This window comes from Perca flavescens, chromosome 6 (assembly GCF_004354835.1).
Source record: "Perca flavescens isolate YP-PL-M2 chromosome 6, PFLA_1.0, whole genome shotgun sequence".
NCBI lineage: Eukaryota > Metazoa > Chordata > Actinopteri > Perciformes > Percidae > Perca > Perca flavescens.
Genome location: NC_041336.1, coordinates 14,598,328 through 14,663,395, shown reverse-complemented (window position 1 = coordinate 14,663,395; position 65,068 = coordinate 14,598,328). Strand labels below are relative to the sequence as shown.

The window sequence follows — 65,068 nt, the reverse complement described above, 5'->3', positions numbered from 1 at the left end:
ATGCTTGGTTACTAGCTTTTTTTCTGTCATTTGGCCAGACTACAAAAAAAAACAACATTAAAATTATTGTTCAAAAGCAGTTCTGATTTCTCATTCAAGTAACCATTCAAATTCATTCAAATGACCGAGAAAATAATCCAAAACACAAACAGGAACTAACCATAAAACACAGTTTCAATGCTCACACTTGTATTAGCAAAAAATGAAATTATGAGCAAACCACAGTACTGAGTGGTGCTCATATATCTAGTTCCTGCTACCTGTTATGAACACTGCAATAAAATGTGTGCAGTATTGCTTGGTGACAGGTTACCAAAAATGAATCCATTAATAACTTATTTGAGAGTCCGGTTGACGTTAGATCTTGATGGCTTTTATTGATCTTGGAAACAATAGTTGGACAAATAGTAAAAGGTATAGTGCGTAGTTTCTGTCTCCCCCATGAAGAATTCTAAGTAATGACAACAACACTGTCGGCGCGTCCACATGATACAAGCCTTCCGTGATCGCGCACCGCCCCCAGCTCCTCCACGCAGTTTCAAATAGGACACGGAGGATTAAAAAAACATGATGGACTCTTCAGAAGAGGTTATTATCTTCACTCGAGCTTCTGCGCGGGAAAGTAACCGGATGACACAATCTTCTGAACATAGCCATACTGAGAAATACCGAGAGAGTTGTGTGGAGCGGATAGTCTTAATTAGCTTTGTAGCAACTCCTTTGGCAATGGCTTGAATGTAACGGACGTTCATCAATATCAAAAAGTTATGCACTAAAGCTTTAATAATAGTAGCTTAAGCTCCACTTACTAGAAATATCCCAGGGCTTTCAGTCAAAACCCATGGCTTTTATCTGCAGATGGAAGAATGAGTTTTGTTTACAAGCCCTAATTTGGCATAAGTATTACATATATTCCTAGGATTAGCTTGTTTCTGTTTGTTTTGAGTTTGATTTCAGTTTTTATATATATTTAACTATGTCCCATCTGCCTCCTTGAGTGGTCATTGTGAACAGAAGCCTAAAAAGTCTATCACGACCATTGTTAGCGCTAGGTTTTGGGTAGAAGAATAGTTCATTTTGTGATGACAAAGATGGTCTGACTTATTAAACATGTAAACAACATTAATCTATTCTACATAATGCAGAGACAATATGAGACTACAATACAATGTGACCTGGGGAGTTACTCTACACAATATCACAAGTTGCTTAGTCAATGAGAGATTTCAGAATAAATTAACATAAGAATTTCCCCTGAGGACTATTCTAATCAGAGTATACTATCGTTTTCTGTTCCTGCTTAATGAATCATACGAATTATAGTCACATTATAAATGGCAAGTATTTGCAGGGCTATTAGTTTGTTTCTTTAGGGGTCTAATAGAAGACATGCTTCATTTAGGGCACTGTAGTATCCCGCAGCAACACGGAATGAATTGCATTATTTCCAACAGCTGCCATTTTCCAATGATCTTATCACAAGTGCACTAACATAATGTGGCAGAGGAATGTATTATTCCAGACCAGCCATCTCACTCTCACTCCATAATAGCATACATCTTTCTGAGCAGGTCTTTTACTTCCAGCTATCCGTCCTCCACGCCCATTTCCCACACATTCTTTCTTAATTACAAAAGATGGATTCCGTCAGTAGATTCATTCCCGGTCAAGATTTATATTCAGCAGGAGTTTGCCTTTAAACTTTCATTTTAATGCTAATGCCTTGTGCTTTATTAACTCCCCGGTGTGTAAACCATGTTTGGTGGAATACACGACTGCCTGAACGCAATGACACCTCATTCAATTCGTTGATTAAATTTTGGTACATCTAAAGAGGTGTCCATAGAGATTTCACTGGGTAGGACAACTATTCATTCATCCTATTACTGGCTCCAGGCTTACTTTTCCTTATTGCAGAGCTGTTGATAGGTTTTTCTTGATTTCTGGCAGATAGTCGGAGAATCAAACAAGCACACCTCAAGTGCACCTTTTTCCAGGCATCTTGTAGGCCTAATCATGCAGCACTTATCACCTGCTTTGCCTTTCAAACTTGTTTGAAATGCTTCCATCTACTAGGCCATTACAGTCATAGTCAAAGTCCTGTATTGACATACAGCAGGATGAGTGATAATTTGTTATTTTCTCTGAATATGCCGATGGTTTGGGCATTACAGACCTTTTCCTAACATTTATTTACACTTTTATTGAAAATACATGGCATTTTGTTGCAGTAAATTTTTATGATGATCAATAGCGATCTCACATGCAATTGCTTTTTTAGAAAACAAAACCGTTAAATTATAGGCAGTAATTTAAGTCTTCACACAAAAAGAACAGCTCTTTAAATGTTGATGCAAATTTACTAGCCTACATTATTAGAAATGTACATTAGAGATATAGCTTAGATATGAGATAAAGTTACAGTTAGGTAAACTGATTAATCCCACAAATTCATGTAGAAAAATCCAATTATTTTTACAATGTAGGTCTGGTGTTGACATTTTAGTACCTTTCTCAATTCCAACAAAAAAAATCATATTTGCACAATAGAAGCGCCCTAAAACTGAAGTGGCTAAATGGCTGTGATTTTTCCACTGTGACATGTCAAAATGTCTTCGGAAAAGGCTTTTGTATAACTTGACTCTTTAGACTTTGTGGCACTGCTATGATTAGTGTTTAATGTTGTGTAGCTAATGGTGGTTTGATTTGGTTATACGGCAATAAAGTTACACTAGAAAGAACATGGACCTGTTTGTACTCAGAGAAACTAACCAGATGCACCATTTAGGCATTTGAAGCTTAAAGCCAACTGAATGGCTGGCTCTGGATTTCTAATGTCTTATTATGCCAGTTTTTTTTTAACAAGATTTCCATAAAGACACCCAAAAATGTTCACATTAGGGATCCAATACAGCAGCAATAGTTGATGACAGCTGTGATAGTAAACCAGTTGCGGGCCACAAAATCAAAACAGTTAGCTGAAAGATGCTAAAACGCTCTGTAGAGCTGAGAGGAACTGTAAAGTTGTGTAAAAATTCAGCAACCCCTTTCACATTGCACGTTTGCATGTAAACTGAGAAAAACTGAGGTTTAGGCAGCCGAGGAAGAGAAGAGAGAGGAAGTGATTCGTTGCTGTTGTTGCTATTTTCAGGATTCTGATTGGCTAACGTGGGCTTGAGCTTCTTGTTACACTGCCACCTACAGGTTTGGCATGCTCTTGACGGCATTGACGGCATGTATACACGGGTACGTGTAAACGCACACTTTTCTGAAAACTGACAGCTGTGCACAATGTTATTTTTGAAAAACGGAGAGGTTGAAATGTCCGTTTATGAAAACAACAGGTCACGTGTAAACTTAGCATTAAACTGCAAGGATTCTTTCCCAAAAAAGTTTTTGCAAAATGGTATATAAAAAATAAACTATTTGTGAACTGCAGCAGATGACAATAATCTGAACTGATAAGAGTATGCACCATACAATGAGAGAAGCTTTTCTCAGATTGCCACTGTTATTCATAAATATGTGCAAAACATTTGTTAATAGGCTGAGTTAATGCATTATTCAAAAGTGATTCAGGAGCAGCTTATTATAGACTGCTATCAAAGCGTTACTCAGTGTTGTACTTCTGCAAGGTTCTTTCCCCCCTTGATGTGCACCCAGAGAAACAATACAGCACACAGAGAAGGGACGTGAAAAAATATTTTAGTAAGAGCTAGGGACTCTAAAAAACATCCATCTCATCATGCCAATCAAACTAGTAAACATTTCAACCCAAAATGGATTGCCTTCCACCTCTTCTTGTACACCATCATCTCAATGGAGAGGCATCTTACTGCCCTAAGAAGTGGTGTAACAAACTTCACACCTCTCTCTTGTGTGTGGATCAAAGCAGCCACTTGCGACATGAACGCAAAAACATGGCGGTCTGATTACTTTAATAATACATGAGAAATCTAATGAACACATTCAGAAAGTGGCACATCAGCCGTCTGTGCGGCGCTGAGCATTGATTAAAGTTTGCCTGTTTGGCATTTGAATAATGAACAAACATTGTGGAAAAACGGCAGCCATTAACCTTTCAGCAAGTCCCTCTTATTCTAAGCAACGCCGCATCAGGAAGTTCCAATTCCTGATTCCTATTTTCCACTACATTACCCTTCTAAAAAAGATTCCAACGGTGTCCCTATCAACAGAAAGGTATGACAGAGGACTTTGTCATGTGCCACACAACAAGTTGATATACAAATCGATGTAGTTGCCCTTTTCTTACCATTCACGCGCCAGTCAATCTGCTTTTTTAGTCTCGTAATGTAAGAGATACCTGTGATATATATATAGTAAAACATTATACTGGAACTCAGTTTAAACAACTAATATTTTATTATTAAGATGTTTTGTGGAGTTTTCTTGTAAAGTTATGTTTACATTTAGGATTACACACAAAAATGTATTGTGTGACTCATTGAGGTCTAACAAACATGTTGGATGCATTTTCTTCCTCATAAAATGTTTGCCAAGCAGATATCATTAACAATTTAATTACATCCATGTTTACTTGCAAGCAAGTCTTTTTCACTGACTTTGCAGGCACATTGGTGCGTATTTTGTAGTGTACTACTTGTAGTGTGAAACCATTGATTGACTAATCTGCGTGCCCGTGCATGTTTCAATGAGTTTGAAATTTGGCTCCACTTTTGATTGGTTGTTAGAACCTGTGGCTTAAGTATAGAGCTGTTGTGTCATATTGTGAATGTATTACCTGATGAAGGTCCATGACCAAAACATAACTCTAACTAGAAGGGCACTCGGAGAGCGCATTCCTCTGCCAAGGCATGCCCAATTTGACAACGTTAATGCAGTGTGAATTTTCCCTGTCGGAAAATAGTTTTTCTGATTATTCCAACACCACATGAATGCAACACCAATGTCCTTTCTCACAATGTTAATTAAAGTGAAAAATAATTTGTTTATTGTCCCCCGTGATTTGAATAAGCTCCAAACTTTAATGGGTTCTTCCTTGGCCGATGCTACACTCTCCCACCAAGTCTCATGAAAATCGGGCCAATAGTTTCTTTTTCCATAATCCTGCTGACAGACTAACAAACCGACTACAATCTGACAAAGCAAACCAAAAACATAGCCTACATGGTGGAGGTAATAAATTCAGTGCTGACATTGTGTGGGATCTCAACCTTTTTTTAAATAGTGTACAAAATAAAATGTATGTATCTGTCTCTGTTGCTCAATGTCTGTTGAGTTTCTGTTCATTTTATTTATTTCTCCATGCCAAGGAAACCAGTAGCCTGGTGAGCTTGAATTCTGTTTGCAAAGTTGACTGCTTTCATAACTGACAATTCTACCATTACCATGCTGTGAGGATTGTTAAAAACAAAGTTTATATTTTCTTTGTGAAGTTTTCATTTTCTCCCAGAATCTGTGGTAACACTTAACTAAATACTGTACTGTAAATGTCTTTCACAGCAATGAGGTGGCAAATATGGCAAATAGGGTGTCTGCTTGTCTTGCTGTGCTTCCGATCATCTGTTTCCTGTTCAAAGAGTGGTCTTTGTGTTTTCCTGGCATAAGTTTCAACTTCCATTAATCCTACAAAATGTTGCAAATGGAGACATTTATTCTTTGCTCCAGGAAGTGGTACTGTAGCTTGTTCAAAGAGGCTTTTCAGGAAACAAAAGCAAAGCTTTCTTGTCATCTTTCAGAACACTGGACAACTTTTTTCAGTTCTTATCAGCAATCCACACTTGTAATTAAAATGATTTAAACAATAAGAAAAAAACAGACATCTACTCAGAATCTGTACAGCATTAGTGTGGATCGACGACAGTTCATTTACTGGGTAATCGCCGGAACCGCCTTGCAAAACTCTGAGCATTTTGGGAAACCACAACAAACTTTGAGCTAGCAAGCTACACGCCGAGAATGGTTTTGAAGAAAATTTGGACTGTGCAACAATGCAGGACTGCTTGGTTCTGGTATGATTGTTGAATAAAGATTTACAAGGAATACATTTACAGCATTTACAATCTAACTGGGCCATTTTGGGACAGATTGGCGGGGATTTGCTAGTAACAAGTTACTTTTAACCAATGTATCAAGCTAATCTAAATAGCTCATGTTACTGTGTGTATTTAATATTGTATGTAACATTTTCTTTTGCGTGATGCAAATGTTTCACCAAAACAAGTTCCTTCCCGAGAACATTTTGCAGGTCAACAGTTGCTGCGACTGGAGTTTAAGCATCACCCATGACTATTGTGATTGGTTTACATGAAACAAACCCAGACCGTTTTTTTTTTTTCCCTACCCAGGAGTGTATGTGTGAAGGGGCCAGACCTTACTCCGCAGCGCTGTGGATTAAGGTCTGGCAATGCAAGACTAGTACAGCAGCAACCATCCTCTCTATTCCATGGTGTTTGTACATTGATTTGTGATGACTTCGGAACAAAGCTAATGTAGAAGCAGCGAGAGAAAGAGCAGACACTGCTTTTGCTGGGACTCCATTCACCCATCACTTTGCTTGTTGTGACACATCTTTTAACATTGCATAAATAGTCATGCATTAGCAGACAGTAGCAGCAACTTTGAGTGCATAAAAGGATCTGGGAGTAAACATTTTTCACAATTATCCAGAGGAGAACATTAGTATTTATTAAGCTAGAGTGCTTTTACTGGACATATAAAAAGGAATATGTGTGGTATGATGAGTTTAATTCTGTCCAACTATAGGGTAGCTTTCTGAGAATAGATGACAGTGACACCTACAGCATGCTCACAGATCAACACAAAATACAATAAAGTAACAGCTTTATATCATCTATTGCAGCCATGCAGAAATGTAAGAGATGTCTGGTGAAGATGGTAAAAAAAAATGTCAGGTTCTGTGCTAATGTTCAGCATATGGTCACTAGATAAAAAAAAGTGTGACAACACCAAAATTTGCAAAACTTCTCTAAACAACTGCAAGAGCAAACATCTGTGGGGTATTTCCTGAAGCCACTTTCGAAATAAATTTTTTTTTAATGAACAGAAAGAAAAATAATAATGTCCAATTCCTCAATAAACTTCTTTTAAATTGAGTCAAGTGCCAAGTCTATGTCTTTTAGCTTAAATAGTGCAAAATGACTGAAATTAGACAGTTTGGAGATGGATGACCAGTAAATGTTTAATATCCAGGAACTGGAATTATCTTTCTAATATTATGCTTTTCAAAAACGCTATTTGCTTTTATCAAAGGTTCAAAATACAAGCATACCTGTATGTCAAAGAGGAAGATACGTTTGTTAAGTTTGAGAAAATTCTTGGGAGGATCATTTTAACAGACCGGTTCTTTTACAATAATTGGGATATCCTCTGAATAGAAGTGCTCATTGTGTAGTGTCAAAGTGCTCAAGTTGGAGCTTGTACAGGCAGTGTAACTCTCAGAACTATAATGACTTTGGAGGAAGGGTTGTGAGAAAAACTCTCCTTGTAACTTCTGCAATTTCTTTGCTCCATCCATTGAAACTCTCCTGAGGGAATTACTGAAAAGGAAAAAAAAAGTGAGAAACAAATCCTCTTGAACTGTAAACAGTGAAAAGACATGTTTCATGTTGACAAGGAACTCATCTACAACAAACAGTATCCCATAATTTACCTTCATATTCTACTATTGTCCATTAGCACAATACATTTTTAGAGAAACAAATGCTGTCACAATACCGGAGCAGTCTTGGGTATTCGCTAACATATACACTGGCAGGCTGAGATCCCACTGGTGGAAACTGATGGCCAATTGTTTGCTTTGATTAGTCAACCTCACCTGAGGCCGAAGCAAGATCAACATGCCCTCACTGTAAAAACGGATTTTGGAGGGTAGTAAATACAACACATGCAAATTGTTTAAATTTTACTGCAAATATATTAGTCAGTAAGCAAATATACAATAATGGGTAAATTCTACCTACATTACATATTTTATAACAGTAACATTTGCAGCCTAAACAAATATAATAAAATCTACCCCAAAATGATAAGTCTGCAGTTCAAAGTGCACATGCGTCAGTGCTGGTTCTTGGCCAAGATCTATCGTTTCACTGGTATGGCGGGACACTGGAGTCAAGCTGTTTGGTTTAGCTAAGGTAAAATTCCTTTTTAACAGGTGGCTGTGTGTAATAAAGTTATTTAATGGTTGGTTTAGAGTGTGTATTTGGCTTGCTTCTCTAGGCTGTTAACAAGTTACTCAATGGCAGTCTGTCATTAAAAGTTAGCAAGCTACCGAGTGCCAGCTAGCTAGCTAATGCCAGAGTTGAAAGGTAGCTTCTAATGTTACTAAAACGTAGCAATGTGGAGATTGTTGGAAGAGATGTTAGTTACGTTACTTCAAACTAGCTAACGTTACCTGTCGTGGCATTTGACAGTGTCACAATGTAACGTTATTGCTTTCACAGCTGAACCATGTAGGCTCTAAATGTAAGCTAACTGTTAGCTAACATTACAGGTAATGTCACCTAACGTTAGCTAGGTAGCCCGATAGATACAGTAAGGTTACCTAATAGTATTGATAAGCCCCGACATTACCTGCTTTTGAGAAAATATATTTTAGGCCAACCTTAGCTACATAAAGTTTGGCTTACTCAGCTTTCATCTTACCAAATCCGTTTGTTATTTAATATACAATACAATTGAGATAGGGGTGGATAAAAAAGGGTGAACTCAACTGTGAGGGCAGTGCAAAACCGGTCAATCTCTGTTACATGCATACGCTAACTACAATACACAAATACACTGTAAATGAGGTGTGTGTATATATATATATATATATATATATATATATATATATATATATATATATATATATATATATATATAGTACATAGAAACTGTGGATACTTGGCACAGCCACCATTATGGGACAGACATGCCACCCCTTCTAATGTCAGTTTAGTTTGTATGAGGCAGGAGGTCTATCCACAATTAAAATTAGAATGTAACTTGGTTATATTAATAATGCAGGTTTTTAAACCAACATACTTTATGCAAACTTTCTCACATTACTGCTAATCAGTTACTAAAATAGGGTTTTAAAAACATTTGAGGTGAGAAATAGGCAATAAAGTCACAGTTTTAATTTGTCACTGAATTGTAATGAAGTGCTGATTATTAAAAACAAACTCTACTTGGGTTGATTTGGCTTAACCAAGAAAACATGATCGATGAATGTATTGGGATAGTATCTTGTTATTGTCCTTAACTTAAAAGTGCATATTTTTGTTTCTCTTTTTAACATGAAGGATGAAAATGAGGACAACATGGACTAAACCATGAAGGTGCTTGTGATCCATAATCCTGCAGCCAAGGAGCATACAGCAGATGCGTTGATTGCGATGGAGGGAAACAAAGTTCTGAACGTGTGTGGAAACCGAACCAAGGCATGTGTGCTGTTGATGGGATTGATCTATGCTCTCAAACTTGAGTATTCCAAGAAGCTTGAGTATACTTAAAGTATTTCAGAAACTCTTTTCGTGCTTGACAGAGCAAAGCTGCTCAAGAAGGTCCAGAGCCTCAAAAGTAAGCTAATGATGAACTGTTTGTCACCGTATGCAGGCACAGACTGTTTCCTGGGAATTTACTGTTGGTGCTGAAGAATGCTCACTGTACAATGCAATCAGACAATTTCATCTCCCAAAGAGCAGTGTCACATTGAAATTCACTACATTCAAATAATGCATATCATCTCATGGATCAATGTTATTCAAAAGATACATATTGGTTGAGCAAGGACTGAACTCAGTGTGTTTCTGACTGGTACTAGGCTGTCAATTCATTTAACCAAAGGGACACGGTGTTGAGGTGTGGAAAATGCTGTTTTTTGTTCAGGCACAGACTGACTGACTGGTTATCTTCAACAATCCCATAAGGCTTTGCAAATGTAAGATTTTCATGTTTTGTATAACAAACAAACTGGAATCCACATATGAAGGGTTTAAGAAACTTGTTTCAGTTGAATATGCAGAGTGGAGAGGGTTCTTTTGTACCTCTTCCTGTCCTTATTTTTTTGAACATTTCACTGATTAAAAGAAATTGACATGATCAAATATCTCCTGTGTCTGACAATATTTTTTTAAAGTAAAGTTTACCTTCCCTGAATAAGTAATTAATTACTTATATTGTTCAATTATCAATAACAATTATTAAGTAGTAAGTGCTTACAATCAAGAGGTAATGTTACTTACTTTTTATAAGTAATCAGTTGTGTAATGTATTGAGAAATATTAGTTAGACTTTACCTAATTTATTTTAGTGTATCATAACTGTTAGGAGCTGGTGAAAAAGACCGGTGCAACATCCATTATTTGGACTTGGTTTGGATTTAAGCCGCTGCAACGGACCTGTGGTCGAGCTGTACCATGGAGCCTTTCACCAGCCTGACAATTCACTATATAACGGATGATTGGAATCTTGGCAGCCGGTGTTTGCAGACGTTGTACTTCCCCGCTCAACATACAGCTGTGTGCGCAGCGGCAGAGTGGGACCAAAAAATGTACCGGGACGTTTACGCCGGATGGTGTTGCTAACAACTTGCAATGTATAACTATTATCAGACCGGGCCACCGGGAAAAGTCCCGACTTTGTTGTGTGTGTGTGTGTGTGTGTGTGTGTGTGTGTGTGTGTGTGTGTGTGTGTGTGTGTGTTTGTGTGTGTGCGCGTGCGTGCGTGCTTAAATGTGTTACATTAGGCTGCAGGTAAGAATCTTTGTTTGAAATATGTTTTTATTTCAAGTATCTGTGGATCTTTGCCTAATACTGAAAGTATTTTCAGTACAGTGTCTGTTCCTTAACTAAAGAGACACCAGGTTTTCCTGTTCTCTGCATCTTGGGTGGCATTTAAGAACCAAGGACTTAAACTTACTAAGTGTAGTGCCTTTTAGAATGGTTTGCACTAAAGAGAAGACACCCAATACTTTAAGCTTTTTCTTTGTCAAAGTCTCTGCAACTAGTGTACTTGAATTTTATTTATCTGCAACATTATGTTGTATAATTACAGTTTTGAACAATACATGTTCTCAAAACTACATACTATGTTTCTTTCTCTTTTAAAAAAAAAAAGAAAAAAATACATTTAGCAGTTTGGTTTTCCTTAGGGTCTATGTAACCTGGTCTGAAATGGTTCTATTATAATTTATATATCGCGATATATATCATTATCGCAAGAGGCTGCAATGTATATCGCAATATGGATTTTAGGCCATATCGCCCATCCCTAGGTCCTGACCTCTTGCGCCTATCAAATGTTGAACTTGGTGCCATGACTTCCAATTTGCTCGTCTCATGGTTACAGCACGGCAGGTGGTAGCCAGAACAAGTTTTCATAGTGCAGCTTTAATCTGTAATACACAAACTATTTTACTAAAGAAACATATACTGTATGAAATTTCCATTCTACTGTACAATAGATGGAACAAAGAGCTCAATCCATAAAATGTCAGCATATCACTTTAGGCTTTACCATTGTCAGGGACTTGTTTTGTTTTTTTAAGTGAGTTAAGCAGTTCTAACTTTTACATGACAATGTTTCTCTGCAGATCTAACACAAGGTTTACTGTATCAGAAACAATGGCATTTTATTTGTGAAAACAGGTCAAGAGAACAAGATTCTTTCCTTATATTTTGGCTGGCAGTAGAAACTCTTTGTTCCCTTGGGAACATGCTGATTTTGGGTCTGTATTCCCCTCTGATTCGTTCATATGCCGTTGGCAATGTCTGATAACACTGCCATTGTTTGATAGCATTGGAACACACACACACATACATACACAGATGTGCATGTGCACACAGTCACGAACACACGCACCACTGCTGTAGGAGGGGGACAAGTGTCAGCTGGAGGCATAGAAAGATAGGCCGCCTCCGCTACACAGTTAATCTTAATGAAAAACGAGTCTGCCTGCAGACTGGGTACTTTGGCTGACATCCATTGATGTTCTTTCCTCAATGTATTTTTTTATTTTCTTATATTTATATATTTTTTTATAAAGCATCATGGAGCTTAAATTGAATGTATTTTCAAGTGTTTTAAACTATTACTCAGCTATTGTATTTCAATTGAATTATGAGAGGTACCATTTGTGCATGACGAGCCAGCGGCAACTGTACAGATTATCCGAAAAATCAATTAATCAGTTCATCGTTTGTTTTATTAAACAATGAATCAATCATGAACTGTCTATAAAATATCAAAGTTAACAGAAGACACAGTGACATCACCCATAGGTGTTGAATTTTCCAGTGATATTAAAACAGAGAAACACATTTGAAAATGTGTCATCAGCAAACTGTGTTCATTTATTACTAATTAATCCATTGTTTCAACAGTAGTACATATTATGTTCTAACAACAGCACATTACAGTATATATTGCAGGAAACCTGGTGGTAATTTCTATTTCCATTCAATTCATCTTCTAATTTTTATGATGTGAGGGTGTTGAGTATTTAATTGCTATGAATATTAATGTGAATTATTGGCTGCAGCTTTGTTTAAAAGCAGCTGTTCTGGCTGTTGTTCTTAGATAAGGAAAATATTTAATGAAGAAAAATATTTTGTATTACAAGGCAATTAAGAAAGAAAATGAACAGGCAATTACCGCAACTTGCTGTTTATAGTACTCCAGGGCTACTCTATAAACTAGGCTAAATCTGTGACTGAGTCCAACTGCATGCAATTAAGCTTGTTTTGGTCCAGTGTTTCAAGTTAAATCATGGCTCTTTAAAAACAATATTTTGGGGTTTTTTTGTTGGTTTTTTAAAACATTGTATGCATTACTGGCAGCCTAGTCTCGGATTGCCAGACCTTCCTCCACAGCGCTGCGGAGGAGGGTCTGGCGAGTCCACACAGCATTCCAGGATGGGAGAAAAACATGCTCGCGTTTATTGGCATTTCTTTAAAGGGGAACTATGCAGTTTTTTTAGTTTAACTGAACAGCTTCGGAGTCTATGGAATGGTTATATGACTTTTTTCGAGTTGAATGGTGGTCGTCTCGCTTCCCCCTAGCGCCTGTGAGTGGAAAAACCACCCTTGCAACTTTGACCTTGCAGCGTCAGGAAGTATCGCGTGATATCAGGTCTCACGATGTAATGAATTGCTTCACAGCACTGCACACATACGCCCATTCAGGAACCGGCTAACAAGGTAGCGATGGAGTTTTTCACACCATCGTCATGGCTGAGCCGTAAAAAAAGAAGCAGAAAGCTAGGAAAGCATTGTCGGAGGAACAGAGAAAGAGGAAACGGCAGACTGACCGGGCGAGGAGTCAGACACAAGTAGCTGTAGGGGGAGCTCTATAGAGAAACCTGCAAGAAAACAGCAAAGAAATGGCCAAAACTGCATAGCGCCACTCCAAACCAATAACAATTGTCTTGGGCAGCACTTAGCGCTGAACAAAATGACAGTGCCTCTGCAAAATAGCCTCGGGAAGGAACATCTTTTGGTGGAACGTGTACGTTCAAAAGTTGTTTTAGAAATGCAAGAGAAAACTCAGATTGGACAGATAGTCTAGCTAGCTGTCCGGACTTACCCTGCAGAGATCTAAAGAGCAGTTAACCATAGCCCTCATAAATCCACCAGAGTTTAAAATGCCAACACAGAGAAATCGGAAGTTGACAGACATCCAGCCGAAAATAAAAGACATCCAGCGAAATTTCTGGCAGCACCTGAACTAGTGGAACGTTGTCAATATAGACTCCTAGCAGCCCAAAGCATACAGCCAGTTATATTAAAAGTGCAACTAACAATTACCTGCACAAAATAGGCTGAGAAAAAAATCAATTTCATGTAACAACACAGACTGTATTACCTGAAAAACAGTAAATGCTTTCATATTTTTTTCAAGAAACCTTTTTTCTTCAGCAGATTGAACACCATACAGTTCATATTGCACATGTACACTAGATGTGTGTAGAACCAGCAGAACTAGAAGCTATTTACCCATAAGGCCAGAGTGTAACAAAGCCTGAATTGGTTTCCACTCTTACTGTAAACAAGTGCCTTGAGCTGAGGTCCTGACCTCTTGCGCCTGTCAAATGTTGAACTTGGTGCCATGACTTCCAATTTGCTTGTCTCATGGTTGCAGCACGGGGGGAGCTTGTCATGACTGGTTTGCAGAGAGGCATGCAGCTCAGTTAGAGTGTCTTGCCCCTCCGGCAGGTTTTCTTTTCGGGGTTCTTGGCATGACATAGTGCATTAAGACTCAGACTACATAAGTGAATAAGGGGGTTTGACACTCCACCCCCAAATAGACAAAGGCTTGGACACTTAATTAAGTCCTCACAGTTCTGTTCACTACTTATTAATGTAAGGGATTACTGAGTCCAGACTAAATGATCGCATGAGCTTTGTCAGAAGTGGTCTTCCCATCTTATGCAAATATAAAACAGCAGGACCTGTGTGATTACAAGAATTGCACAAATGGAGTATTTTGGTGAATTCTATTTCCAATCTATTCAGACTGTTTTCAAGTACTGTATTTGCCAAACCAGCCCAGTTTCCTAGAAATTACCTTTATTCACTGCAATTTGTTTTGGTTAATTGTTAAACACGTCCTGTCTTATGCTATAATATAGCCAGTGGAAGTTTTGCAGATGCAGTAAATTTAGACATGTTGCTACTTGGCAGATTTGTTCCTTAAAAATGCTTGCCTCTTCTGTTAAAAGTAATTTGGGTGGCATTACTGTACGTTTCTCCCTAAACTTATTTGCTGTTGCAAACTTATATTAATGTAATTTCTAGGACACAGGGTTGACCAAATAGCTCAATTATGTCCAATGCAGTTTCTTTAGAACTATGTCAAAATGAAAGTTTGCATTTAAGTTAGACTTAAATTATTGTAAGAAAACAAAGAGACTTAAGTTTGTTACGTTCTGTCCTTTTTCAATCATTGTTTAGCAGCTCTTTGTCCTGGATCTGAAATGGTAAATGCTCTTGAACCAGTAAAATAACTTAAAGACATCATCATTACCAAGGAAAATTGGTGCTCAAAGCCAAAGAGCTGGTAACAGAATTATTTTTGACCCTTTATTGAAATGCTGTGAAGCAGAACAGAAAGCAAGAATGACACATTTGAATAGAGTCTGCCGCAAGTATAGCAGTAAGTGTCAAGATGCTGCTGAGTTACTGAGCTGTTTGACTTCCTGAAAACCTGATGTAGCCACATACAGTATTTTATGACCAGGGAAAGATTTACAAGCACAACAGGGATATACATTAATTCTGCAAGCTTATTAGCCCTGTGCTGTTTTCTTTATGTCAGGAGCAAATGTGGTGAGAGACAATTATCCACAATAAGATGCAATCTAAATTATCCAACGATCCATACACACTGGAACTGGTGGCAACATTTCTCCTCTTGGTGAGTCAGTGCAAGTTTCTAATTGGATGCTACCCAATTACAATCACTGGTTTTATGATGGAAAGTGTTCATGTGAGGTTTTATAGACGAGGTATTTGAAATATCGGACTATTGCAAAAAGATTCTTGGTCTATTAAAACACCCCCTCAAACACTTTCATCACTTTATCAGCTCTGAAGTACACCACCTTTCAAGTCACCAGACATCCTTGTATAGGCCTAAAGCCTGTAACACACTTCTTCTGGTGTGTGTGTGTGTGTGTGTGTGTGTGTGTGTGTGTGTGTGTGTGTGTGTGTGTGTGTGTGTGTGTGTATAGTCAAAGTTGCAGGTCTAAAGCAATTATGTGCCACAGACAAGCCTTTTGTTACACTACGACAAACCAATTTCCTGAATATATGGCAGCCAAGTGACTCATCACTTTACTTATTCAGGTCCCTTAGCATACAAGTAACACATAGGGCCTTTTGAAATAAGCCATATTTCTTATTTAAATAAATCAATAACCACCATCTGCACACACCCCACAAGATCACAAAATTCTCAATCTATCCAACCTTCACTGGTTTCAAATAGCGGGTAATCAAAATACTGAGGCAAACCAGCTTCATAAAGCAAGAATTGTTGTTAGGTGAACTAAATTGAAAGGTTCCATTAAATAGAAGGCGCCTCATCAGGTCTGAATAATAATGACACTGGTGCCCATCTCATATTAAGTCTTGGCTTTATGTGGCAGACAGCTTGAGCGGCCCAGGCTGAAATTGAATTTGGTTCATTTCCTTTGGCTGTCTAATTCTTTTGTGCACTTCTCCTCTACTTGGCATTGATTGTTACGATACTAGGTGCATCTAGGCTAACTTTTATCCATGGGTGCAAATGCACACACGCACACACACACACAAACGGTGCATCTGTGCATGAAAAATAAAAACATCATGGTAGTATAATACAACCACTTACAGAGATTTTACAAAAAAGTAAAGAAGTATCCAAGTTTGTAACACACAAAGTAAAGAGGTATCCAAGGAAGTAATACAAAGAAAGATTTTGTTAAAACAGCGACGTGTCATACTGTACATGTTATGCTGGATTCTGCTCAGTGCATGATGGGATTGGCTCCAGACCTCATGACCCTGAATGTGAACATGTAAGGCAAAAATAACTTAAATGAATGAGGGTGAATGGCCTCCATCTCATTAACAATATTAAAGTGAGCAGCAGGCAGATTGTACATTAAACTACACCCACTGCTGTCTGTCCAAGTTTTTTGGTCTTGAGTTTGTCAGAACATATTTTGGCGAAGCACATGGTGCAGTTAGGACACAGTTTTTGTCATTGTTTCAATTTTGGATCCAAAGAGTATGTATTTTAGCTAATTAGAGTGTGTTGGGTCTGCTTCAGGCTCTGACCATCAGTCATGGCATTTTTGTCCAAGCTCTGGGACTCTTTTAGTGCCAGTAATCCTTTCTGGTTTTTCCAGGCAGCTGCTCCAGCTTTTGCTCCCAGATTAGCACTAATGTCAATAATGATCACACTGTGCAGAAAAAACATCAAAGATGGTCGAGCCAAGTCTTAAGTACCACTTTGTTTAACATGTCTCTGAGGAAGGGGAAAATCCATAATTAGAGAAAACAAAGACTTAGATCTTCTGAGCAAGAGGATATACAGTAAGTTGTATGCACTGTGTACAGCAGCATTATCTAGTATTTTAATGTTTAACAGTTGCGCCACTCATTAATGATGCAGATTCCTCTAGCGCCAATCAGTAACATGCGCCTGCCTATTTTAATCTGCATGTGTAGCCATTATAAAATCCACAACACCATAGCAAAGATACAGTATGTATCAATCCCTAAAGTACTTTAAACATATCAAAACATTAAACATATGCTAATTTAATCAAGGAGGAGTGTTGTAGAAGTTATGTGGAATTTAATTGAATGCTGCCAGGCTATTCTGAATATACACAATATATGTTTGGATCCAGACGTCAGTCCTATTTGTATTAGGTTCAAATGAATTTGAATTACATTTTATCCCACAATTCAGTATTGAATGCTCTTATTGAATGAAAATAACATGAATCAAATAATTTACATCAATCAGATTATTTCAAAAGAGAGGAATCACCACTCTGTAGAGGTTGTTGGACTGCAAAAACCCAAGCGGATACCGATATTGATATTTGAGAATTATTAAAAATAAAAAACAACCATACAGTGGGGAAAACAAGTATTTGATAAACTGCCGATTTTGCAGGTTTTCCTACTTACAAAAGCATGTAGAGGTCTGTAATTTATATCATAGGTACACTTCAACTGTGAGAGACGGAATCTAAAACAAAAATCCAGAAAATCACATAGTATGATTTTTAAATAATTAATTTTCATTTTATTGCATGACATAAGTATTTTATCACCACCAACCAGTAAGAATTCCAGCTCTCACAGACCTGTTAGTTTTTCTTTAAGAAGCCCTCCTGTTCTCCACTCATTACCTGTATTAACTGCACCTGTTTGAACTCGTTAACTGTAAAAAAGACACCTGTCCACACACTCAATCAAACAGACTCCAACCTCTCCACAATGGACAAGACCAGAGAGCTGTGTAAGGACATCTGGGATAAAATTGTAGACCTGCACACGTCTGAAGTTTGCCAAAGACCATCTGGATGATCCAGAGGAGGAATGGGAGAAGGTCATGTGGTCTGATGAGACAAAAATAGAGCTTTTTGGTCTAAACCATGTTTGGAGGAAGAAGAAAGATGAGTACAACCCCAAGAACACCATCCCAATCGTGAAGCATGGAGGTGGAAACATAATTCTTTGGGGATGCTTTTCTGCAAAGGGGACAGGACGACTGCACCATATTGAGGGGAGGATGGATGGGGCCATGTATCGCGAGATCTTGGCCAACAACCTCCTCCCCTCAGTAAGATCATTTAAGATGGGTCGTGGCTGGGTCTTCCAGCATGACAACGACCCGAAACACGCAGCCAGGGCAACTACGGAGTGGCTCCGTAAGAAGCATCTCAAGGTCCTGGAGTGGCTTAGCCAGTCTCCAGACCTGAACACAATAGAAAATCTTTGGAGGGAGCTGAAAGTCCGTATTGCCCAGCGACAGCCGCGAAAGGATCTGGAGAAGGTCTGTATGGAGGTGTGGGCCAAAATCCCTGCTGCAGTGTGTGCAAACCTGGTCAAGAACTACAGGAAACGTATGATCTCTGTAATTGCAAACAAAGTTTTCTGTACCAAATATTAAGTTCTGCTTTTCTGATGTATCAAATACTTATGTCATGCAATAAAATGCAAATTATTTAAAAATCATACAATGTGATTTTCTGTATTTTTGATTTAGATTCCGTCACTCACAGTTGAAGAGTACCTATGATAAAAATTACAGGCTTCTACATGTCAATGTCAATGTATTAGTTCAGCACTAGAGAGTGGTGGTCTTTTGGCTAACAAACAATCTTTGGCTGAATAATTGCACTGGCTTGCTGTAAGCACATGAAATAATTTTCTTCTTCCTTGCTTAAATTTATATTTTTTTGAAATATTTTCTGTGAAAAATTCCTAAACTGCCTTTATTGAAAGTTCTTATCATTTATCGATGTGGCAGGAGGTGAAAGGGAAAGGCAGCAAATTCTCACATTAATTGGGTCATACCTGAAGTGTGGTGATGGAATTTCTAGTGAAATCCCATACTCCTGAGAGTGTGTGCTAAGTTCAGATAAGCCTCCACTGCATGGATTCTCCATCTTATCTTGAGCCAGCAATAGGACTGCGAGGTTGAATAATCTGGGGAAGGTTGGGGAGCAATAGTTTAGGCATCCATAGGTTCCTAAAAGCAATTTGACAATGCTTCCACACTCTAATAAGTGTGGCAAGTCCCCTTACTGTCAGTGAAGGATGCCAAAAAAGGTTCCTACTTGACATTATCTCTTACAATAATATAAAACTAATAACTGTGCAGTCTTCTCCGTGAACCATCACCTTATCGTGGTGGAGAGGTTTGTGTGTCTCTGTGAACCTGAGGGCTGTGTTGTCTGGAGCTTTGTGCTCCTGGTAGGGTCTCCCAAGGCAAAGTGGTCTCAGGTGAGGGGCCAGACAAAGAATGGTTCAAAAACCCCAATGAAGAAGCAAGGTAGAGATGGGTGACCCTGCCCGGAGGAAGCCCGGGGCCCCGCCTGGAGCCAGGCCCAGACGGGCGGGCTCGCCGGGCGAGCGCCTGGTGGCGGGTTTGCCACGGAGCCCGCCGGGCACAGCCCGAACAAGCTACGTGGCTCCCATCTCTCCAGCCCATGGGCCCACCACCTGTGGGAGGAACCGTTGGGGTCGGGTGCGATGCCACATGGGTGGCAGTGAAGGTCAGGGGCCTCGACGGACCAGACCCGGGCGGCAGACGCTGGCTCTGGGGACGTGGAACGTCACCTCTCTGTGGGGGAAGGAGCCGGAACTGGTGCGGGAGGTGGAGCGCTACCGGTTAGATCTGGTGGGGCTTACCTCTACGCACAGTCTCGGTTCTGGAACCATACTCCTGGATAGGGGTTGGACTCTTTTCTTCTCCGGAGTTGCCCAGGGTGTGAGGCGCCGGGCGGGTGTGGGGATACTCACAAGCCCCCGGCTGAGCGCCGCTGTGTTGGAGTTTACCCCGTGGACGAGAGGGTCGCCTCCCCACGCCTGCGGGTTGTGGGGGAAAACTCTGACTGTTGTTTGTGCATATGCACCAAACAGGAGTTCGGAGTATTCGGCCTTCTTGAGACCTTGACTGGAGTCCTGCATGGGGCTCCAGTGGGGACTCCATTGTTCTGCTGGGGGACTTCAACGCACACGTGGGCAATGATGGAGACACCTGGAGAGGCGTGATTGGGAGGAACGGCCTCCCTGATCTAAACCAGAGTGGTTGTTTGTTGTTGGACTTCTGTGCTAGTCATGGATTGTCTATAACGAACACCATGTTCGAACATAGGGATGCTCATAAGTGTACCTGGTACCAGAGCACCCTAGGCCAAGGTCAATGATCGATTTCATAATCGTTTCATCTGATCTGAGGCCGTATGTTTTGGACACTCGGGTGAAGAGAGGGGCAGAGCTGTCAACCGATCACCATCTGGTGGTGAGTTGGGTCAGGGGTGGGGAAGACTCTGGACAGACCTGGTAAGCCCAAACGTGTAGTGCGGGTAAATTGGGAACGTCTGGAGGAGGCCCCTGTCCGACAGACTTTCAACTCACACCTCCGGGCGGAGCTTTTCGTGCATCCCTGTGGAGGCTGGGGGCATTGAACCCGAGTGGACAATGTTCAAAGTTTCCATTGCTGAAGCTGCGGCGAGGAGCTGTGGTCTTAGGATCTTAGGTGCCTCAAGGGGCGGTAACCCACGAACACCGTGGTGGACACCAGTGGTCAGGGAAGCCGTCCGACTGAAGAAGGAGTCCTTCCGGGATATGTTATCTCGGAGGACTCCGGAGGCAGTTGCAGGGTACCGGCGGGCCGGAGGGCTGCAGCCTCTGCCGTGAAAGAGGCAAAGCAGCGGGTGTGGGAGAAGTTTGGAGAAGACATGGAGAAGGACTTTCGGTCGGCACCAAAGTGTTTCTGGAAAACTGTTCGCCACCTCAGGAGGGGGAAGGGGAACCATCCAAGCTGTGTACAGTAAGGATGGGACACTGTTGACCTACACTGAGGAGGTAATAGGGCGGTGGAGGGAGCACTTTGAGGAACTCCTGAATCCGACTAATACGCCCTCTATGTTAGAGGCAGAGCTGGAGGATAACGGGGGATTGTCGTCGATTTCCCAGGCGGAAGTCACTGATGTAGTCAAACAACTACACAGTGGCAAAGCCCCGGGATTGATGAGATCCGTCCAGAAATGCTCAAGGCTCTGGGTGTGGAGGGGTTGTCCTGGTTGACACGCCTCTTCAACATTGCGTGGAAGTCTGGGGCGGTGCCAAAGGAGTGGCAGACTGGGGTGGTGGTTCCTCTTTTTAAAAAGGGGGACCAGAGGGTGTGTGCCAATTATAGGGGTATCACACTTCTCAGCCTCCCTGGTAAAGTCTACTCAAGGTGCTGGAAAGGAGGGTTCGGCCGATAGTCGAACCTCGGGTTGAGGAGGAACAATGCGGATTCCGTCCTGGTCGTGGAACAACGGACCAGCTCTTCACTCGCAAGGATCCTGGAGGGAGCCTGGGAGTATGCCCAACCGGTCTACATGTGTTTTTGTGGATTTGGAGAAGGCGTATGACCGGGTCCCCGGGAGATACTGTGGGAGGTGCTGCGGGAGTATGGGGTGAGGGGGTCTCTACTCAGGGCCATCCAATCTCTGTATGACCAAAGTGAGAGCTGTGTCCGGGTTCTCGGTAGTAAGTCGGACTCGTTTCAGGTGAGGGTTGGCCTCCGCCAGGGCTGCGCTTTGTCACCAATCCTGTTTGTAATATTTATGGACAGGATATCGAGGCGTAGTCGGGGTGGGGAGGGGTTGCAGTTTGGTGGGCTGGGGATCTCATCGCTGCTCTTTGCAGATGATGTGGTCCTGATGGCATCATCGGCCTGCGACCTTCAGCACTCACTGGATCGGTTCGCAACCGAGTGTGAAGCGGTTGGGATGAGGATCAGCACCTCTAAATCGGAGGCCATGGTTCTCAGCAGGAAACCGATGGAATGCCTTCTCCAGGTAGGGAATGAGTCCTTACCCCAAGTGAAGGAGTTCAAGTACCTTGGGGTTTTGTTCGCGAGTGAGGGGACAATGGAGCGGGAGATTGGTCGGAGAATCGGGCGCAGCGGGTGCGGTATTGCATTCAATCTATCGCACCGTTGTGACGAAAAGAGAGCTGAGCCAGAAGGCAAAGCTCTCGATCTACCGGTCAGTTTTCGTTCCTACCCTCACCTATGGTCATGAAGGCTGGGTCATGACCGAAAGAACGAGATCCAGGGTACAAGCGGCTGAAATGGGTTTCCTCAGGAGGGTGGCTGGCGTCTCCCTTAGAGATAGGGTGAGAAGCTCAGTCATCCGTGAGGAGCTCGGAGTAGAGCCGCTGCTCCTTGCGTCCGAAAGGAGCCAGTTGAGGTGGTTCGGGCATCTGGTAAGGATGCCCCCTGGGCGCCTCCCTAGGGAGGTGTTCCAGGCACGTCCAGCTGGGAGGAGGCCTCGGGGAAGACCCAGGACTAGGTGGAGGGATTATATCTCCAACCTGGCCTGGGAACGCCTCGGGATCCCCCAGTCGGAGCTGGTTAATGTTGCTCGGGAAAGGGAAGTTTGGGGTCCCCTGCTGGAGCTGCTCCCCCCGCGACCCGACACCGGATAAGCGGACGAAGATGGATGGATGGAAGATGGATGGATAACTGTGCAGTCTGTTGTGTGCAGTGTAATGTCAAAGTCATCCAACGTCCTGTTGTCCTGTTAACCTGTATGCTGGTATTTACTATGAGATGTCAGTCCAGCATTGCCTGCATGATTTGTGTTATTACCTGGAAAGTAACAAGATTTGGATTTTCGGCATGGTTGTGCGCAAAAATGAAAATGGAGCTTCATGGAGACAGCTAATGTTAACCCTTGTGTTGTCTTCACCGTCATCCATGAACTTGTCATTTTGGGTAAAAATTGAAAAATGCGTTTTTGGGGGAATTTCATCCTGCTTTTTGACGTTTTTGTCCCTTTTTTTATTCATGGTCAATAAACCTAATAAAATTATTTGAAAAAAAGCAGATATTATGAATTATTTTGAGTAATACAATAGTTAAGATCAGAGGATGTTGAGTGAATCACAGACATTTTTTTTTTTCAAATGCCATGAAATTAAATAAAACAACCAAAATTCAATGGAAGTAATCATTAATCTTACCTGCGAAGAACATTGATGCATGGATGTATATGTTGTATGGGTTCCATACAGCGTACATGCATGTATCCAAATTATTTTGGGGCAATTTGGTTGTAAAGAAACCCATATTTCTGATATAAAAAACACAAGGGTTAATGTTAGCTGCCCTTTAGTTGTTTGACTTTATATAGTAGCCGTATTCTCATTAATGTGATGTTAAAAAATATTGAGAGCACCGTTTGGCATAGTTATCAATGCCGTTAGCATGGTGGCTAGCACTAATGTTACTCCGTTTATGACACATTGTCTCGGCTGTACTTTCTAACATGCTGTGTGCTAACCGAAAACCGCTAGCCTTTACAACAGAGCCACTATACTTGTTAGATGATGCGCACGGTTCTCTGTGGATTTGGGTTTGTTGCAATGTGCTCGTGGTTGAAAATGTTGAAAATGTAAACGAAGCGGTGTGCCAGAAATGCAATAGGCCATGACGTAGGTGCCCTTCAAGGATAATGTTGGAAGCCCCTCTAGTGGACAGAACGTATACCAACAACCACATGCTGATAGTGGCCTTGGCAATGCATAAGCATGAGTAGTGAGTAAATATAAATTATAGACTGAATTTGAATATATTCTGAATATTGAAAAAATAATGAAATTTAAATGGTTTTATTTTTTAAGATTGACAGCTCTAATTCATAATTTTACAAAATCATAAGGAATATAGATCTGCAACTAACAATTATTTGCATTATTGATGAATCAGCCAATCAATTGATTGATTGGTCTATAAAATGGCAGTAGATATTAGGGGTGGGAATCGATTGGCACCTCATGATTCGATTCCCATTCAGAGGCCAACGATTCGATTCCAAACTGATTTGCGTGATTTTTAAAAATATATATATAAATCTGAGTTTGCTACTCAGTTTGGTAATCACTTCCCAGACAAAGCAGCTAGACTAAACTTCGATTTTGACATATACAGTATTTGTCACACACAAGTTTTAATGAAATACTTTGTTTACTGAGGTTTTTATTTTGTAGTCATTCTATGCTTAAGCCTTAAACATGCTTGTGAAAGTCACCCTCTCTCACAGTAATCTTCCAAGTCAGAGGCTCAGTCATGTTTAAAGGTGGATAATTGGTTTCTTAGAACATGAACCATGAGGTGGTCAGATGTAATGTGATAAAGTAGATGAACAGCCTATGTATTTTGCCTAATTATTTTATGTATGTCTTATTAGATCATGTGTATATAAACAAAATGTAATTTTTTTTCCTTCCTGCCATTTTTGTGTTTTTTTTATTCTGCACTCTTGCCTAAACTCTAAGTTGTTGTCCATTATCCCATCCTCTTTCAGTCACTCTGTTTTCTGATTTGTACTTGTCTGGAGACAGTAACTTTTAAATAAAAATCACAACATTAAAAAAAAATGTTTATTAACTTATATAATAATGACAATAATGATAATCAAATCGTTCTAGAGAGAATCACAATGTATCTAAGAATCGATTATTTTTCTCACCCCTAGTACATAATAAAAAATCCCTCAAATAACGGCCTAAGCCCCAAAATGCCTGGGCTGTCTACAGAGGCCGCATTGTTTTACAGTGTGTTCAGGGGACAGGCAGCTCACGGATAGTGAGGAGATGGTTGCTGTATGTGACAAAAAATGTTGTAGCCTAAAAAACGCGTGACATTGCTTAGAGCACCTAAAGTATAAGTGTGGCTCAATGATGTTTCTTTGAATAGTTTTCTGACAACTGAGGTCTATGACACAGAGGAATAAGCTTTATTATGGCTTTTTGGATACACGTGTTCTACTTGTTGGCATTGCAGGGGATTTTGCTAACAATAACTATAACACGATTGTTGTTGTCTTTTTTTAAACAACAGACAAATGTAATCATCTTTTATTTTCTTTGAAACCACCTAAATTAATTCCATGACGTTATGTCCCACAAGGTACATTTACAGTGCATGACCACATGGAATCCAGAGTTTATGGGAGAAATAAATTGTTTCATAAGTGTCCTCTCGAAAACCACTAGACTATACAACCTGCCTGTCTAGAGGAAAGAGTGAGAGAGAAAAAAAGACTACTTTTTTTTTTTTAAATGTAAAGATTAGAAATCAAGAGGCTATGAAGTGTGAGCGAAGGAACGGAAATTGAACCTCACTGCCATAGCACCAGTCAATCAGATAAATAACGGTATAATCGAGTTTTGCCCCTGACATGCATAATTCATATTACATTTAGCGTTATATCGTTGTTTTTTTCCTCAGGATGACTTTGCTGCTTAGGACAAATTGTTGTGGCTATAAGAACATGATGGGAATTATTTTTTCTTCTGTCAACCATGCCACAGGTTTTTGCCCAGAGGGATAGTACAGCGGTCTCATGAAAGCCAGAGAGTTGCCTTTATGTGCACAGATCACTCTTTCATCCTCCCTTTGAACCCAATTGTATCCATACTTCACATGGCAAAACTCATTCTGCACATGGATCAAGGTCATAAATGTATTACTCTAAGAAGCAACCTTTAATAATACTCCAAGAAATATATTGGAGTTCAAACGCAATCAGCATTATTGTTCTATGAGCTTTTCCCAATTCCAAAAGAGCACTGGGAGTAGTTTTACATATACTCAATAATTTACTTCATTTCAACATACTGTTGCTAACAGGGGTGCAACGGATCACAAAACTCACGGTTTGGATCACAGTTTTGAGTCACGGATCAGATCAATTTGCGGATCAGCACAAAAAAAGAGGGGAATTTAAATAATAAAAAAAAAATGTAATAACAATAACTTTTAACAATACCTCTTTCACCAGTATATTGCGGTTAAACAAAAACAAACAAACAGATAAGGGTATTTTCCAATAACTTTGAATGCACCACAAGGTTTACCAGTTTTAAAGGTGCTCTAAGCGATGTTGGGTGACGGCACTTCTCGTTGACGTTCAAAGTATTTTCAAACAAAACCAGGCTAGTTCGCCCCTCCCTCATCCTCATCCCGTCCCCTAACCCTCCCTTCTGTGCATTAACCCTCCAACCTCCATCCCCAAATTGTTGTTGTCGGTTATTGGCTGGAACGCTGGAAGACTGTTTGTTATTTTTGGTGGTGCAGGTTGGCACAGTTTGTTTTTGTTGGCGTTTGTAGACCCTGGGCTGTCTACAGAGACAGCGTTGCTTTACAGTGTGTTCAGGGGACAGGCAGCTCGCGGATAGTGAGGAGATGTTTGCTGTATGTGACAAAAAATCTTGTAGCCTAAATCGCTTAGAGTACCTTTGAGTTAACGTAACCTTCAGTCACGTCTGTGTTGTTTTTCCGACAACAGCAGTGACCGAGTGCTAGTTTGTGTCTTTTAGCTAATAGCGACAGACTGTTGTACGTACCGGTGTTGGAACGAATGGATCCGTACGGATCAACTACGGTCCGTTACACCGCTAGTTACTAAATAGTATTTTGGTTTTGCCGTTTGAATTAGTTACACTCATGGTATGATATAAATGATCATTTGGAAGATGTTACAATGCTAATGGATGATGCATCAAAACCAGCCAGATACCATTGATATATAGAACCAGTGGGAGGTGCAGGAGAGTCACCTGGGTGGAGAAAAATAGAGTGATTTCTTCTGGCTCCATAGTCCTTGGCAGGTGTAGAGGCAGCTCACTCACAACTCCATGGACCACCTGCTGCCAAATCTGATTTAGTGCAGGGAAATATTTTCTCCCCGAGACCATGCCTTCGGTTTAGAAGGCCAGGCCACATGTTGTGAAACGAAGTAGGCCGGCAAACTAAACGGGTTGTCATTTACCCACACTGCGTGGCTATTGATTTACTGCTCCTTGCTGCTGGTTTCCTGGAGGGGACTGCGAGCAAAAAAAAAAAACGCCTGCATGCTCCATCAAAAGAAAGCTTCCTTGGGCCAGACCTCCCATGAGGCTCAACTGCCAGCACATGAAAAGGCATCAGGTTAGTAGAGTGGATGTACTATTTGCAACTGTGGATAATGCACATTACAATATTCACTGTAAAAATAATAGTAAAAATAGTATTATAATTATTAATTAAACATTAGCATGTTTCTCTTGTAATAACTTCATATATGCATTTTATTATTCTTACTTAAAACACTTTCCAAGACATGTAATACATGGTGGGGTGGTATAGGCATTCATTTTTGTACTTTTATAACTGCAACACTGTCACTGCATTATGTAAGGAATTACAATGAATTTGCAGAAGATTTAAACAATTCAGCACTTGTACCTATGAAGTCACATTGACTTATGAACTCGCGCAATCTTGACGACATCATGCGATAATCGGTCTGGGGGCTGGTCGGTGTCATACTTGTAGTGTTGCCACTCTTTCGTCAAAGACACAGCAAGAATGTATGGCACTAGGTTGGTCTAGTCTGTTGTGAAAGACAAAAGAATAGTGTAGTCTGATCCTGGCATAACGGGCATTTCTCGGGGTGGAAAGAAACCAAAGCATGAAAACGGCAAGAACACTCCACAGACTTCACTTCAGTCTGGACTTTCTTGCTGTGAGGGGATAGTGCTAACAACTCAGCCAGTGTGCCATAGTCATTCAGACTGTACTGGTGTGATCTAAACTCACCTTGTCACCTTTTGAAGATCCAACAGCAATCTGAGCACAAAGGCGGTAAACACAACCAGACCAGATCTCAGCAACATCCCAGCCTGATCAGATGATACAAATTGCATTGAAATTACCTTTTAACTGCAGCCACACGGCTCTGCGAGAGCTTCCTCAGTGGCAGATCCTGATTTTAAATCATTCGTCCCTTTAAGTTGCAATTTACAATAGGAGATAAACATACAGTAAACACATGCAAACATTTTTCCATCTCTGCACATTAAGAGCACAATTCTTTACATAGATTTAGTGAATGGTATATTAATGAAAAAAAGCCGTGAGGCTAAGGATACACCGAAGCATGAAAATTAATTGATATTTTGTTGTCTCCAACCTGTTAACTTTCTCCACCTCCACAACACATTTATTCAAACAGCAGTCAAGAATTTCAATTGAGAGTGGAGGATTTCATTAAGTCTGCAACTAAAACGCAGTGTCATCTCTAAACATCCAGACAAATAAATAAAAAAAACACTTGCTTTAAATCTTATACTAACTCCAAAGCTTCATACTGTAGCAAGTACATTGACATACTGCTGCACTTCAATTACTTTAAAACAAGATCATAATGCAATGTTAATGCAATTTGTGTGTGTGATTAGTGCTGGTGGCCGAGGTGCAGACTGGCTGCACATTGCATATGATCAACCCATTACATTCTGCCAGGGCTGGTTATGGAAATATACTTATAACAGTGCTACCTGATGTTGCTGCCCACTGAGACAGAGGGAGATATCACATTCATTTACCAGCCTCCAATTAGTGCTGAGCCCACATCATCATCAATTCACATACTAATTGTCCCGTGTGGCTAGTATAGTATACCACCATCTGTGCAGTTCCTCTAAATCTTGAGCAGGTTGTTATTTTTAGGGAGAAGAGACATGTGGTTGTGGTTGTAAGGCACCTGCAGGTCTACATACAGTATCTGCACTGTATGAATTAGGAGGGTCAAAACTATTGTCAAAATTGTCATTATAACACCACAGTCTTCAAATGGTAATTAATTAAAGAAAAACACACCCTGAGGTCTGTCATTATAATTGGAAATCTACCTTCCATGGCTGTGCCCTTTTCATTGTTTGCTGTTATATATTGCCTCGCAAATAACTCATTAAAAATAGACATGGTGACCTCAAATGGAGATGTTTCTAGTGCAGCTACAACAGAAACATTTCTTTAGCATAAAACATCAATGGTAAATGTCAGTTTGCAGCTCCTCAAAAATCAAAGAGCAAGGCTTCTTTTGAAGCTGCCATTTTGCGTTTATGATCAAAAATCATACCTCAAGAATTCTATCGCAGAAAAGGTCAAATTTTCTACCAACTGTAGCCTCTACAGACCAGAACATAAAGCTGTAAGACATAAGTTCACTTCATTCTCTGAGGGTTGTTGAACGTCTCACTGGGGAGCAAAGGAAATCACAAACTCAAGCACAAATAGAAGTTGATAAGCCGCAGAAGGAAATAATAAGACTTTCACACCCCGTAATGCATCATATTGTACACTCATAGTAGATAAGTCTTTTTTACATCCAAGTTAAATACAGTTCACATAGTTCTAATAAAGACTGGCTAGCAGTTAATGGCTTTATGATTATTTGTCTGGAAAAAGTGTTTTACTGACTGAAGTGAGATCAACAGCCAGGCAACTCAACTATTTCAACTAATGCTGCATTATATTGCAGTGTAACCCTAGCAGCTGCTGTGGCAAACAGCAAACAGAATAGGTGAACTGAGTGTGTGTAGGCGTTTAGCCCCAGGTTTAGTAGAGACCTTGAAATGTGCAACTTTAAGTGTTTTCAAAGCTTACATGGAAGAAAGGCGGCTATGAAACACACCTTACAGGTTTAATAGAGGCCATATTGCCCAGCAGTCTTAAAAGAAAAAACTGTATTTCAACATGCTGTCTGTGTGAAAGACTGCACAAAAGTGAAAGGTTTCTGCTGTGAACTGTAATAGGTTGAATCAGGATAAGACGGCACTTACTGGGTAGCTCTGAAAGATGTCTCTTCCTTTTGAAAAAATATTAGCATTTTAGGGTTTACAAACTTCAAAGAGTCGAATCGATTCATAATTTCTATAAATCCAAAACTATCAGTCTTGTAGACATGTATCTCCATCTTAGAGCAGAGGGGTACATTTACAGAATTAAAACATTAGGATCTTTTGTTAGACTAACATGACTGGACCCATTACTAGCAATACTGTAGCTGATGTCATGTCAGATTTTTTGTCAGTGGCAGATCTCAATCAGCACAATGGCTTTAGGTTCTCAGCATGTTTTCCAAACTCACATCTGAACATCAAATAGAATAGAAAATCAAATAACAAATAGGCATGTCATTACAATAGAGGAGCTTTGTTGTCCTGTTTTAAAAGAGGATATGTGAAATTGACAAACTTTTCCTGCATCTCTCGGTCTGTACAGAGCGGTTTGTGACTTGGGCCATGTGTATATGTTTCAAGATGTCTAAAGTCAAGTGTGCTTCTGTTAACACATTTCGATCTGGCACTGAGTCCGATCACGCACCTCATCCAATCCCTTGGCTGGCTGCAAAGTAAAATGATTCAATACATCCAATAAGCTTTTCGCTTTCTTTTCTTTTCTTTCATTTGAAGCAGGTTGTGTACTGCCATTCTGGGTCAGTCAACCCCATTTCAAGTGTCTCTCCTTCAATCTATACCAGGAATTTCCTCTGCGGTTTCTCTTTTCAAAAAGTCACAGACGTGGGCATTGCTTTTTCGCAAAAACACAAAAGAAAAGAAATCCTTCACAACGATAACACAGTTCATTGTGTCAAAAGGGGATTATTCACAATAATGCCACGGCATTGTTACATCTAGATTGTTGTTTCAAGATATTGCTCTCCGTGTCACTGGACAGGATGAATTAACTTTGCAGGAGCTCTTACGAGCCATTATTCAATTATCACTTGATTCATCAGGAACGAGTGCAATAAATTATTAAATGCATCATGAAAAGACTTAAGGGAATATCTCACAATCCTTGCTCATGAGTTTGAACTATGAACATTAGTGAGAAGGCACGGACAATAAAACTAGACATTAAAAATGTCATCCTCCATTCTGGCTCCACTGACAGGCATTAGACCAATAAGCACAAATGTCTGAAGGATAACGCTCGCATTAGGGCTTGATTCATTCACTGTTCCTATTCATAGCCCTCTGTGAAACAAAGTGAATATTACTGTGTGTGCATTACATCCCGCTTCAGTTGAATCCTTTCTACAGGGAGCAAATGCACAGCATAGATCACCAAACAAAGCTTATAGGAAAGGCCCTGATTGGCCTCATGATTGTCCTCCATTCAAATCATGGGGATTAGTCCTCTATTATGAGTGGCACTATTAACCCTGGTACATTTGTGGATAATTTCCAGGATGTTAGGCTTTTCGAATATGTTTCCGTGTAATGTAACAATGGAAATGTAATGTGGCCATGTGACTGGGGTTAGCCTGGAAATATGTATTGATTTTATATCTTCTATTTGGTGAAAGTGTGAGCTGAAGACATGGTCATGCCTGTGATGTTCATCACTGCTCAAAGACAATTATGGAGTGAGAACTTAAGGGTAGCAGAGGGTAATCCTTTTACCAGGCTCCCTCACGGCTTTCCAGTGGGTTGCTTGATTCAGTATATTGACTCCAACCACTCTTGTCTGCCCCCAAAATTACCTATTGATTTACCCTTTTGACAGTTGTTAGTTGGAAACTTAATCACAGCGACCTACATTGTCATATAAAGTACATTGTTGTTCGGCACTAGCTGCCGGTTCTCCTTTTGTGTCAGTGTTGTAAGTATTGCGGCTGTCACATACATGGAAAATCAATACATGTAGTATATCAGCTCAGTTTTGCTTACAGATGCTAAGACCTTTATGTAAATCTCTTTATACTGAGCTTTGATGAAACTAAATTATTCTAAAGCAATTGGTAGAATGTCCTTCAAATAATGAATTGTCTACAAGTACACAAGTCTTGGTATTGCCTTTTTCTAATAAAGCAGTGTATATTATGGCATTGTTGGGGCTCTAAAATTTAATTTCTATCAGCAGCTGCTAAGCACAGAGGCACAGTTTTTGTACTGAAATCATGACAAATTGAAACCTTAAAGCTACATTGTGTAAGAATTTATCCCATCTAGCGGTGAAATTGTATATGATAACCAACTGAATATTACTTTCTAGCCCCACCCCATTCCGAGTAGGGTTGAACGATTAATTGCATTTGCGATAATATCGCGATATGTTAAAACGCGATTTCCTAATCGCAAAGGCTGCGATTTGGTCTCGATTTGATGACTCGCAAGAGCAAATCAGTCTGCACTATGCAGAGAAAGCATCAACTTAGCACACTAACGCTACACTGTACCTTGAGCTGATCTCTTTCATTCAAACAATTCTGAGTTGAAGTTTAAAACTTTTACAGCCATTTTAATAAAATGAAGGGTTTTGTTCGGGCTCGAGTCCATACATGCAGTTAATGGATACAGGCACGCAGAACTGAAGGCTCGGTTGGCAACAAGCTAGCTCTGATTAGCGGTTAGCTCCGGTTAGCGGTTAGCTACGTTATAAAGATATGGGTGGAGGAGCTGCCACTGAGAGGGGTAACAATCAGACTGATAAATGACGGTTCGGGGAGCTTTCACAGCAGCGTGGCCGCGGGGTTTCAACGGTTTTATTAGTACAGTTAATCCCACGTAGACCACCAGCAACTAACGTAACGATAGCCTCTCTGAGCTAGTGCAGTGTTGACGGTGTCGGCACGCAACTTCACGAGGGGGAGGGGCTATATATATATATATATATATATATATATATATATATATATATATATGTGTGTGTGTGTGTGTGTGTGTGTATATATATATATGTATGTATGTGTTTTTACTTATTTAACTGTCTAGTGTGTAATTGTGTGTTGTTCATACTATACAATGATTTATTGTTTGTCTTTGTTGAATAACACAGAAGACAAAGAGCTTAAAAAAATAATCGAATATCGAATCGCAATCGCAATATTTGGGGAAAAAAATCGCAATTAGATTATTTTCAAAAATCGTTCAGCCCTAATTCCGAGCGTGTGTTAACTCCTACGGTGGCCATATTATTCCTAGAAGTATGACTTCGTCCGTGAGTGTTACTTCCAGTGTTATAATAGTTTTACGTTATTTTGGTACCATTTCATTGCTAACATCAGCTATCAGGTTCCCAAACATATGCAAGCTAATGTTAGTAAAGTATCACTGCTATTGTTATTCTGTAAATTGTACGAGATTAATAGTATAAGGCAATGTTTACAGTGCAGGAGAGAAGCAACGGAGGTTTGTGTTTTTAATATAGTTCTCTGAGCAATATGAACAATGTCAATGAAACCAAAATGAGCTCTTAGGATCTCCATCGTTTACACGCAGCTGTTCTAGCTGTAGCTAGTCTGTGTTACAACTGCACATGATGTCAGTTGTCTGCCAGGAAAATCATGACACATATGATTACGTTTATGATACAAGGTAGACAATCCTTTTTCATCACTGACGCGAGGAAAAGTATCCTAGATGTCATTCTAGCGTTATGCACAACCATGCTATAGTTAGCCAAGCAACTATAAAACTTCGAATTTACACAAATAGGCAGAATTACCTTTTGAGAAGAAAGCAGGCAACTTCAGCGTCCCTTTTAAAATCCTTGCTCGTTATGAGCCATTTCCATCTTGTAAAAGCCACTCCAATATCAACTTTGGTCTTGTTGCTTTGCCTGTCGCGTTGTCATTTTAATTCTCTTTTTAACTTCCTTGGTGACTCCGTTATCTTCTCCCTCTCCCTGGCATTCGTCATAGTGCCACTGAGTGTAAAAGCGTGAAAGGCTAAGGTATGTCCCTCTATGGCTAATGTATTGATAAGATGGAGGCGCAACATGGCGGCCGTCATTCCAGCGACTCGCTTGTATGTATTCTGAATGATTATGAATGGCAGATTCTATGCTTACGAGAATACTTTGATTAGTTGGTGGAAGTAATTACACATGGGCACATATTTGCAAAAGAACAAAAGGGGTTTTGTTAAGAATCAACAAAAAAAATTACACAATGGAGCTTTAAAAAAACGCTGTTTCAAAAGTCAAACATTTAGAGACTTTGCCATCACCACATGAGATGGTGGGCAATGGGGAAAATGAGAAAATTCCCTACGTCACTGAATTTTATTTAATTAATTATACGGTATAAGGAAAATATGGATTTGTATAAAAAAAGAAATAAACCATGATATGTAAGTTGATGTTGTGCAAAATGTAGAACAACATAGGTGTGTGTAAAAACATTATCCATAGAAACAAAGATGGAGATTAGGGTTACACGGATATAGATTTTTGAAAATCAGTCAATGCTTGTACTGAGGCTGGTAACAATTTGCTTTGCTTAAAACTGCTGAAACAGTTTTTAAACCACCAAACAATGTTTACTCTCTCTACACTTAAATAATACACTCGTAGGGGGGCAAAAGCCAAAATGACACGGTCAACTTTTTTTGGTGTCCAAATTCTGGGAGCAAAATGTGTGCTCTTTATGATGCCCTTCAGAATTCCCACAATAGAACCTAAAAAGTGGTGTCCATGGCATGTACATTTCTTTTCTGCTAACAACACCATAATGCAATGTCTTGCATTTCAAAGAATTAGAGTCATTAAATATGACACCTGTCAGTGATGATGCAAAATTATAATAATTCTCAATGTACTGCTGACTATAGAGTACACTACTGAGTGTTTAATCATACAGGAATAATGAATAAAAGAAACAAGTAAGTAATTTCGTAAACAGCCAAATACTTGTACATTTTATTTCAATGCCATTTTGTCAAGTACATTCACATTAATCATCCCTTAATCACAGATGACTTCCCTACACTGAAAACAAACCCAGACAAGCAAAGCTCCCCAGAAGAAATGTTCATGAAAGAAATATAGCAAACTTTGGGAAGGATCACAAAATATGGAACCCCTTTACGGTGCTAGTGTGCAAATGATAAGATACAATACAATAAGGACAAAAAATAGATAGAAGAGTATGGCAGGGTAAACAAGTACGACAGCAGTTTTCAGATTATATTATGTATTTACATAATTGCAAAAGGGTTCTCGACTGTTGTAGAAAGAAGTGGCTGATCTTTAATGCCATATCTACATTGCCCATTATGAGCAACCATTCATCCAATGTTCCAAAGGCACATTCTGTTCACTAATCCAATATCATTTTAAAAGGCTAATTGAGAAAACATTGGAGAACCCTTTTGCAATTATGTAAGCACATAATGTAATCTGAAAACTGCTGTCCTGGTTAAAAAAAAACAATGCAACTGATCTTAGCTGGTATTCTGTCTATAATGGAGTGGAATCTGATCTTAGCTGGTATTCTGTCTATAAGGGAGTGGAATGGAAATGTCTAAGTGACCACAAACTTTTGACCGGTAGTGTATATAAGAAAATGTCCACTGACATTAAAATGTCTGTGGACACTGATTCAAATAAGGTGCCATCAGACTTCTATAATTAACATAAATAGCTTTATTTACTTGATTCTGATGATAAAATTAAATTACATTAACATTCTGTATATCACCAACTGATTAACACCTAGCAACTGGTTAGACCTTTATTTATGCAATTCATCTCTGCAGGAATATGTTGAGCCTGATTTGAAGTGTTGGTTGTGTTGTGAAGAGCTATATGAGATGTTTGATGAGTCATTTCTGAACTGAATTAATCAACAAAAGCGGTAAAAAGGCCTTAACTGGTCTTTGACCACTAGATGTGTAAAGATTACATGCTTTCAAATACTTAACCAATCAAAGTCTTCAGAGGAATGAGGCAGGCCTTTTAGCTACATGAGTACATTTGAATATTTTGATCAACCAATATCTCTAAATAAAAAACTGATACGGTTTACTTTCATGGAAGTTGGAACAGCATTTTTCTTTTTAAATAAACATAAAAACAAGTGTTCATGAGCAGTATTCATCAGAGGAGAATAAGTTTTTCTGCATAACTTGTTTTCTCAAGGTAGAGAAAACTTGATCTCAAATACCATTTGAACTAGAGATGTTCCAAAACTATTTTTACCTTCCCGATACCGATTTCGATACCTGAACTTCCCTGAACTTGCGGTCGATACATTGTACTGATCCGATACCAGTGCGTTTAAAATAAAAAGTATTTATTTTGTTTACAGCTGTACTAACCCTGTATGGATGTGATATGATTGCTATCACTGTTGAATGGCCTGGTTTAGGTTAAACCCTTTGTAAAATATGAACAAATACATACTAGGGCTGGGCAATATGGAGAAAATCAAATATCACGATATTTTTGACCAAATACCTCGATATCGATACCGCAACAATATTGTAGTGTTGACTATTGGTGCTTTCACAAAATATTTAGAAAATTTGATTTCTGGTAAGTTTAGAAAATGATATCACTTTACTGTAATGCTGCCTTTAAAACCAGGTAAAGGCAACACGTGCCATATTACGATATCCAAAATCTAAGACGATTAGGGTTGGGTACCGAAACTCGGTGCCAATAGGGAACCGGTGCCGACGTAAACGGTAGTAACGAGACCGAATAAGAACGAAAGTTTCGGTGCCTCATTTCGGTGCTCGACTTTACGCTACACCTGACAGCATGTAACGTTAGCCTACCTTTAGCTAGCAGCTGGATTAATCACGGTTAAAATGCTGACAGCTAACGTTAAACAGTGTAAAGTGTGACTGTATTTCACTGTGGAGGACTTCAACAGCGGGATGTAACAGTCTGCACTGCAGCGCAGCAGCTGCCGTTGTCGCAATTCATAGATATACAGTATGTTTATATGGTCGGAATTAAACAACACAGACGGTGCGTTCACTCGCAGCTGCCATTGTCGGAATTAAACAACACAGATTCACTTAAAACAGGTAGCCTTGTGGTGCATTCACAGTAATTGTAAAATACCCTTTTCTCATCTGGGGTTCAACAGCAACTTTACTGGTGAAATAAGTTATTGTTATTGTTATAGTTATTACATTATTATTAAATCTTTCATTTTGACCATGGCCTTAGCAATAAACAAGTCACTGACTGTTGTTTACTACACTTATTTTTTTTTCTTCTTTTTTTTTTTTAACTTTATTGAAAAGTACCGGTTCAGGCACCGTTTAGGCACCGGCACAGTTTTAAAAGTATCGATTTAGCACCGGAATCGAAAAAAAAAAAAAAACGATACTCAACCCTAAAGACGATATCCAGTCATATCACGAAATCGATATAATATCGATATATTGCCCAGCTCTAATACATACAGAGAATGAACACCATAGAACTTTCTTTTATTATCTAGTTTGACAGTCAGTCATAAAGAAAAAAGAACTACTTAAAAAGTATTTTAAGGGTTAAATTACATGGTATTAGATCATGCATAGGCCTTTACGATAAATCGGTATTGAAAAAAACTCTGATTTTAACATAAGATTTTATTTACAGTGCATTGGAAGTTACAAAAATGATCAAGTAGTTTTCTAAAATCCGTCAGATTTATTTAAGCTGTTGGCAAGTTGCCATTCTACAGTAGCTGCTGTGACAGTGAACTTGTCAGTCATACATGAAAGGCGGCGCCCAGAGAGGTTGGTGACAAAACAGTTTGTGACTGCTGAGAGTCGCCTGTTGGAACCATTAAAATAAAGATGACAAAATTAAGATGAAGGTACAGCTGGGAGGAACTGGGAAGTTTTGGTGATATTTCTAGACTTAATGGCAAGACCAGCATCAACTATATTACAAATCCAACATCTTGAACAATATTTTAAAGAAGAAATTGAAGAAAGAAATTGCTACAACGACTCAATTTGGATTCTCAGTCTTCACAAATGTATGTATGAATATAAAATGGTGACAGAACATATTTAAATATCTAAGGGAGCCTGAGTACATACACTCAGTCACAGGCCACTGTATTAAGTCAAAAATATTGGAAACTAGGGGTTGGCTATATGGACAAAAAATTATATCTCGATATTTTTGGTGATTTTGACGATAACGATAATTAGACGATATCCTTTTAAAAATGTGTTTTTAAAAGTCAGAGTTACTTAATCACTGATTATAATAATGGGCACAATGTTGAATGAAAACAGTTATTTATTTTCTTTAAAATGTAAGTATTCAAGTAAAAACAATTCAAAGGCATAAAATACTAATACTAATTGAACTAGCGTAGGGACATTGAACTCTGAGTCAACATTCAGTTGTTCACCTCTGCTGTAATGTAAATTGTGCAGCATACAAGCAAGATGAAATCATAATAATAAACAAAGGGCTCTGTTCTGTAACATATTGCACACAACCATGTCCTTATTGGAAGCAGTCCTGGAGCTGCAACGGCAGTGTCAGGCCAGGTTTTGATAGTCCTTCTGACCGGGATTTATGCTGGAATCAGGAGTAGTTGGATGTGACCGGACTGACCCATGTGAGGGAGAGGAGCAGTTCTGTATGCTTTCTTGATGTTAGAGTATACATGGTCTAGTGTGTTCTTCTCTATAGTAGCACAATCTACATGCTGGAAAATGTTGGGGAATACAGACTTTAAGGACGCCTTGTTAAAGTCCCCTACTACAATATGTATCACCCCCCCACGCTGCAGTTTGTTCACTATGGTTAGCAGTGAGCCAAACTTGTGCTAACATTAGCATCGGGGGCTATGTAGACGGCAGTGTGCCGTTTTTGTGGTAAATAAAATGGCTTGTATATTAGCAACAGGGCTTCCAGGTCAGGTGAGCAGTGCTAGGCAACGATCCTGCAGCTGGTACTCCATTCATTATACACTTGCCGGAGTTCTTGTCTCGATCCTGCCGGTAGCTAGCTCGGCCCGCTAGCTGCCGACAACAATCCACGGAGCGCCCGGTCTGGCTATGTCCTCCGGGATGTTATGAGCCGCCTGGAAGGGTCTCCTAACGGCTGTGTTGTATCGTATTCCTATATTGATTAGTTCAGTGTGGCAATACGTGTATAAATATACACCGACAGGAGAGCTAGTAGCCGCTGCACAATCGCGCCGCCATCTTTGTTGACATGAGTCAATGCGTAGCGTTCCAATGCGTGTTTTGAAGTGTTTTTTTCTAAGTAATTTAAATACTCGATAATGTCAATTTGCACATTGTTAACACAACAATGACGATATTATCGTAAACGATATATATCGCCCACCCCTATTGGAAACACCCTTCAATATAATGGAGTCCAGTATACCATAAAGTATCACCTTCCTGACAGTGTCAACAAAAAGCTTCATAAAAGTGGAGTATACAAGTATATAAGAGTACATTTTCATTCACTTTCACAGATTTAACATGCTGGATTGCCGCTGGACATTAAAACATGCACATCTTCATTTCAAGTGGAAAAAAAAGGTCATTCTACCCACCACAGCATTAAACATTTATATTGTTTATGTTTTCCCTTTTTTGCAGCAAGATGCCTCTCAGCAAGTCTTGATATGCACGAATGTATGTTTTCTCTCCCTGCTGGAGCTTGTGTTTTTTTTTTATATCCATTACTGCAGGCATTAGTGGGGTGTTTGCACTCTGCACTGAAGCTTGCTGGTGTAATAAACTGTTAATTTTTCACTCTGACAGAATATCATTAAGCTCAGCTATAAAGGAGAGATGGCAAATAAAAGCTAGGCATTCTTATAATACTTTTCTGCACAAGTTTGGTAATAATAATTATAACACTGTTGGGCAAATGCAAGCACAAATGTTTCAGTGTTGATACTGCAACAGCAGTGATGTTGGCTTTGCACAGCATTGCCTGTGTGAGTAGATGGTCTGTGATATGGCAGCAATGTTAGTCTCTCTATTCTTCGAGATTGCATATTCATAATTCAATTGTACAATTTATTTAAGAGGATGTTTTGGCTGTAAATCAATACTTTTTGGGACATTTTCTATGAATATAAACATTTCTTTTTTTTAAATAACTTTTAACCAACCCTGTAACAGTGACTTTCTGGGTGATTCATTTCCCACATTTCCTCAGGAAACAGACAGAGGCTGCTCCTGCCAGCCTGGGAGGTACAGAGGGGAATGAAAAGCTAGTTTGGATAGGATATCTGTCCATCTCCAACCATGGAGATTATAGCCATGACAACTGTTGTGGCGAACGGCTTACAGCTTACCGAAGTACCTGCAAAGAGATGGCCATGATAAAATAAATTACCTGTGTGATGGCTGACGGCTTAAGAACACTGCCTCATTTTATTTTATATTTTTCCTAACTAACAGAAGTGTTATCTGATTTTTGCTTGGGCTAAATTGATAGAGATTAAGAGGTTTATAACTAAATGGGTTTCTCATTTTTACTCCCAATAAGAGGTTGTGTGTCTCTAATGTTCAATCTAAACATTCAACCAATCCTTTAGGTTAAACCATGATGAACACGTCCCTAGGCCTGTTCATATTGTATATTGTTTACGGTGTGCTCAAGGCCACCCCTGTTCCTATAACAAAAGGCCAAATTTTTGGCTGGGCATCATGATTTCTGATGTGATGCCATGTGGTTGTGAAGGTGCAGGCTACTCTTCTCCATTCCTCTCTATGCACACTCAGCCTGTGGAGCTGAGGTTTAAAGGGAAGGTCTTATCAGTGTCCGCCAGGTCCTACCCCTCCACTGGAGTCGGGAACCTCGCAGGTGAAGGCAGGGGAGAAAGTGAAGTCTGGCAGAACAGGGAAGAAACAAGGAAGACAAAGAAGTGCAACAAAGGAGAAATAGGTAGAAAAGAAAAAGGACCAAATGGAAACAAGGTGTTGAGAGAGGAAGAGTAAAAATCAAAATAGAAACAGGGTTTGAGGTAGGTATTAGACTCGCTACCCCGCTGTGACACCTTCCTTTCTGAATGGCAAAGCTATCACTTTATCACTACCATGAACTTCAATGTGGCACGAGACTCATCATAACCTGTACTTTGTGACTTAAGACCATTCATTGTAATTCGTAATGTTCTGCAAAAGACTGCTGCCACAAAAAGCAGAAAGTTGGCACCCAGTGAAGAATTTTGTTCAAGTTGAACAGTTTGTTAAAGCTCAGTAGAAAATGTATTCCAGTTCAGTCCGTTTTATAATACAGGTATGAATTTCTTGTGGTGATGCGTTTTTCTTACTTCTACAAATAAAGCAGACAAAGTAAGCTTGCATCAATATAGTTTCAATATATAGCTACAAGGGTTTCTATATTGAACCACCATTTTGCATTGGCAATGAACAATCATAAAGAAAGAAATCCACTATAGAAGAGCTAGAGAAAGCAATTTCTCCGCCGACAGTATAGCCTAGACATATCACAATGCAGTGCAGCTACAAAGCATGCAGGGACATAACTCTCTTACTTTTTCTTTTCCTGGAACCTCTTGTAACATTTCTGCTTTCTGTCTGCACATACTGTATAACCCTGAGCTGAATGAAACAAACTGAGAAATTTAGGAAATAGCAGGACAAGGAAGCTTGAGGGAAACTACCAACACTCCATGGGTGTTTTTTTTAATACTAAAATAGTTTCACATTCTGGGAAATACACTTACTCACTTTCTAGTTAAGAGTTAGATGATACGATGTATACTGTCTATAGTGTAAACTACAGCCAGCAGCGAGGCGACCAGTGGATATCACAAAATGTTAATGGTCTCAGCCAAGAAATAGGCTGCCACATAACCCTTTGTAAAAACGCTAATTGTCTTCGGTTTTAGTACAGATGAAACAAAAGAAACATGAAATGTTGATTAATGAGATTTAGAGGTGCTTGTGGGACGATTTAGAGCTGTAGCTTCATAGCTAATGGACAGACATGAGTATATGGTATCAATGTCATCATCTAACTCTGCATCAGAAAGGTGAATAAGTGTACTTCCTAAGCTATTCCTCTAATAATACTTTGATAAGGTCCAGAGCACAAATGGCTGGAAACTGAGGAGACCTACATGCCAACCACAGTGATGAGACAGTTATAACATGGTGAGACTGGAACAGTAGAAAGCCCTCCAGCCTTTAGACTGAATCAAAGGTAATATGGGTCACTGTTGGTGCATTCTAATTTAGACATCTCTCCAGGGGCAGATTACCTTGCACAACACACTCCCAGAATAGCAAGACACACACCTTCAAGTTAGACCTAAAAATACATCATATGGGGGAGGTCAAGCCATCTGTGTAGCGTGGGCTGGAGAAAAAGAAAATGAGTTGTATGAAGGTCAGTTGTTTGAATTAAATTAAAAGTACATAATTTATTTTGAAGGATATTTCTTTATGATATTTTATTATGTTTTGTAAGATGTGGCGGACAAAGGAGTAGCAATTGAATTCATTTTTTATGTTTTTTTAGACTGTGTTCAATTACTTCAATTTACATAGTCTTGAATTGCCAGACCTATCTTCACAGTGCTGTGTCAGCGATGGAGTGGTCCAGCTACACCGCCTATCTAGTGTATTCAGGAATAAGGGAAAAACACTTGTTTATATTTTTTTAAAGCTAAGATAGCAAGAGGGGAGGGACATGCTTTATCCCAGCAATGTGCATTAGTTGAGCCAGACAACACTTTAATTAGGGCTGTTTGAACGAATTCCGGAAGTGAAATATAATTTGAACAGTACATTTTTTTATAAATATGTTGGCTACTGTTAGCAAATCTCGCCCTTCTCGCCTTGGCGTACCCGCATGTGAAAACAAAATGCTTTTGTCACGTCACATCTGATTAGGGCTGGGCGATATGGAGAAAATCCAATATCACGATATTTTTGACCAAATACCTCTATATCGATACCGCAACGATATTGTAGTGTTGACTATTGGTGCTTTCACAAAATGTTTACACAATGAGACTTTTGATAAATAATCATCAGTAATGTGGATATAATGATTAAGTGGGTAAAGGCAAATAATACAACAGTCTGATAAGTTACAACAGTCTGGTAAATTCAGAAAAGTACATCACTTTACTGTAGTGCAGCCTTTAAATCAAGGAAAAGGCAACACTTATGCCATATTACGATATTACGATATCCAAAATCTAAGACAATATCTAGTCTCATATCACGATATCGATATAATATCGATATATTGCCCCAGCTCTACATCTGATGAACATAAAGTTAGCAAGAGTGAGAAACGCAAGGCATTGTGAGATCTTAAGCCCAGTTCAGACAAGACAAGACTTTTTTTTTTTCCACACACTATGGAGTACTCCCTGTGACGAGTACATTGACTTGGATATGTAAAATTGGGGAATGTCCCTTTAAGGCTGCACTGTGTGATTTTTGACCACTATGGGGGCCGTACTGGGTCTTAAAATACTATTGACTAATTAAGTTGTAACAACTAACTGCATATTTACACATCCAGCAGACACACAAATCCATGAGCATCCCACTGGAGTGTTTCTGACCATGTGGTGAATTTAAGCTCAATATTTCCTCAACTTTTAGAAGTTGAGAAAAACATCTGACTCAGTTTCTAAAATTATGTGGCTGTGTTCATCAGTCGCTTACTTATGTTCTCCATTGTTTCATGTGATGTAGCATTTTGGATTGTCAGATTCTTTAGTGAAATGCAAAGGTTTTATATGTTGATAAGAGCTTTAAGACTCAATCACACCATCACAATAAAAAGGCCAGAAAACCTAAGCTCATACTGAAACATTTGATGCAGGTTCTTTGCTGTTCTGAAGTGAAAAATAAATGTAATTTGTCACATAAATATGAGCAATGTAAGATACATTATGGGAAGTTTGAAGTATAGAGTAACCTGCCTGTTCTTTGCTTTTCCAGACTAGACAGTTTAATTCACTTGTAAGGACACAACATGTGAGGGAAATCACAAAGTGACAGGCCATAATGGTACTGTTTTAAGACATTAGTAAAAGGTTTTGATCTAAGTTTAAAAGCTTTTTCATTACATCTGGGCTCATTGAAATGCCAGCTAGCATTTTTTTTCTACACCAACATTGTGCTATGAACCAATTAATGGAAAACTGTAGTAGTGATTGTTATTACAGGCCTAAAAACTCTACAGTGTGTCTGAGAGAGAGGCATTAAAGCTATGAGAGATCATATAGATACATACAGTCACATCTCAACAAACGGCGAAAAACTAAGGTGAGTTTCAGAACACTTGGCAACCTCCCATAATTACCAGCTTTTATGATAAAACTCTTAGGGCAGGAGGAGCCCAATGAGGGATGTGTCCTCAATGTTGGGCGGGAATTATTTGTTCAAACTGCCATTTGGTTACATTGTGACATATTGTGGTCATTTCCCTGAAACCTGTGACAGCGTCCATTCAATTAGAGAAAACGTCTTGTGAAAAGAAGTGGAACAAAATAGCACATCATGATCCAGGGTCAGTTCTTACCCTCTAAATTCTTGATAGTTATATTTCAGAGAATAATTTCGTAAGGTAGCAATTTTCTTCTAAATTGCTGTTGAAGGGAAAGGATGACATTCCAGTAATGTCAATGGCAACAGATAGTACTGAATGATTCTGCTAACGTATTTTCTAACTGGCCCCAAGTTAAGGCATAAATGAGATCTTCTGTTCCTTTACAGATGACAGTGTAATAGCGATGTGCAGCAATTATTCAAAGTCATTCATATACTTACTTGCATTTGCCTGCCTCAAGAAAATTGACATGGTTCGCCATCAGTTAAGTTAAATTAGGATGGATACAAGTAAGCTTATATTATAATATTAATATAATAATATATATGTAAACCCCATTTTCTCGTAAGGGACATTAAAATCAGCCAGACACGCAGTCACACACAAAAATAAATCTGTCCAGTTGAGGGAAACCATTGACATCTTGCAGAAATATCCCCTTGAAATGACAAGTAGGCACCATGACACATCAAAGTGGTGCAGCAGGTGAGCCAAATCATTATATTAGGCAGATTTATGGCTTCATGAAACTTGTTATTACCCACAGCGCGCTCCACTGATGTTTAGCCTGATGTCTTTATGAGGAGGCCGGTGTTCACCTTGCCCTGACAGACACTGTGTGATGATTAGAATACTAGAGACTCAATTTGACTTACCTCTCAAGTCAGAGTAGCAGATGTCGGTCTGCAGCATTTAAAAACACATTTGAATGAGGTGAAATCAAATATATTTTCTTAATCAGCTTCTAGGCTACTATATGTCCTATATGAACACCATTTCTCCTGCTAAAGTTAGAAGGGTTTTGACTATTTCACGTTATATTTTTGTCCCCTTTTCACTGGTTTGAAGTGGGAAGGGCTCAGTTGGGAAAATGTAATGTCACTTACTTTGGTGCACCAATCAGAATCTCATGAGAGTTGTGGGGGTTATTATCTTCGCCAAGGAGGATATGTTTGTGGTTCCGTTTGTTAATTTGTTTGTTTCTCAGCAGGATTATGTTGAACGTCATAAAGTAACATTACCTGAAAACAGCGTGTAGTTTCTTTTTAGCATCTCACATCACACTTTCAGTCACTATGACCACTACTACAGTCAGAAACATTGTGCCAAATGATGAACAATAACGTCGCTGTCAACGGGCTTATCTGCTAATGTTAGCTACCGACCGTTACCTTAAAACCATCCAGCAAATAGACGGTACCGTAGGGTGCCGTACCTGAAACCGGTGATTTAACGTCACTGCTCATTTTACACTAGAGATGTAACGGTAAACCACGGTAAAAATGTTGACGATAACAATTACCGTTTTCATTTAAAAGATCATTATTATCACGGTGGATTACCACGGTGTAGAAACCCTGTGTTTAATCCTTCCCAGTTTCATCCGAGTCTCCTGAAGTTGCCACGCAGGCGCACTGCGTAGCCTACAACGTGTGTTTCTTCATGAAGTTGGAATCATGGCGGAACGAGGACATGACAGCGCTCAGGACATTTATCAGCCCTGTAAAAAAGGCCATAACAACACTTGGGGCGTTTCTCAATACCAAGAATGCAAACTACGGACTTGTGCTCTTGGGGAGAACGTTCTTGCTGGTTGTTCTCGGAAGAATAAACTCGCAAGTTCACAAGCACAGAAAACACTGTTAACAGTTTGAGATGATGCGTTCTTCCTGTTATTGCTCAACACCTCCAGCACAGAGGCTACCTGCAAGGCTCCAAAATACCAGCTAGAAATAAAAACCACAACAATATAACCACTTTGTATTAAAAAAATCTCCGGACAAGAAAACATCATAATGCTACAACTATTGCAATAATATTGAAAAATTAAGCTAATTGAGCTTTAATTTTATTGTTTATGGTTTAGCTCAAAAACCCCTTACTTATTCAAAAGAGTGGAACGCGATCCCTACTATTATTAGCATATAAGTTTAAGTAAGTTTAAATTAAACAAATAAATAGGCATATGCACTGGTTTGTCCTATGTGTTCCTATTAGTGTTATGTGGAATTATCATTTCTATATTATTGTAGTGCACTGTATATGCCCAGGGAGATGGAAATTAGAAATTCAAATTATAAAGGTTGGTGTCTCCCCTTTAGTCTACATAACATGTCATAGCAGGTTACCACTTTATGTACAACTGTTCATTTATCATAAAGACTGAAACTCAACTTCTAATAAATCAGAAAACAAATACACCGAAAAGAAAACGTGTATCTCATAGACTAATAATATACAGTCTATCTGGTATAAGTAGCTCTCCTGTGTGTGTGTGTGTGTGTGTGTGTGTGTGTGTGTGTGTGTGTGTGTGTGTGTGTGTGTGTGTGTGTGTGTGTGTGTGTGTGTGCTTGTTGAGTTTAACTCCGAAAAGACCACATGTGTTGTGATATTTTACACAAACGATCCAAAACGGCAAAATAAATTTACGGAACCGGTCTAAAAGACCTCCGGGGTCCTACAGCGGGATCTCCGATTGTGACTGTCCGAGCGCCGGCGGCCGCGTCATTTTATGGAGCTCCAAAAACTCCGAAAACTTTGGAGCAAATTGTCAATTCGGTAAAGATGTTCGCAAGACTACCTATATTCGAAATCTAAACCGTTCATTTCTCGCCTAAAATGTTGTCAGAAGTGAATTTAGTGATGAATAAGATGGCGAAAATTGTTAAAATTGTCCCGTTTTTGGGCTGTCTATGTACTGGAAATCCAACCATCACTGAATGCCGAAATGAATGTTGGGATACAGGTGCTGCGAAGTTCATACAAGTTACCAACCGATGTATCCTCGGTAAATGGGCGTGTCAAGAATACATCCGGGAATTTTAACGGTTCTTGGCGAAATGCGAACTTGTGTATTGGGACAGTACTTTGGCAACACGAGATGACGTTTCACAGGGACACAAGAACACAAGTCAATAGAAGAACACAGATTGGGAAACGCCCTTGCTCTCTCTCCTGAGATGATTGACCAATCAGTGATGAGAGTCCTGAGCGCTTTGATCTCCTGCCAATCACTCGCTCTCAGACAGGAGAAGGGGACAGAATGCAGCAGCTGTAAAGTGACTTTTTCTTTATCATTCCTTTCCCCATTTCTGACTTGTTGAAGTCATGTGTGTAGCCCAGAACGTAAGTTTAAACTATTCAGTAGCTTGCTTAACTGTCATGGGTTTTACTGCCTTGTTATCTGTGTAAAAGTTAAAGCTACATTTATTCAGATTTCAATAAGTGTTCTGCTACGATGTGGATAAGTTTAGCCCGTGTTACGACGTGACATTTATTTGGAGTGAGAGAGATATAAATTATTATCGCCTTGATAATATTGCTGTGTTTCTTATTGCATAGTTGATAGATGTGCAGATTGTTTATTACTTAGGCAGCTACGTGTTGATATTCAGGTTGTGTTAGGGCAATTTGCTAGCAACATGCAATCGCCAGTAAACAGTCTAGCGCTGTGGAGCCACGTGCTTAGCTATTAAAGCTGCACTGTTTACTCCATTATGGATATGTGTGCTGTAATAGATGTGGCTTATTCTCAGTTTGTGTTACTGAGCAATATGTTACATTTATGTTAATTATTACAGAGAAATTAATGTAATTCTTAGTATTGCTTCTTGTTATATACTGGTGGCTATAATATTTTGGTAAATAATGTTCATAGTAAGTCAGATGCTTATTAAATGTGCATTATTATTTGCTTATATTTCAGAACCACATCCAACTTCACATGTAACGTCAAATACAACTTTAACATAGTTAACTTCATGTTTGAGTTGTAAATAAATCTTCCTGGATCTCAAGGTCAGACATCTCTGGTTCAAGTTCTTACCCTACGGACAGCCTACAGCGGGCCGGTGTTTCAGTAGCCAGTTTTCAATACTTTTTACAAGCCTATTGCCTATATTTTTGTAATACAATAAACACGGTTACACTTTTTGAAACCATTTCAGCTTGTGTAGGCCTATCAGTGCTTTCTGAACATATTGAACGTACTCGTCCTGTTGTTTATTTGGTTGCCATGACTTCACGAGTGATGACGTCCTGTCACGGTTCCAGTTGCTCACCCTAAAAGGGGAGAGAGAGAGCGGATGACAGTTCGCTTGAGCTCAGTAGAGCAGACGGCTCTGCAGAGTCGTGTAATTACGACTTTATGACTTTTCATAAACAGCTGAAGGAGCGGCGATGCGCCGCTGCTATGTGTACATGGCGGAAACCCTGTTGTGCGTCTGTCCTGAAAGTGAAAGAGCAGCACTTGTCCCTCCCTCATTACCCCCGCTGAGGTGCCCTTGAGCAAGGCCCTGAACCTCCAACCGCTCCAGTAGAGCTGCTCAGTGGCCAGCAGATCAGACTGTGGTTGTACTGGGCAGCTTCCAGGTATGAATGTGTGCATCTGTGTGAATGTGATCAGGGCATTCCTGCAAAAGAGAGGCTGCCTCTGTTTTGGGCCTGAGCTTGATCCATAATTATATCAAACCTCCTCTACCTCCATCTCTGAGAAAAGTATTATATCTAGAAACAGCACTGATATCAGACGTTTTCACCTTCTTTTTGCAGTATGGCTAGTTAATCTATTAGAGCAGCTCATGCCTATGGGTTTTTCCTCTGCTCACAGAGGCTCAACGGATGGATCGTTGAGGCTTAATTTAACACCGCAAACAATGGAAAACAGCTGCAAATAACGCCAGGCGTCATGAGCTTATCAGCCTGAGCGGGGATTACAAGGGAAATGAATCATTAACACTATTGCCACTTCAATGCTGCTAAAGCATGATTGGCAGGATGAAAGCTGGGTGTTAGGAGGAGGAAAGGAAATGGGTGGAGCTGTGGTCTGATACCCAGTGAAGCGGGTATCATTATTGGATAAGAGCTGCAGGAGGCCCAGCCAAAATGACCCCCTGTGTGTGTGAGTGAAGACAGAATAGAGTGAAGGAATGGATGAAAGAAAATGAAAAGTATGACAGACAGAGAACAAGAGAACAAGTTAAACTGCATGCCCACTGCGCCTGGGCGAATCAGACGTATTTATATAGCACATAGACGTACACTGACACGCAATCCAAAGTCCATGAACCGATTCTGTCCCAACAACATGCTGACAGCAGGTGTTGAATCGTAATGTTGCCTTCTTCTATTTATAGTTTACTGTTGGTTTTTTTGTATTAACAGAAAGGCTTTGAGATGTGCAGGGCATGGAGTGCACTGCAACCCCACGCCCGCCTCTCCCAATATGACACCAGGTAGATTTTAATGGCTTTATGGAAAACAGTGGGATGCCCCGCTGGTGAAGGGGATTCTGGGTCATGGAGGGATTTGTTAAGTTATTACAGTGTCTGGAGCAAGGCCCTTATCGGCACCTGCCAAGTCTTTGGCGGACCCAGTGGGATTGCACTGACCCTAGTGGAAGTAATGGATATTAGAAAATCTTCCCACTGTGAGGAGGGAGGAAAGGGGGACAGAGTTTGGAAAAGGCAGGGAGGTAGGAGAAATGGACAGAACCTCAAGGACACCAAGCATCAGTATAGCAGCACTATAACTGAGCAAAGATGTCTGAGTCACAGAAGTAGGGAATGTTGTGTGAGAAAGAAAATCTGATGTGGAATATAAACTGATAAATGAGTAAATTACTAGAATTACCAGATTATAAAAAAAAAGATGTCAGAAGATCCCATCAAGAGGTCACACCTGAAGCACGGAGGACAGAAGAAGCAATCATTTCACCTTAACTAGAGGCTATATGCTGCCTTCCTCCCTTTGACCCTGGCAATGTTGTGTGCACCTCCTGTATGTGCATTTCTTCTTTCAATATTTGATTTACGTTAGTTATTGCACATCATTTCTGCTGAGATGTTTGGTTTAATGTATAATATAATCTCTTTGCAGAGCTTAACCCACACACAATCTAAACGTCACACAAACTACAAATGTACAAAGAAACGTAAAAAAAGACAATAAAACTTGCGGACTGAGCCCTCACCAACTTCCGTCGTACGTACTATGACGTGTTCATTGTCATCACGTCAACTCTGTGATAGACTGCAAAGATGCCAATATCAAAATACAATATCCAAAAGTCAAGTTATGGAACGAGAAATGGCTAAAACTGAAAAGTTTCTTACATTCAGATTTTAAGATTTCCTTTCATGTAGTGAAAAGTCTTCCAGACTCATGCTACATGCATATCGTCCAAGATCAAGTCCATCTGTGCAACCATCCAGCATTAATAGAGACAGACTGATATTGGGGACTACGCACACGTCTCACATTAACAGAAGCCACTCAGAGAGGGGCTGGCTTTCTGACAAGTGCTTTAGTATCACAGGTTGCCCCTTTGCAGGGTCTAAATCAGGGGTCGCAACCTTAGGCACGCATGCTACCATGGGCACGCGGTACCTTAACCAATGGCAAACTGACGATATGTGTACAAGAGAGTTATTGAAGTGTTGAAATCATAGTTGAAATGCTGAAGCACTCTCTCATCCGCATGCCAAGTTACAACGTTCACAGTTGCGCAACCTGTTATTTACGGTAGTTTGATTGATTTGTATCCCCACCATAGACTGTATAAAAACTATCCACATCCACATGCAGCAAAGACCCACTCTAATCTGCCTCTGCTCTGATTGGCTAGTAGGCTACTATAGTAACGCTGCTGGTGGAGCGGGCTCGGTAGCGGTATGTCGGCAATGGCAGGCCCGCTAGCTAAGAAAGCTAAAGTTAATGTTCGGGCATTCCAGCCCTAATGGACAGAAGAGTGGGGTTTTGTGTTTAAGAGGGGCCGTGCTGTGTGCACTTTAGGTCTTGAAATTTTTTGTTGCCCGAACATCGAGTGTTAAACTCCATTTTGTACCAGACAAGTTTTGCTGTCTCAGGAACATTGCAGTGGCTTTGCTGACAATCTTCGGATCAACAGATCTCTGTGAGCAGATATGAAGAGCATATGAAGAGCGTGCAGTTGTTTGACAACTGACCACTCCGAAGCTTGTGTTCAACTTAAAGTGACTAAGTAAGAACCCAAGATGGAGCTCAGCAAAAAAAAGCAGGGCCAGGGATCACATTGACTGGTAGGCATCTGTTAAATGTAGCACATATGACTCTGTCCCAGTCTCTTTTTTCATCTCAGATGTGGATGTTTGCATGGCTGCATTCTCCCCTTGTGGCATTTGCTGCCATTGCAACCTTTTTTGAAATGAGGGAATATCATTGCAAGCAGTATGCAAAATGAGAACCGTGCATATAAAATCTGTAAAAAATACAAGTATTAAGTATTTCTGACAAGATTAATGATTTCAACTCAGATGTGGATGTTTCATAAGCATGGCAGCATTATTGTATAGTTCTCATATTTCTGTTTGTTACTCTTAATTCTCCTGTTTTGACATTTACTGCCATTATAACGGAGTGAAGTTTAAGATGATAAACAAGACTGGTGTAATGTTGGTAAGGTTAATGATTTCCACTCAGATGTGGATGGCAGCCTTGTATCATACTCCAGATATAATTACAATGTCCTGATTATGGGAAATAAATTTTATCAAATGTTGTTCATGGATATTACATTTTTGATGTGATGTCATAATTAAACTTAATGTTGACATGGCACACTATCCATCCATCCATCCATCTTCGTCCGCTTATCCGGTGTCGGGTCGCGGGGGGAGCAGCTCCAGCAGGGGACCCCAAACTTCCCTTTCCCGAGCAACATTAACCAGCTCCGACTGGGGGATCCCGAGGCGTTCCCAGGCCAGGTTGGAGATATAATCCCTCCACCTAGTCCTGGGTCTTCCCCGAGGCCTCCTCCCAGCTGGACGTGCCTGGAACACCTCCCTAGGGAGGCGCCCAGGGGGCATCCTTACCAGATGCCCGAACCACCTCAACTGGCTCCTTTCGACGCAAAGGAGCAGCGGCTCTACTCCGAGCTCCTCACGGATGACTGAGCTTCTCACCCTATCTCTAAGGGAGACGCCAGCCACCCTCCTGAGGAAACCCATTTCGCCGCTTGTACCCTGGATCTCGTTCTTTCGGTCATGACCCAGCCTTCATGACCATAGGTGAGGGTAGGAACGAAAACTGACCGGTAGATCGAGAGCTTTGCCTTCTGGCTCAGCTCTCTTTTCGTCCTGGCGGTGCGATAGATTGAATGCAATACCGCACCCGCTGCGCCCGATTCTCCGACCAATCTCCCGCTCCATTGTCCCTCACTCGCGAACAAAACCCCAAGGTACTTGAACTCCTTCACTTGGGGTAAGGACTCATTCCCTACCTGGAGAAGGCATTCCATCGGTTTCCTGCTGAGAACCATGGCCTCCGATTTAGAGGTGCTGATCCTCATCCCAACCGCTTCACACTCGGTTGCGAACCGATCCAGTGAGTGCTGAAGGTCGCAGGCCGATGATGCCATCAGGACCACATCATCTGCAAAGAGCAGCGATGAGATCCCCAGCCCACCAAACTGCAACCCCTCCCCACCCCGACTACGCCTCGATATCCTGTCCATAAATATTACAAACAGGATTGGTGACAAAGCGCAGCCCTGGCGGAGGCCAACCCTCACCTGAAACGAGTCCGACTTACTACCGAGAACCCGGACACAGCTCTCACTTTGGTCATACAGAGATTGGATGGCCCTGAGTAGAGACCCCTCACCCCATACTCCCAGCAGCACCTCCCACAGTATCTCCCGGGGACCCGGTCATACGCCTTCTCCAAATCCACAAAACACATGTAGACCGGTTGGGCATACTCCCAGGCTCCCTCCAGGATCCTTGCGAGAGTGAAGAGCTGGTCCGTTGTTCCACGACCAGGACGGAATCCGCATTGTTCCTCCTCAACCCGAGGTTCGACTATCGGCCGAACCCTCCTTTCCAGCACCTTGGAGTAGACTTTACCAGGGAGGCTGAGAAGTGTGATACCCCTATAATTGGCACACACCCTCTGGTCCCCCTTTTTAAAAAGAGGAACCACCACCCCAGTCTGCCACTCCTTTGGCACCGTCCCAGACTTCCACGCAATGTTGAAGAGGCGTGTCAACCAGGACAGCCCCTCCACACCCAGAGCCTTGAGCATTTCTGGACGGATCTCATCAATCCCGGGGCTTTGCCACTGTGTAGTTGTTTGACTACATCAGTGACTTCCGCCTGGGAAATCGGCGACAATCCCCGTTATCCTCCAGCTCTGCCTCTAACATAGAGGGCGTATTAGTCGGATTCAGGAGTTCCTCAAAGTGCTCCCTCCACCGCCCCTATTACCTCCTCAGTGGAGGTCAACAGTGTCCCATCCTTACTGTACACAGCTTGGATGGTTCCCCGCTTCCCCCTCCTGAGGTGGCGAACAGTTTTCCAGAAACACTTTGGTGCCGACCGAAAGTCCTTCTCCATGTCTTCTCCAAACTTCTCCCACACCCGCTGCTTTGCCTCTTTCACGGCAGAGGCTGCAGCCCTTCGGCCCCTTCGGTACCCTGCAACTGCCTCCGGAGTCCTCCGAGATAACATATCCCGGAAGGACTCCTTCTTCAGTCGGACGGCTTCCCTGACCACTGGTGTCCACCACGGTGTTCGTGGGTTACCGCCCCTTGAGGCACCTAAGATCCTAAGACCACAGCTCCTCGCCGCAGCTTCAGCAATGGAAACTTTGAACATTGTCCACTCGGGTTCAATGCCCCCAGCCTCCACAGGGATGCACGAAAAGCTCCGCCCGGAGGTGTGAGTTGAAAGTCTGTCGGACAGGGGCCTCCTCCAGACGTTCCCAATTTACCCGCACTACACGTTTGGGCTTACCAGGTCTGTCCAGAGTCTTCCCCACCCCTGACCCAACTCACCACCAGATGGTGATCGGTTGACAGCTCTGCCCCTCTCTTCACCCGAGTGTCCAAAACATACGGCCTCAGATCAGATGAAACGATTATGAAATCGATCATTGACCTTGACCTAGGGTGCTCTGGTACCAGGTACACTTATGAGCATCCCTATGTTCGAACATGGTGTTCGTTATAGACAATCCATGACTAGCACAGAAGTCCAACAACAAACACCCACTCTGGTTTAGATCAGGGAGGCCGTTCCTCCCAATCACGCCTCTCCAGGTGTCTCCATCATTGCCCACGTGTGCGTTGAAGTCCCCCAGCAGAACAATGGAGTCCCCCACTGGAGCCCCATGCAGGACTCCAGTCAAGGTCTCCAAGAAGGCCGAATACTCCGAACTCCTGTTTGGTGCATATGCACAAACAACAGTCAGAGTTTTCCCCCCCACAACCCGCAGGCGTAGGGAGGCGACCCTCTCGTCCACCGGGGTAAACTCCAACACAGCGGCGCTCAGCCGGGGGCTTGTATGGCACACTAATAAACAAGAAATTTAGAAAAGGGCACTTCATATCAAAAAGGTTGCCGACCCCTGGTCTAAACCAAAAACAATGCAACTCATTTGCTTACAAATGCACTTCAGTCATCTACCACACTGTACGAACAGCATTGCATAATATATTCTAAAGCAATATGGGTTGTACATCTTTTGATTAAGCCATGCCTTGAGACAAACCAGACACAAACCAAGCCAAACTAATCAAAGCCAAGCATAAATGTTTCCAAGCTGGTTATATCTTCTGTTGGTTCGGAGTGTAAAGTGCTTTACCTTTTTTTCTTTTTAATGCAAATCTCAAAGGCTTACACAAATACACAAAATGATATCCAGTGGACAAACTGTCAGGAAGGAGGCAGGATCAAGTGACTCCTTACTCGGAAGCAAAAATAGACCAAGGAGAAACTGATTCTTTGGTATTGTTAGGGCTTTAATGTTGGTCTGTCATTATGCATCCTGTGGATCTGGGCTCAGAGATGACAATGTTTAGAGATCTGGCCCTACACCAGAACACTGCGAAAAACAGCCATGTTAATCATTCATCGGGCTGGTAGGATATTGACTCAATGTAGCAGCTTAGATGGAAAGCGCGTTAGGACACAAGTGAAATCCATTGTCTCCATGGCTCACTTTCATACACCGTGTAGCAGGGCCAGAAAGGCATGGGGGATAGAGAAGGGGACATAGACACAGTTTTGCTTTGGGGATTTGAAACCTGGAGGATTTTTCTGTCTACATTTTCTTGTAAGGCGAGAAAAGGAAAATTACCCAGCAGTAAATAGATGAGTTTTGATAAGGCCTCCTAAATATAAGTCTTATCTCTCTCTCAATTTGAAACAGCCATGGAAGAAATAGGCCATGTTGTCACTCAGGCTTTTAATTAAAAACAGAGGGAAAGTCTGTGTGTGTGTGTGTGTGTGTGTGTGTGTGTGTGTGTGTGTGTGTGTGTTCCCAGGAGAGAGTAGTTTTAAAAACATTTATTCACGCTTATCACCTTCAAATGGCCTTGTAATAATCATTTTTTTTGGTCTGGTTCAACCTGCCTGCTCCAATCTTATTCACTGTGTGACCAACAGGGTGAATGAGATGGTGAGAGAGAGACTGAGAGAGAGAGGTGACATGACCCCATGTCTATTAATCAGCAACTCAGCTAGGCTCACATCACTAGAGCAGATAAGACCGCCTGTTGTCACACAGGTGGAAGTAATGGCTGGGAAGCACCCTTGTCCGATAGCAGCTTGTCCGAATGCTGAGATGTGAACTGACAAAGAAACGTACAAGGCCTGGAAACAGAGAGCCGCTGTCAAGCCTTGACTGATAACAGCTTGAGTGAGAGGAGCGCAAGTCAAGAGGAACAAGTCGAAACAGACAGATAACACAGTGGCCTAAATGTGATTATGGCTCATCGTCAGGACGACAGTGTTCCTGTAAACACTGATTTGTGCCATCTTCTGTTTATCTGAGGCATGATAGAAAACAAATAGTCTTCTGTAATTTTAATGGTCAGTTTAAGAAAGTAATCCTCGAGTGATTCGGACATCCCTTTTTTGTGAACTACTGAAGATGTGCGACAGAGAGGATCTGTTGTCTGGTTTGGGTTGTTAGACAAGGCCCTATAGTTCAACCCTAAACAGGGGAGGGGGGTGTACAGAAATTAGCAAATGACGAAAAGCACATATTGACTTGACATATCTAAAATGCATAGAGAGCCAGAGAAATCAAGTGGGTTATTAGCCTGTATTTACCCACTTGATGGTGAGAGCTAATTGAACATGTAAAGGGAGGGAATTCCACAACTTGAGCAAGGTGAAGAAATAACTTCTGCTCTGAGGAAGTAGGGTACAGCCATACAGGTGCTGTGGTAATTGGCAAAATGTCTACGTCAAACTGCACTTGCACTTTTGTGTTTAAATCAAGAAACTGGTTCAAGACCTTGAAATTTTAGTAAAGGTACGGTACAGTTTTTTTTTATTATTAAAGATAGACAGTTTTCTGATTACAAAATTGTTCCATGCCAGTTTTAGTAAGGTCAAGTTTCAAGTATAAAAGCAGAGTCCCAAATCAAGTCAAGTCCATGGCAATAGTGTCAGGTGCAGATCTCCAATCTAAATTAAACAAATAGCCTAACAGTTCAGATTTAAGCATTTAAGAGTACACTGCTTGACTTTGTCATAGTGCCTAATACTGCCTCAGAACTGGATACTGGATACAGTTTACGTTCAAAAATGTTGAGTTTTAAAACATGAGGTGCATGAAATGCTATGATATATGAAGTGTTAGCAAGAAGTATTTACAAACGTGTTACAGCAGAACTAAATTACAGCAGCAGTGCAGCAGCATAGGAGCCAATCCTCTAGAGACATGTTTGCAGTGAGTCAAAAGCAACACCCTCAAAACAACAGCAACAACCTTGAGTGAAATATGCAACAAAACCAGTACAGCCCATAATACACAATACTCAAACACATCTGTATCATATTCAACAAAGCATACGGCAGACAACAAGCAAAACACTAAATATGCTCAGCTACTAAAAGAGACCAATCAATAATTACTACCATTGCAAATTTATAGATCAAGATGGCAGATAACAGCAGAAATTAGCAGAGCAGATCAGTGAGAGCAATGAAAAACCAGCCTCCTATACAGTAGTCAAGCAAATAAACACAGACGGAACAGAGACTTGGCATAGTATTTAGCACAAAAAGCAAAATTCTTACCTTGTTGAAGTGAAGAAGTGATCCCTGGGGTCCCTATAGGAATTATTGTTGCAGTCCCAAACAGGAAAACTCCTATTCTGGCTTTAAGTAAACCGATGTTGTGCTTACCATGAAGCCCATATTACAGGAAATTATGTAAATGGGGTGTGTGCAAGACAATTAGTATGTTTACATCCATAAAACAGTTTACAATAATGGAATCTACTAGACAGACCCACAATGAGCTAAGAGGCAACAACCAAGAGGAAAATATACCATAAAACAAACTCAGTGGAAAACACTCAATGTAAGGTTGGGCAATATGGCTGAAATTAATATGACAACACTTGACATTTCCCTAAAAATATCTCTACCTCAACATGGAAATGTAGGCAAAATTCCAAAAAAGAAAATCAAACTCATGTTCAATGCAATTAATCACTGATCTCAGCCAGATAATCAAACTGAATGACCACAGCTAAAATCCCACAACAACATGACAACGAAATGGTGAAACAAGCCACAAAACCAAATTCTAGCAAGCCCAAAACACCAAACAATACTTTAATATTACAATGCTATATTTGAACTATTACAATGTACTGTCAAACAAGGACCCAAATAAAACTAAGCTCAGCCACTAACGTTACAAGACAGTCACCCAAAGCTAATGCAGATATAACAGCATTTAGCAGCAACAATTAGCAGCTAACGTTAGCCCAACAAATGGCAAGTATGTGCAGCAAAGCACACAAAAACAGGCAAAACACAGCCAAGATATCAAATCACAAAAATGCTAATTCATACCTTGACAGGAGCAACAGCAAACTCCAACTTCCAGTTGGAGGCGGTGTTTTAGGCCCAAAGCTGATATGAGAAATTACAGGCAAACTGGGTCGCTGAGTGGTGGCAATTGCAGCAGGGAGATTGGTTCAAATACAACCATTTCCTCAACGAAGTCCTGAAGCGATACAAACATAATGTTAGCAAGCTAGCTTGCTCAGTAAATGCTACATGAGCAATGGCAACAGAGCAAAACAGAGGACAGGGTACTGAGACTTTGAATAGCAGGCCTTTTGTGACCAATCAGATTATGTGACACTTGTGTCAACAATAAAAAAATATTTTTTTAAATAACATGTTGACATGTGGGTGCTGTATCATTGTTATCTAAACTGTGACCCTTTATTGAAAAAAAATGAAGGTTCCATATAAATGTGACCTATTTGTGTAACAATTTGTAGGAACAACTACCAAAGGGAGTCACCATGTTTGGTGCACAGCAATCAAAATAAAGTTTTTGACCATTCAAAAAACTTTTGCAGGTACTACAACAGAATTTCCTGATCAGGTCACACAATGTGACAGGTTACATTGGACTCAGTGTTGAGAAACTGCTGCGTTGGAACAAATTACTTTTGTTTAGAGATGTATAAGCACAACAGGCCAAGTCAAGTTTCATGTCACCACTTGTGGTAAACCCACACAGGTGTTTTTAATTGTGCCTGATTAGACCTCCTCTCAGGACAGTGTGGGCGTGGCCCGCAGTGCTTTATCGATAGGCTCGTTCGAGATGAACAGCGCCTCGCCTGTAAAGTGGACGAGCAGCGGGTGGCAACAACCGGGCCCGGTGACAAAAAGCCGCGGTAAAGTCGGACAGTTTCCAGCCGTTTCCAGCAGCCTTCAGGCTGAACAGGAAGTCACAGAAACACTCACATCCTGTTAGGTCCGATTCCCATTTAATAAAATGTTATCAGACCCATCAGCTTGTACACAGTCTTCAGTTGTTTTTCTTAAGACAGAGTAGCTGTCAAAATGCTCTACATGCGATCTGCGACTGTACATGATCCATAATCTGAACAGATTTAGTCTCTCTGACTTCTCAACATAACTATCAGACAAATAGCAACTAAAATCCCTCCAATTCAAAAACTATAAAAAAAAGTCTATATATAAAACTTCATCATGTTGAGTCGATTCTGAACCAATCAGCTGTTAGATCAGCTGAGAGCCAGGCGTTTCCCATCATGCCTTGGGTCCGCCTGGGTCTTGCAGTTGGTGGAAAACATCTGCGCTGCCTGCGTCTCAAACCTGCGGCCGCCTTGATATCGTGAGGTTATCGTTGCTCTTGTGTGCATGACGTCAGGGCAAGTCGGGATCAAGTCGTACACAAATCTAACCGGCACGCATTGGGTGGCGAACGCCGGTGCTCGATTCTGCGCAGACCTGGCTAATCTCGAACGAGCCTGACATCTCCCACGCTCACCTGTTAGCGTTGCTGTACCTGGTAGGCCAGGACAAATTACATCTTTTTGATTCTCATTAGTACATGGAGTCTGGTGGCCTTGCATGGCATAGCTTGACCCAACTTCAACCGGAGCAGAGGTTCTGCCAGAATAACTGAAAACGCCTGTGTAGGTTTGTATGGAGCTAAATCAGGGCCAAATGTTTTGTTCATTTGAAAAAAATATATATAGTTGAAAAAATAAAGCTTGAAATTGAAAATTTAAGTTTTGGTCAAAACTTGGAAAAAATAAAACCATGTATTCAAACTTAAAATAAGTGTACCAATTTTTCTTTCAGTTTGAATAAAATATAGATTAAATTCTGGAATTATTTTGAATAAATTATAAATTTTCATTTTTCACTTTAATATTTGTTTTCAGTTCCACATTTCATGTTTTCAGATTCAAAACTTATTTTTTTTACGCCTTCAAATCTTTTTTTTTTTTCGGTTTCAAATCTTTTTTTTTTTCAGATCTGTTTTCACTTCTGTTTTTTTTTCTTTCAGATATTTTGATTTTGGGGGGGCGTGGCTTCAACTCAGATGGGCGTGGTATTATGAGTGACAGCCTAACAACGAAGGCAGAAGACTCCTCTGTCATGTTGACTTCAGGAAATGGTGTTACTGTGAGAACTATGACTGAATGCTTTCTATCCACTATATACATGTGATGTTTACTTAATAAACTGATGCAAGTGACAAAGTTCCATTTAAAAAATTGTATTGGACAACACATGGTACCAATTACACTATAAGAGCAATAAACTGATTGTGCAGTTCGGCAGGAACAATGACTTCTCCCACTTCCATGTATGACATTGAATGTAGCACCACAGTATTCACTCGGCAGTCAGCATAGCGTCCGCTCCGCCAAGGCAACCTGCTGGCGCAGCCCACAGGTAAGACATGTGAAAGATATTAGCCTTTTTGAATGGATACTTTGGGACATTATCCCCGCAGTGGCATTTTTTTTGTCATTAACACATAAAGGGAAAATAGGTGGACAGCTGGAAATGAAGCATCGCTAGCACAAAAGTTAGCATTAACTAACGTTAGCTTCACACTAGCTGGTGTTTTTACACCAATTTTAGTGTCCAGCTCAAGTTTTTTGACTTTAACGTGTAGTGGTCTTTGTTAACCTCTGTTTGTCAGAATGACCATAACTCGACAGTGGCTGCCTGCAGCCGTACAGCCTTATAAATGTAAAACATTATAGATAACTAACATTGCTAGTGTTACCTTTTCATGGTTAGTTTAAACAACATAACTTGTCCTGGTCCGCTTTGTTAATCAATCAATCAATCAAAGCTTTTATTACGGACACACACGGTCCAGAAAACAGACAGTAAGACATACAAATACAAAAAAGACAAGTTAGTGTATTCTGATACTTAAGTTAGGCTGTGGTAGAAGCCTTCAAAGTTTGCCCACTTGGCATATTTTGTAAGGCATAACTGTCATGCTGTTACATGTAACGTTATAGTGTAAAACGTAATTTATCAGGCCAGAGCATTAATGTAAAGTCATATTTGTCTACTCTATAAAAGGAGACCTTCTTCACTGCAGCCAGTGTCAAGTTATGGTCATTCTGACAAACCGAGGTTAACAAAGACCAATACACGTTAAAGTAAAAAAAAAACTTGAGCTGGACACTGAAATTAGTGTAAAAACACCAGCTAGTGTGAAGCTAACGTTAGTTAATGCTAACTTTAGTGCTAGCGATGCTTGATTGCCAGCTTTGTCCAGCTGTCCACCTATTTTCCTTTTTATGTGTTAATCACAAAAAAAATGCCACTGAGGGGATAACGTCGCAAAAGTATCTATTCAAAAATGCTAATATCTTTCACATGTCCTACCTGTGGGCTGGTGCCAGTGAATACTGTGGTGCTATAAGTCATACATGGAAGTGGGAGAAGTCATTGTTCCTGCTGAACTGCACAATCTGGCACAGTTTATTGCTCTTATAATGTAATTGGTACCATTTGTTGTCCAAAAATTTTTTTTTAAATGGAACTTTGTCACTGGCATCAGTTTAAGTAAAAATCACATGTATATAGTGGATAGAAAGCATTCAGTCATAGTTCTCACAGTAACACCATTTCCTGAAGTCAACATGACAGAGGAGTCTTCTGCCTTCTTTGATAGGCTGTCACTCATAATGCCACGCCCCTCTGAGTTGAAGCCACGCCCCCACGCCAAATCAGGGCCAAAAGTCTCAAACCGAAAAAAAAATATCTGAAAGTGAAAAACAGATCTGAAACCGAAAAAAAAAGATTTGAAGCCGTAAAAAAAAGATTTGAAGCCGTAAAAAAAATAACTTGAATCTGAAAACATGAAATGTGAAACTGAAAACAAATATAAAAGTGAAAAATGAAAATTTATAATTTATTCAAAATAATTCCAGAATTGAATCTATATTTTATTCAAACTGAAAGAAAAATTGGTACACTTATTTTTAGTTCAAATACATGGTTTTATTTTTTCCAAGTTTTGACCAAAACTTAAATTTTCAATTTCAAGCTTTATTTTTTTGCAGGGCAGATATCAACAGCATAGCATCTAACTACAGGTGCATCTCACTTCCCTTAAATTGAAAAAAAAACACCTAACCCTCTAACCCTTCTAACAAAAGGTTTCTCAGCTGTTTTTTGTAGTATTAGGTGTCCTTAATAACATACTAAAAGTTTACCAAAGTTTGACCACTATAAAAGTGTAATTTTCAAGATGCCGTCCAAGATGGACAGGAAGCCCTCAAAATATCCTAACTCCTTCATTATTGGACCTAGCCAAGTAATCTTGGTATCTAACCCCATGTTTTCTGGGTCTATGAATCCATTGGACTTGTCTAAATTGCACTGACATGGTGAAATACTTATGGAATACATTTTGTGATAGAACTGTAAGGTTTTATCTTTTTTGGGGTGAACCAGAGATGTAAACGATTTAGCCTATGTCATGTAACTCCGATTCAGTATGCGTTTTTGGAGACATACCCTTTTTTTGCTAAAACACAGACTTGACATTCAATGTAAAAGTTATTCCACCCAAAAGTAACTTAAATTACTTTTACCCCCCACCACCACACCCCTCCTCCGTGTGGTGGGTAAAAAAAGAAAATGTACACTACGGTCAAAAGTTTTAGAACACCCCAGTTTTTCCAGGTTTTAATTGAAATTCATGCAGTTCAATGTCTTATTGTACTCTGAAATGAAAGAATAGAACAAATGAACAATTTAAGTTAAAAAAGAAATGATGGAATCAATTTATAAACCAAAATGTAGTCTAAATATTTGCCATATTTTTGTCATATTTTGGCAGATATAACAGCTGAACACACTTGTGGCATTCTTTTTACAATGGAAATCAAATATTCTTCAGAAAGTTCTTCCCAACTCTGTTGCAGAAGTTCCCATAAATGTGTGGCACTTGTAGGTCGCTTTGCTTTCACTTTTCTGTCCACTTCATCCCAAACCAGCTCAATGGGGTTTAAGTCTGGTGACTGTGCTGGCCACTCCATGTTTTTAAGCTTACCATCTTGTTCTTTTTTGCTAAGGTAGTTCTGGCATAGCTTGGACTTATGTTTTGGGTCATTATCTTGCTGTAGGATGAACCCCTGACCAACTAGGCGCATACCAGAGGGTACTGCATGGCGCTGCAAAATGCTGTGGTAGCCGTTTTGGTTCAGGGTGCCTTTCACTCTGTACAAATCACCGACCCTGGATCCAGCAAAATAGCCCCAGACCATCACGCTTCCTCCTCCATGTTTGACAGTTGATGTCACACACTGAGGAACCATCCTTTCACCTACTCGACAGCGTACAAAAATCCTGCGTGATGAACCAAAGATTTCAAATGTTGATTCATCAGTCCATAGCACCTTCTTCCAGTCTTCAGTAGTCCATTGACAATGTTTCTTGGCCCAGGCAAGCCTCTTTTTCTTATTCTGACGTCTTATCAATGGCTTTCTTGCTACAACTCGACCTATCAAACCTGCAGCTCTTCTCTTTACAGTTGAAACTGAGACTTGCTTATTACGACCACTAGTAAGCTGTGCTTGAAGCTGTTGTCCTGTGAGCCTCCTATCACGCAAGCTGTTGACTCTCAGAAACTTGTCTTCTGATTCTGTTGTGGCTTTGGGTCTGCCAGACCTCTTGTCAGAGTTTCCCCCCAGTTTCTAAGTGCCTTTTGATGGTGAAGAATACTGTACTCATTCACACCTTGACTTTCTTCGCAATTTCTCTGTAGGAAAGACCAACATTCTTAAATGTTATGATGGTACCACAGTGTGTTCCAACAATATTTTTATACAAACAGAGGGGGTTGTAAGTAATCCAGACAAGTTGGAACACTTGTGGGAATTGGTAGCACCAACTTTCAAAACTTGATCAACCTCCATTGCTGCAGAACAGCTTTAAGTTGTTAACCCATTTCTTGTTCCCTGAAATAGGCCTTTTTGTAAAATTCGGAACACATTATTTTTCAGTTTTGAGTAACCTTACTTATTTAACCTCAAGCAGTTCACTACTTACCTTTGGACCATTTCAAGCTATTAATTGGACTTGAACTGCTAAAATTTCAATAAAAAAACAAAAAGATTCGGTGTTCTAAAACCTTTGACCGGTAGTGTATATTACAGCACAAATGTCTTATTCTCAGACACATGCTCAATGTCATTTTATGGGGGTGTCAAAAGAACATTAGAAAGATTTCTAACTCATTACAAAGTCCAACAATGTGAGTGTATTAAGAGAGGAGGACATTGTTGGATTAGCTTGAGGAAAAAGTACACTCCAAATGCAATTTTTATCACGAGTCATATTGTTGTAAACCAAGAAACTTGCCCCATTTGCTGTAAAAACTTAAGAGATGGCTCTGATGTGGTAGAGGTTCATCAGAAGGGAGCTGATGGACAGAAACCACCAACACTAGGCAAAAAAAAAAAAATAAAATAATATGCAATTACTTAAGGCCCTTTTTTTTTGCCCCCTATAACCAATTGCTTATATATTTACAATTATATATATATATATATATATATATATATATATATATATATATATAATTGTGCTTGTAATCAGTTATTTATCATACAAATATGCTAATTAGATTATTAAATGGCCAAAACATGTATAAGGTACCAGTATTCATGGTGTAGTAGGAATACAAAGGAGTAATGAAAATGGGGCCTTTCTTGAAGTCAAACTTTGGTAAACTTTTAGTATGTTTTTAAGTACATCTGATACTACTGTAAACCACTGAAAAATCTTTTGTTAAAATTTTTTTGGGGTCAAGCCATATTTGCAGCTGACTATATGTCCTCGCTCTCTTTGGAGATCCCTCCTTGATGCTCGCTCCCCGGGGCAGAAATAAG

The 65,068-nt window shown here is 40.3% G+C and overlaps 1 long non-coding RNA gene across 3 annotated transcripts; it reads right to left on the bottom strand.

Annotated features, from left to right (window-relative positions):
- Positions 1–7,339: 7,339 nt before the first annotated feature.
- Positions 7,340–58,433, bottom strand: LOC114556500 (uncharacterized). 3 transcript variants are annotated; one of them, XR_003692692.1, is made up of 7 exons: positions 58,221–58,433; positions 27,856–27,938; positions 27,502–27,649; positions 26,835–27,179; positions 19,068–19,199; positions 16,477–16,532; positions 7,340–7,541 (listed from the first exon to the last, which is right to left on the bottom strand). It is a non-coding gene; the product is annotated as an uncharacterized LOC114556500 (long non-coding RNA). The 3 variants fall into 3 exon arrangements; XR_003692690.1 differs by lacking the exon at positions 7,340–7,541 and having other exon boundaries at positions 15,673–16,532; XR_003692691.1 differs by lacking the exons at positions 7,340–7,541; positions 58,221–58,433 and adding an exon at positions 57,435–57,680 and having other exon boundaries at positions 15,673–16,532.
- Between the last annotated feature and the right edge of the window lie 6,635 nt (positions 58,434–65,068).